The 72,089-nt window shown below is 43.4% G+C and overlaps 2 long non-coding RNA genes across 2 annotated transcripts; both read right to left on the bottom strand.

The window, feature by feature from the left end:
- Positions 1 to 2,065: 2,065 nt before the first annotated feature.
- Positions 2,066 to 6,937, bottom strand: LOC134163508 (uncharacterized). Its single transcript, XR_009964751.1, has 3 exons — positions 5,485 to 6,937; positions 3,500 to 3,547; positions 2,066 to 2,611 (listed from the first exon to the last, which is right to left on the bottom strand). It is a non-coding gene; the product is annotated as an uncharacterized LOC134163508 (long non-coding RNA).
- Positions 6,938 to 26,290: 19,353 nt separating this feature from the next.
- LOC134163507 (uncharacterized) lies at positions 26,291 to 44,845 on the bottom strand. Its single transcript, XR_009964750.1, has 2 exons — positions 44,734 to 44,845; positions 26,291 to 26,528 (listed from the first exon to the last, which is right to left on the bottom strand). It is a non-coding gene; the product is annotated as an uncharacterized LOC134163507 (long non-coding RNA).
- Between the last annotated feature and the right edge of the window lie 27,244 nt (positions 44,846 to 72,089).

Here is a 72,089-nt window from a genome sequence, read left to right as displayed (position 1 = left end):
ACTTAAAATGAAACTTAAAGTTGCAATATTGAACGCTCAGAACTCATGTTGCCTTTGCAGGCTTAATTTGCCCTCCTGATGCCTATGGCTTATGATAATTTTTAATTACTCAATCACACGATATCTTTTCCCACAGGATCCTTGCTCCTTTGCCGCAGAGGATGGACAAAGACTTCTTAACAGGTACCCAGCTAGTTTTTCTTTTCAGGCTTATCCATCACATTATCCAAAGCCAGAAGTGGGTCTACCAATTAAAATATAGATTTTAAATGGTGAAAGAATTTCATGTCTGATTTATACTGTATTGTAAGTAGGACCCACTGTGGGAGCAGGGGAGAGAGAAGGCAGCTGTAAAATCTGACTTTGACCAGAGTCTTAGCAACTGTTTATGCTGTAGATGGCCTTGACACTGTTTGCCTTTAATCATTTAACTTTATATAAAACTGGAATGACAATATACCACTATCTGTCTGGAAAAAGTCAACCTCTTTATTGCTTGAGAAGTGTAGCAATACAGAGGTGATGGGGTCCTGTATAAACCAAGATAGGCAGCAAACCTCTGTATTTAATACATGCCCAGCACACAAATAAAATGTGAAAAATGTTTCATTTTGGTCTTTAAGTAATAGAAGGAGTTGAGGAGGAGGTAGCAGGAAGCTTAGAATGGAAAAGTGATAGCTTTGGCAGTGTAGTGCAATGATTGAAAATGACATCTTCCATACACCCAATTAAAATTCATATCTTTTAACCTTTGCAGCCATGTGAGATCTGTATCATTAAGTCTGATTCAAAAGATGCCTTGATATTCTAAATTATTTGTATGCCTGGTATTCCAAATAAACATTTGTGAAATTCATTTCAAAAGATGTTAACACTCGTGAAACCCATGTGCCCCAGAGGGATTATATAAATTTCCATGTCAAATATTTGAAGCAAAGCACTTGTACAGAAACAGTGTTTTTTGTGTTTTGATGCCTTTCATTTCCATAAACTAGATTACTTTCTGAAATTACTTTCACACAGAGAACAGTTTCTATTGAATTCCAGTCAGTGAGCTCCTTGGAGTGTGATGTGAATAAAATATTACTGGGTTATGTAGCTTCCAGGATGCATATGCATCTGTGCTGTATGAGCAGGGCAAACCAAGTTTGGATTTTATCTTGAAGTGAGTTCACACACAGAGATTTACTGTCTTAGAGTTATTGCTAAACAACTATTTAATTTATAGACTAACGAGGGAGCTCTCTAGATTTCTGTCTCCAGCCACTCTACCTGGCTAACAATGACATGATCTCCCTCGGTAAGTAGAGATTTGCTAGCAGGCAGCAATTCCTGGCTGTCAGTGATTCTTGAACGCGAAAGTTTTATCTGCTTCTTGCAAACACTGATTCTGCCAAAAATTCATGCACACACATACACACACTCAAAAACAGATCCGAGCAAACATTATTTCCATTGTGCTTGTTCTGCCAACCCTGTGAAATGATCAAAAAACAGGTATTTAAATGGGAGAGGGAAGGAAAATTTTGCTAAGGGTGTAGGGGAGGGAAGCAGCTGTGATGTTAAGTGTTTTTACATAAACTACACAGCCTCCATTGTTATATACTATCCCCCCGGCGGGTGTCTTAGGTCAGCTTCTGGACTCACTTCTAGAAAAGAGGATGAATGCTAACTTCAGTGAAAGATTCGGGGTTCAGCCCTGGATCCTATAGCAAGCCCTCTGAGTATTCTTTGTGAGAACATAGCTAAAGCTGCATGGGCCCTTTGAACACCTAGGAGAAAAACCTTACTGCTCAGATTTGTACTGTTTGGTTTATGGAGCTCCCTCATTTACATCAGTAGAAATTTCACATGTGGAAATTCAGGAGCCAGGTCCCTGCAGCCAAGGCTGAATGCTGGGTCTGAGCAGTTCTCTCCTGCTGTGGCAGCTGTTCCTCTGCCCAAAAAGCAGATGCAAAGATTCATTTGCAGGCCAGTTAGCATTTAGTTTGTTTGTGTGAGGTCATACCCTCTAACCAGCAGCAAGCAACAGATTCCCTTAGTTAGCCTGGAGGTGCAGAATTGTTTTGAGTGGCTATTACGGGTGCAGAAAAGTTAGGTTGTGCAGACAGGGCTGCAAATGCCACAGCTGAAATAAACCTGCATCTTTGAGCTCGGATGGACGTGTGCTCCTGAGAAAGGAAATATGCTTTCAGCTGGTGAGAGAGGCATGGGGTTTTCACGTTTTTCAAACCAGTACATTCCAGAGTGGCAAGAGAAGGAGGAGAGTGACCTACAGGCTAGGCAGAGATGTGATGATATAGGAGCCACTGCCTGAACCGGTCACAGCTCTGATGAAGGTATGGCTCTTTTCTATGAAAAGGCTGACTGTTAGGTGTTTTTTCTATTTTCAGTTTATAACAAAACAGGAATCTCCTGGTGTCCTTGACAAAGTCAAAACTAGTGGGAAAAGGTCTTTTTCTTTCCTTTAACGACTTACCCTTCTTTCTGCTGCCTCACTGTTCAGAGACAACTACTCCAGACCAGCACTGGCTCAAGGACAGCAGCATCTTATTTCCCCCCTTGTCACCTGCTGCCTTCTATTCTGGTGTTGGCTGTGCTCAGACAGATTCTTGATAAGGAGAATGGAGGTGAGTGAATGCTGGTGCATCTCACAGCTGAGGCCATCAGAAAAGCAGCTTTCCTGGTTTTAGGATGTTTGACACCTTTTTTTAAAAAATATGCCTTCTGTGTAGTGGAAAAAAAATCTGTAAATGTTGAAGGAAAAGGGAAAGGCTGAAACCAGTGACACAAAAAAGCAGAGCCTCATAGAAATGTCCCAGAAGGCTTCAGGCTTGATTCCCCTCTGAAGTGACTGTATATAGGTTCAAAGCAGTGCTGAGAATGCACAAGGCCTGCTCCAGGCACAAGCCAAGTAGCTGGTTGCACCCACAGAGGGGAACAAGATGCCCGTGGCTCTTCTGTCTGGCTTGGGCAGAGGCTGCTAAGGGAGGGTGAGAACAGGGAAGAGCAGGAAATCCAGCTCTCAGGTGCCTCCTGGCTCTGCTCCTCCTTCTTCTCCTCCCCGTGGCTGCAGTCCTTTGGCTCTGGTAGCAAAACCTGTTTTGCCTGAGTGGCAGCAAAGCCTGTATTGCACTGAAGAAACATCTGCCAGAATGTCACTGCTGGCTCCCGTGCACGTAACTGGGTGAGAGCGGGTGGAGGGATGCACCAGTGCACCACCTTACCCCTGAGGAGACCAGTAGAAAGACCCCTGTTTCACATGTAGCCCCCAGGGTTCTGTCTTTTTCAGGCTGCAAGACTTTCTTAACCTCCTCATCCTTTTCCAGCAGGGACATCTTACATGATCAGGACAAGATACAGCTCTGCTCTCAGTCAGTCCATAGATTCCCCACTAATCATTCCTCGTTACACAAGGCTGACAATTCAGGGACCAGAGCACAGGAATAGGGGGACCAGAGTTTTGGAGTAAAGAATACATTAAATATAGCCTCCTTACTCTTTCAGAGATTCACCAGTTCCCATTGACACAGATCACCTGAAGGAGCTGCAGAGAGAGAATTTTTTTCCCCTGGTTAGTGAAAGATAAAAAGATGATTCCCAGCAATTGCCAAAGAACACCAAGTTAAGAACTAAATAGGGTAAAAAGGAATGGGCTGCAATATATGCTCAGTCTTTAGTAGATTTCTTTAATGCCAGTCTTTAGGGGCAGACTTTGCAAAAAATCCCTAATTATTTTAGCTGCTTAATCTGGTCCAAAGTAGGCTGTTGGCCAGCCTGTATGCTCTACGTATGATCTGGCTTAGCTAATCTGATAAATTCCAGTTTATTCTCTGGGTAGGTCCTGCAAATCCAGGACTATTTTAATTAGAGAAGCTGGGCAGCGACAGTTTATTGGGTAGTGGAGGTAAATTCGCAAGTCCTTGGGTCAGTGCTCGCCAGAGATGCAGGTCATTTGGGTTAATGAGTTGCCACTGCCCTAAATGATGGCTTTTCCTTCATCTCACTGCTGTTAGGCTGTTTTTAGCCTCTTTTTACAGATGAACAGGCCTGAGAATATTACTGACTTCAGTCTTGGTCTGTGGTCCTAGCACAAAGCACTTTTTGCTCAGTCCTTTCTATTTTCCAGCCCTGGTTATGCTGGCTCCTGAACCTCTGTGAACCTAAATACAAAACAAGCATTGATTTCTAAGAGAGAGGATTTGGATCTTCAGTTTTCCTCATGTTATTTTTTTTGCAGTGGAGCCTGCTGATGTAAAGCTTCCAGGCGGCAGGTACTGTATCCATCTTGCAGATGACGGCTTGGTCCAGGAATATCTGAGGTCAGGGGGAGCATGACAGACAAAAGAAACTGTGGTCCATGGTTGCTTGAAGAGAAAGGCGGCTTGAGAGCCACTGAGTGTCTGAAACAAGGCAGTAGAGATGAGGTGCTCTGCCTTCAGCCACCCTATCTTCCTCATCACAGAGCAGGCAGCTTCTGTTGCACATGGTATAGCTCCATTTTCATTGGCAAGAGGCAACCATGCAGAGTAAGTTCTCTTCAACCCCATTTGTCATTCTTTCTATCTGATGAACTTCATGCCACCAAAACTGAGGATGAGGTGCACAGAGCTTGCCAATTTCCAATGCAGATTATTTGATAGAAAGCAAAAGCTTCTGTTCTTTTTCTTCAGAAGGATAAGTGAAAAGTGCCTATACTGGGACAAGAGACCATAAATAAAGCTGAAATAATGGGAGATCACTCAAAAATTCTCCACGCTTTGAAAATATTTCCACTCAAATTTGTAACGCTGAAGAAAGTAGAGTTTTATGTAAGAAACAGGCTGCAGAATAAGGACATCCATGTCCTAGCCCTATCTCTGCCCTAAACTTTCTGCAAATAAAACCTTTTCTGGCTGGTCTCTGTTTTGTCTCTTGTGCAATGAAATTCCTTGTCCTCCTTTCCAGCAGAGCCACTTGTGAAAGGTTTAGATCTGTATTTGCAAGGTGCTGCTGCAGGAGTGAAAGAGCTGACAGGGAAAAGATGGAACAGGCTTCCCAAAGAAAATGAACCAAAATGCAGCCCATAACTCTCAGACTTGTGGGTACAGGATGATGTCCTTGTGTGAAGGATGTGGGGGAGAGCTTTTAGGCCCGTTGCCACCCCAAGCTGGGAGCATGGAGCCAGGCAAGCTCCTCAGCACGTCTCAAACTGCATTTTAAGGACAGTGGAGAGGGAGCCCCGCTGGGATTTTTCCCTCCTGACTTTATCCCAGTGCTGGGGTATTTTGCTGATGTGGTGGAAGACACTAACACCTTCATGTGCCCCATCTGTTCCAGTGAGGAGAGTACAGCTGAATGCTTCAAGGGTGCCCAAGTGCAGCTTGGGAACGCTCCTTGCTTTATCCATGGTGAAGCAGTTGGCATCAGCCTAGCTCCCTGGCACCCAGAGGGGGGAAATCCTGAGGTAAATTCAAGTAGACATGATGTTAGAAAAGAACTAACCATTAGGGCAGGTCGGGGTCGCCAGGTCTCCCAGCAGGGACAGGTGCCTGCCACTCTGCACATGGCCGTCAGCCAAGGACTTAGCGGTGGGACTCATGCCAGTCACGCATGAAAAGCAGACACAGGACTGGATCTGCTGCGACTCTACCCCACCAGAGACAATAAGTAGTTTCTTTTGCTCTCACTGCCTTTCTCGTGCATGCCTGTTTGCAGACACAGGGTGTCTGGTGCCCAGGTTGCTATGTGGCATCTCCAGGGCAAGCAATGTGGTTGGTGAGGATGCTGGAAGATGCTGTGAAGTCGGTGGTGACCCTTCATGATGCTGTTGTTGCAGCCTGGAGAATATTCTGCGTGTGCCCATCTGGTGAAGGGGGTGGGGGCAGCAGGAGGAGGCTGAAATGGGCCTCCAAGTCAGAACTGATTTCTGGCCTGCATGCAGCTATCTGTACATACAAACCAGTATTTGCATATGCAAGTATCCAGCTGTGCATGCAGCCACTTGCTATGCCAAGGCAGAGGCAGATGTGTGCATGTTCAGTGGATCCTACTCAGAGCTGGCTCACTGAAATCATGGTTGCTGTTTCTACTTAACTCTGAGTCCAATTATCACGGGAAGTATCTGAAAATCTAGCAAGCACATTGTATGATAACTGTAAATGTTTTCTCTAGCCCTGTATTTTTGAGGTTGTTTGATTTGCATCCCCACATCTTCAGAATGTACTTCTTAGTACATTCTTTTTAGTACAAAACATTGAATATTTTCTTGCCTTATAAGATAGAGTATGTCTGTGAGCTCTTTGAATGCTATGCCCTATGTATTTCAGAAGGGCACAGGCAAAAAGAAAAAGGAAATTTGTTCCAGTTACAACAAAAAATGCACTTTTTTTTTCTCTTCATGCCACCTCTTTCTCCCTTCTCTACCTTCTCTTCTCTCATCTGCTAAATGAGATGTTTCCAGTTTCATTCAACACAGGATGGCAGTGGTAGAGCTTGGCAGCTATGGGAGCAAATGACTTGCAACCAAAGGACAGCTTGAAAGGCAAACATGCAATTCACTGAATGTCTTGGCAATCCACAGTCTGTCAGAGGCCCTTTCCAACTTGTGGCTAAAGGGCATTGGACAGTCCCCTAAATAAAATGCATTTTGCTGTAGCATAGCAGCTGACCATGCTGACTTCTCTCATCTCTTACATTTTCTCCTATTTTCTTTTGCATTTTCCATGTGTATCGTTCTGCTGATCCCAGTTCTCAGAAGTGTAGCAATACAGCTGCTGTGTATTTTTTTGTTGTTGCCTTTCCTGCCTTGGCACCTGTAGCCACTGTAACTAAGCACTTTACAGTAATCTTAAAAGCCTTCCAAAAATACTGTGACTCATTAAAACTGACTCAATAATAAAATCAATGGCAGCCTTCTATCCCTTCTGGAAAACTCATCTGCCCTGCAGTTCCAGACAAAAATAAACTAGATAGTTTTTAGGCATTTTTTTTTTTCTTCACAAAGCTTAACTGAAGAAACAAATAAAGTCTCATGTGATGTTACGACCATCAGACTTTGAATTTTTAGGAGTTATCCCTGTGAACACATACACTCTTTCTGTGCTTCTTCTCTATTGTCAGTCCTAAATCCAAGATTGTGGAGTTTAAGAAAAGCACTGAGCTAGTGTTGTAGCAAATATTTAACAAAAGAGAGTGATAGGGAACAGTTTTGTCACAGCAGCATTTGCTAGACAAAGAGCTGCAGTCTCTGCAGGTGGAATGTGCACAAACACATGCATCATCATCCATATGTGTGCTTGCTCCAGGCAAAGATACATCGCTGGAAAGCATCAGGACAACCAGATGATGTCTTTAGCTCTGCTTCTGCTTCACCCGTGACCTGTGGGGTGAACATAAGCCAGTTGCTAGTTGTATGTCTACACAGCATGGCGAGGAAGAGGACTGAGAGTAAATTGCTATATTTTGTGACCCGCTCATGCCTCTCGCCCATGTTGCCAAGCAGTCAGCAAGGCACAAAGCATCTTCAGTGTGCTAAGAAAGAGCTGGTCTTATGGTGTCTGCTGATGGACTTAGACATGGCAAGCTTAGCTCTGCTGGGGCCCAGCTGGTGTGCCCACACAGATGCACAGGCTGGAGGTGTCGTGCTCTCCATTCGCAAGAAGGTGTGAGCACAGCCTATACCTGCCTCGGAACAGACAAAGCAGCTCCCATCTCCGCTAACCTGGTAGCATGGCCACAGCTCAGATCTGCACACCTGTCTGCATCAGCAAAACAGGATCACACTGCTGACCTCCTTAGCAAAGATCTTCCAGATCAACAGAGAAAACATTCTGTCTAAGAGCTGGAGATTATCTGGTTTAGAGTGTCTCTTTCTGCAGACCAGAGGGGATGGAGTTATTTTAAATCTTTTTTGTGCAAAGAAGAAACCAGAAGATTATTTTCTTTCTTCAGTGTCCTAAAACTCCTCAGGGCTGCTTATCTCAAATTGTGCTTGTCAAATGCACCCTTCTGCTATGCACTCTTCAGGGGAATGCATTTAAGAACTTAGAAGATCCAGCCAGGAGAGGGAACTGGTGCCCATTTGACTTACATGACAAATGCACCCAGACTGAAACAATGGTGGGCTGAGAAAGATCTGTGGTACTCATAAAACCAAAGAATAAGGCTCAAAAGGCTTTTAGGAAGCTATTTAGGCAACCTCCCAGACCCAGTACCCAACAAAACTAAAATTACTCCTGCTAGCTATTTCCCTAACCATTCTTAAGGATCTTCAGTTTAGAATAAACTATACCACCACCAGCCTAGCTCACTGCTTCACAATTCTCACTCTGCAGAGATTTTGCCTAATGGCTAATTCATATTTTCCTTTGGCTCTTAATCCCATTCCTTCTTGTCCTTTCCACCTTGGAAGTGCACAGCATATCTGTCCCTTCTACAAGCTGCACAAAAATGTCTTGCATGGGACCAAGTAACATTCACAGACGCGAATTCTGAAAGTTTTGTAGATTATCGCTCTAACACTGACATGTTATTCTGAGAAAAAGAGCTCAATACCTCCTCTCTAAATTTTTAGCAGCTATGGAATTTGGTCTTTAACTTCCCACCCTCCTCCCAGGTTACTAGTTGATTTGACACGTCAGCCAGCAGGCTGTAAGTCCCCGTCTTTGACTTCAGTGCAGCTGACCCAGACAAAGTACTGGCTGAGACTTCTTCAGAGGCAAAGTCCTCCTGGAAAGCTGAGCAGCAAATAGCTCCTTGATTCAACAGGAAACTCAGGTGCTGTGGCTGCCAATGGTTTCTATTACTGCTCCAGGCTGTAAGCAATTAGAAAACGCCTACAATCAAAATGAGCATTTTTAGTAGTAAGCTTTGTGACATGAAGACAAATGTGGAAATCACAAGACCTAATTACATCTAATTGCCAATCCATGGGAACTGGCACTCTGCAAAGGGAGGAGACAAGCAGCATTGTTTTAAAACACAAATTTATCAAACATATAATTAGCTAAATACCCACACACTCTTCCAGCCACTTGTTTTATTCTGAATCAGAGCTCCTCTGAGTGCTGAATGTGTGGAAGGCATCCTCAAAGAATAGCTTTAACAAAGCTTCTTTGTTAAAAGGGGTTTAAAGGACAATGTTCGCAGGTAAAGATCAAATCTAAACATATTTTGTGATTTTCTCAAAGATTGTCTTGAGTCATTGGCTTGTTGCAGGCGTTCCCAGGCTCTACCAATTTGCTGTCATTAGCAGGAAAGCTCAGCAAGAGCCATCCTGGCAATTTTCAAGGAGCAGCTTGTTTCCGAGTGATGGAGCATCTCCTTCCTGTTGGTGGAGCATTCAGGGACATGTGTGCATGTTATTTACCTTGACTCTCCACATGGTTTACAGGCTTTGAAACGTTTGCTGTTTCAAACGGCGCTTGCCTGAAGTGGAATTTATCTACCCGTTAAGGTAGCCAGCACCACACTCTTGGTTTGTCATCACTGGGGCAGACCCTACTGTACAAGAAGCCATGGAGACAGGGAGGTGAGGACTGGACTGTGGCTGTGAGAACAGGCTTGTGTCCCCCATCCATGTGGCCATATCTCCAGTGTCCTCCATGTAAGAAGAGCTGTGGTGCCTCAGTTTCTCCATCTGTGAGGGAAATGATGAATTTGCCACATATTTAGAGGTTTGCTGGTGACAAATGCAGCCCAAAAAGCTCCACAGTGAGCAATGTATTGGTTATCTCCACATCTCTCTTCACGTTTTTGTTCCTCTGCTCAGTTCAGCCACAGCAAACCCGTGGTGACACCCCCCTGGACAAGCTACCACTCAGTGCAGGTGAAAGGACTGAAACTGGGACTGAATGCCCTTTTTTTCCTTTTAAATCTTAGCATCCCCTTCTCTGAATGGCATAGTTACATCTGGCTGGTTGTGCTCATTTTCAGGTTTAATGTAAATAGCAGCCCTGGAAGTCATTTGGGAAGCTTGCATATGCTAATAATTTGTAGCTGAATTATTTTTTTATATATTAAACAATAATATTGATATTTTCAAACTTTGCATGCCAAACACTGAAATTAAATTAAGTATTGTTTAAAATAACAACAATATAAATTTGTTTTAAATGAATTTAGTGTCATTTCATTGTTTGAAATGTAATGTGGGAAAATATTACTGCAGGGGCAAGAGTAAATATCTAAGTCTGTTAATTTTATTGAAGTAGTGGATAGATCCACATGAACTATTACTGTGTGTGTTTGGTTAATATTTTATTGAAAACTGGTGTTAGCTCTAACTAATGAAAATCCAAACTATCTTCACGTATGAAGGTGTAAAATGCATCCAACAACTTAATAACCCTTTAACGTCAATGGAATTTTTAATGCTAAAATAAAATATGTAAAAAGGTGCTTCTAGAAGGTGTATAAGAAGTGGAAATCAGCCAATATAGTAATTATCGTTCTGAATTAATAGGGAAGGATAAGGAGGATGTGCAACTGAGATTCTTCATTGTCCAGCAGTTGCCAGCACCAGTTGTTTGAAAGGACAGTGCAAGAATGCCCTGAGTATATTGATACGAATGTGTGCTTAAATGTAATGCTTTTCATGCATCAACATTGGAGCATTTTGCAGTTAGCTGCATTTTACGGGTGATAAAACTGATGCACGGGGTTTTTTGCCTGGGCTCACCCTGTCAGTGGCCGGGGTAGAGACAAGAACAAATTCCTGTCTCTTGACAGCTAATCCAGTGCCTAAGCCAAGATGGTCTCCTGCTTCAGGAAAATGCTTCCTTTGTAGGTAGCACTTGAGCACATGCTAAAGTCAAGGAGACTTAAACGTCTGCTCGAAGTTAAGCCTATACTTAAGTACTTTCCAAACAGAGGGTAAACTTAAACCCATGTTAAAGCGCTTTCCTGAATCCAGGCAAAGTCTGTCCAAAGCGCTTGATTCTTCTAACTGCCATAATTAATGGTGTGGAGAAGCTGTATTCTCGAGATTTCTCTCTCTTTCCATCTCTTCTTTGTGGTTTCTCAGAAAGAAGAGGAGGTAAGGATACTGGTTTTAGTTTTTTAACAGTCCTAATTCTAGCTCTGCATGTCCTTATCTTAATGAAATTTCAGTCATTTATTACTTTTTTATTGTGGATCCTGCTATGCTTGAGACTTGCATGCTTTACCTTATTATCAAATTTCAAATCTGTGTAACGTGAATAAATGTGTTTATTAGGGAAGGACCAAACAAACAGCCTTAACACCACAGTGAAAAATAACACGAAGCCTAAAACAGTATCATGTTGGGTTTGTTGACTTCAGCAAAAACATGTCCTTGCTGCTGTGTGGCGGTGTATTACTGAAGTTATGAAATTGCAGTCATGGCAGATCAGAGCACATATCTTGTTTGACAGAAGTGAGGGTGAATATCAAAGTGGTATTCTTCCTTCCAGCAAATTAAAACTGCAGGGTTTATGCAGTGCTTCACTCAAGAATCCCATCAGAAGGCAACTTATTTCTGTGTAACACTGATAACAGCTCAGTTGTGCCAGTGCAGTCTTGAAGAGAGACAATTGTAGCCTCAATCACAGAGGCACACAATTTGATCTACGGGATGATCATGGTGCAGAAGAGTTCTTACCCATTAGCCTGATTCAGAATCTGAGCTAGTGCAAGGGCTGTTGTCTATGCTTCAACCAGGGACTATAAAAAGCAGCAGGTTCTATCTGAGCCCAGACAAATATTCACGCATTACCTGTTATTGCAAAGTTGTCTAGACCTGGAAAGACAGCTTGCCTGTACAGTCATTCACGATTCATTTTGCCCTTAACTGAGTAGCTAGTTAACAAATGTTAGCACTATTAATGGTTTCAATCCTCCTGTAAGAAAGGCGAAGAAGGGGTCTCCAAATTGTACACTTTCATGGCGAGCAATAACTTTAGACTGGTGTCTAAAGCAGGTGAAATTAGTAGGGCAGGACAGCTCAAGAGTTTGGACATGTAAAACAATGGAGATTTGCTTAAAAATGGTGTAGAAGTTATTTGGAATTTGCGTTGCTCACCAGTGAGGAAAACTTGTCAGGAAGGGATTTAGATCTGAGCAGATAAATAATAGATTTGAAATGGGTATATGGAATGAAATGCAATGTGTTAGCAATGGAAGAAGGGGTAGATCAGGTAAAGAAGCCATGTCTTCAAGATTAGCAGATGAAGGTCTAAATTTTGTATATGCAACTGGGAGGATCTTGTACAGTAAGGAAAAGAAACAATAAAAGGTTTTATATAGCCATATAAATGAAAAGAAAACGAATGAATGGATCTACCACACAATAAGCATGGGTTAGGTATTAGAATGAGTCACCCAGACATTGAAGGGACATTACCTTGGCTTTCCCTAGGGATGAAGGTGGCTAGTGGGAATAAGTGAAGAGAACTGGAGGGGGTCTTGTGCAATACGTAGAACTCCAAGCACTTTGTATGTTCAAGTCTGTAAGGATCAGGTCAGCACCAAGAGAGAAGGAACTGACACATGAAATCACCATCCCTACAGCAAAGATTCTCAACAAACTCTTCAAAGCCTGAGTACTCTGCCCTGAGCACTTGACTGCAAAGTAGCAAACACAGTACCTGTAATAAAGCATGGAACAGCTGCTGAAAAGTGATTAGGGAAACTCCTGGCTGTACCTCAATACTATGCAATGCTTTAGAGCAGCTTTTTAAATAACTGAACTCATGAAGACACATGAAAAATGGGATAAGTGCAAGATGGGTTTGAGATTGTGCTGGGTTCCTTGGAGGGCTTTCACTGATCAGAACTCAAAACCAGTGCGATGCCCCAGTCTAGGTGGGTTCCTTTGAAAACTTGAATATATTGTGCTGTACAGAGAATTTGTGATGGCAATGGAGAAGTTGAGGATTAAAGTCAGTGTTGTGTCATGGGCCAAAAAGTGGTCGAAGGGGCAAGGATGGAAGGTAACTTGGGATGAAGTTTATGGAAAGTGGTTATGGAGTTGCTTGAGCTAATGAAACACACTGCTGATAGAAAATTTGGGAGCTCTGTTGGTTCGGATCAACCTAGAGAATTTGTGTGTAGTGAAGTACAAAGTCAATGCACATTGGGACCAATAACAGAAGTTGCTGCCTTAAGCCATGGAGTCTTCAGCTTGAAAGACAGACATAGCGAAAGTGTGTTAAATGAAGATGGGCCACTACACAACCTCACTGTGAACAGAGCAACCCCAATCCTAGAATATATCCATTTTATTGCAGAACTGTAGTAGTGTTAATATTACTGTAGAAGACATGAAGGCAAACCTGAGAGGGACAGTTGTGGTTACTCATATTTAAGATTCAGACTGACAGGGTTACTGGGGTGACTGGGGAAATGGAGAACCTATTTTATGAAAGAAGGCTGAAAGAGCAGGACTTGTTCAGCCTAATAACATGAAGGCTGGGAAAAGATAGGCCTGCTCTCCAGAAACACATCGGGGGGATAAACACTAGGGAGGGATAAGAGCTATATAATCTGAAATGCTGGCACAAGAACAAATAGGCAGGAACTGGCTCTGAATAAATCAAGGCTGGAATTTAGAGGGAAGCTTTTTAACTGACAGAGGAAAGAGGCTCTACAACACATCCGATCAGTATGAGCAGGACAAAAATATTCAATAGTTTTAAGGTGGTGTTTGATAAACTAATGAAATCTGTGCTGTATTATTCCCCATGGTGTGGAGAACCAGACTCGATGACTTAGAACAGCACTTCAAATTCTGTAGTGAATTTAACATCCTAAAATGCATATGACAGATTATGCATGTTGGAGTAATTATTTTAGGCCCTCTGCATCCTCTGTCAAGCTCTAATTACCTGACAGTAGTAACACAGTGGGAAGGTGGAGCAGGGCAGGAATCAGTTCCTGTTCACTGCTACAAGCAAAATAAATGCACACTTAGTTGCTGAGAGCATTGGTGCTTCTGCATTTTTGAGCCCATTATTTTATTACGTTCAACAATAAAGGCTTCCTGCATCATCCATAGTGCCTGTCCTTAGAACTGTGAGTCTTCCCATGACTAGATAGTAGGAACTGCATCCCACCAGTCAGCAGAGCATCTGGAAATTGTGACTTGAAATTGTGCATTCTGCAATACATTCTCAGCTCTGGTGAGTCTGGCAGATAGTCAAGGCAGGTTAGAAAAGGATGTTAACATGAAAGGCTGCAGCCAAACTGTGACATATTTAACTCCAAGTTTCCCTGTATCCTACAAATGTTCCCACATGCCCTGTGGATGTTTTTACACTCTCAGAGTGTTTTGCAAAGAAAACCCTTCTGAGACTGCATGAGTTCTGCAATCTGCTGTATTCTAAAATGATCAATTAAAACACTAAGTTTGCATAAGGTAAAGATTATTTGATGCAAACCACCTGAAGGTCACAGAGCCTGAATATAAGGTCACCAAGGGATCTCCAGATTCATGTCATCAGGTGGAAGAATAATGATGGATGTGTTTTGACAATGTTTATGTTTAATTTAGCAATTAACACTGGCCTCACCTATTGATCTTTAAGCAAACATTCGTTATGGTGCACAATGACATTGTAGTTAGCAACTTCAGATTGTATTAGTGGCAGTTTCAACTGAGCTGTATTAAGAAATGCTAATTCCAAAATTCTTGAGAAAGGAAAACTGAAATAAAAGGATAGCCACACATCTTTGATGAATGTCCCTGCTCTGGGCAGAGATGCCATTAACAGAGGCCTTAGAGGAGACACAGCTGTTTTCTTTTCCCAGCTGGATAATATATAGTTAAGTCATATTTCATTGCCAGAGTGAGGGTGATCATTTTTTTAATTTACCAAATGTGATTTAACCCACTTCCAGATCGATGTGAATATTGCTAGTCTTTAGCTTTCATTATTCCAGTGCAGGACAGTAGAAGTTTGTTGGCAGAGGTCACCCTGAACAGGCAAGCACTGCAGGAAATTTACAGTGTCAGGCATGCCTATGGACAGAGCAGTACTATATACAAGGCCTTGCTCTCTTATTGTCAGTACTGTCCATACTGCAGGAGAGCTCAGAAGTGGAGTCTGTATCCACTTGTTGCCTCCCTCTCCAAATATGCCTGTTCACCTCTTCCCTTGTGCCCATTTCAGAGTTCTTCTGGCTCTGCACTGAATTGTACCCTGGAGATAATTAAAATTTCAGCATATCAACCAATACGAAGGAAGAAGGAGAAAAATGCAGCCTTGTCCTTTATCAGCAGCCATGCTGTTGTTGACTGTCTTAAACCAGTCCTGAAACAAAACCTGAGAGGCTGTGCTGCATGTGCTCCACACCACCAGAGCAAGAGATGCTCCCTGGGGAAATTTCAGGTGAAGTAGTTTGGAGGCTTGGCAAAGGGCAGAGAGAATTAAACTGCAGAACTGAAGTGATGCCACTGATCATTCATGAAGTCAGCGGTGCAGGCAAGAGACATTATGTTGTCTGCAACTGCAAGTGCCAGCAGATGTTGGCGCTCTTAGCTCAGCAACTATCCTAAAAGTCTTGACCATTTTAAAAAGTTATGTGTGTTGTTTGTATCTGCTGTGGACCCATAATGGCAAGTGATTGAGTTAACATTTCTTAGCAAATTCCCGCTCATCAACTGAACCCTAGGGATGGCTCCTGTGAAATAAATGGAGCTTGGTAAGATTACATGGTGGGCTGGGAGGTAATGTAGTGGTTGAAGAGCAAGCTGATGTGTGTTGTAAATAAAGGAGAGGATTTGGACAGGCTGGAGAAGGAGAGAAACTAGGAAGAGTCAGGAACATGACAGGAAAGGTGACCGGAACAGAAATAGATATTTTAGCAAGGGAGCATGTGAGAAAAGGGCTGACTTGAAAGCCTTCTCTGGAAAGTTCCTAATCTACTATTTTTATAACCTTCTCCTGACCCTCTTTTCCTTGTGTCCTCAATTATTTGGGGTAAGCATTGACCCTATCTTTGTTAGCTCATCTATATGTGCATGCAACCTAATGACATGAGTGAGCTACTTAATCCTAGTCTGTCAGTGTCATCCTGGATTAATTTACTCCCTGTTTAGCACTGACTGTCACTTGGATGAGTGTTTCCTGCATCTTTTCTTCCCTTCTGCTCTTTTCTTCCCCTTTGGTCATGCCTTTGGCAATAGGCCCCTTAGCTGAAATGCCCCCATGACATTCCACCAGATTCCCCCATCCACACTAAACGCTGCAGACATGCCCGCTTTGTCTGCTATCTCCATCTTAATTCTTTATCTGCTTACATGGTTAGTGTCTCCCCCCCTCCCCACTACTGACCTTGCGGATTAATGTATAGTATGGGACTGTAAGCTTTCTTGAAGGCTGGATGAATTGTGTCCTCAGCTCCCATCTGTCGACATCGTCTCTTATTGCCTTCTGCACAGTGACACAGACACAGCTGAGACTTCATAGGAAGCAGATGAAAGAGCTGAGGTTTTTTTCCTCCTTTTTTCTTTTATAATTTTTGACAAGGAGTTTCCAGTTTGGCAACTGGTCTCTAGTAGTGTCTTCCTTGTGGGTGTCTTATTTAATCAAGGGATTGCAAAATCAGAATATTAATCAGCTCTATTTAAAGAAGTTGGAGATGGGAGATGTGTAATTGCTTTGATAATGTGGAACCCAGGTTTAGTCAAGAGTGTCTAGTTTGTGTGGCTGAAACATGAAAGCCAAATGTTTTGGAACAGATGAGAGAACAGAAGATAAGACTATAGGTTGAATAACTGGGAAAGAGCTTTATGTTCTGGGGATTTTAGGGTCTCTTCCAGAGCTAGATTGGGGAAAGCCTTTCCATAGGTATCTGGAGAGCAAAGCCCTCTTTGGCCAGTTGTAACCCCCCGATAACAAGGCATGGAAAACAGGGAATGACCAAAGATACTGGGGAGCTCATTCTCTGGCAGGAAAGGTGGAGCATCCTATGGAAACAAAATATTAATGGCCAGGAGCAGGTATCCCCATGCAGGGTATCTCTTTTGTGAGGGATGGTTTGTGTGTTGGAGAAAAGCAGTTGGTGCCCAGACTCGTAATCAGGGCCTCACTGAAGGCAGTCACAGGTACTGGTGGTTATTCACCTTGGATGTGTGGGGTACTTGCTGCTGGCTTGTGGTTTGAGATTGTTTTTCCTGATGTCGCTGTTTCTCCACAGAGCACTGGCTGGAGGTGTGGGAAGAGCTGGCTTCCCTTTTTTGTTCACAGCTCTTACCTGGCATTCTAAGACGATGAAAAGCTGCTTGAAAATACACTTAGCATTTTCCTTGCAGTCAGCTTTGTAGGATGACTACTGTGTCCTTTGGTGCAAAGAATTACATATTGCTCTTCCTGAATGTTTACTTTTCTATTTCTCTTTGCTCATATGCTGCGATCTGCCATCCCACCCACGAGACACACACAATCTGCAGCTCCACATGCTATTGTCCGTTCATTAATTCTGTAAGTGGGTTGCTCTCCCAAGGAACGTTTGTTGTGTCATTGGGTATTTTGCTGTTTGAAATAGGAAGGTGGATGATTTGCAATCGTAACTTCTTCTGTCTGAATAGGAATGGTAACAGAGCTGTTCAGGAGTCAGCTAGACTCATCCAAACCAGGTATAAATCAGCCTGGCTCCATTTTGAAGCCCACAGAGTTGACAGTAGCCAGCAGTGCTGTCACTCTCTGCTAAGAGAAAATGCCATTGAAACTATCAGGCAGACTGTGCTGCTAAGAAAGGAAATGCAAGAAGCAATTTCAAACATCAGACCTCTTGTCACCTGTGCCACTCATTGATTGACCATGCACAGCTACGTACAGTTCGGAGCTTCTGATACAAGACACTGACCAGCAGCAGAAGCCACTGAGGTGATCAGGAGCTAAGTGTGCAGAGACAGGCAGGCAGACGGACGGACGGACAGGCAGACAGGCAGGCAGACAGCAGACAGGCAGGCAGACAGCAGGCAGGCAGACAGACAGGCAGGCAGGCAGACAGGCAGGCAGACGGACGGACGGGCAGGCAGACGGACGGACAGGCAGGCAGGCAGACAGACAGGCAGGCAGACAGACGGACAGACAGGCAGGCAGACAGGCAGACAGACAGGCAGGCAGACAGGCAGGCAGACGGACAGGCAGGCAGACAGGCAGGCAGGCGGACAGGCAAGGAGACAGGCAGGCAGGCAGACAGGCAGGCAGGCAGGTGGACAGGCAGGCAGACAGGCAGGCAGACGGACAGGCAGGCAGACGGGCAGGCAGGCAGACAGACAGGCAGACGGACAGACAGGCAGGCAGGCGGACAGGCAGGCAGACAGGCAGGCAGACAGACAGACAGGCAGGCAGACGGACAGGCAGGCAGACGGGCAGGCAGGCAGACAGACAGGCAGACGGACAGACAGGCAGGCAGGCGGACAGGCAGGCAGACAGGCAGGCAGACAGACAGACAGGCAGGCAGGCAGGCAGACAGACAAACAAACAAACAAATAAACAAAGAGTCCTGGGTTTGTTCAGCCAGGGGAAGGAAGGTAGCTGAGAGGGGATCTACAAGCTGGCTTCTGGGAGTTAATGGTCACACAGGAGGCAGAGCCAGACTGTTTTGGAAGATACTCTGTAGAAGGACAAAAGGTAACAGCCACAGATTGCATCACAGGAAATCCCAGATAGGTATTAAGAAAAAAATCTGCACAAGATGGTATACCAGACCAGGAAGCTGTGGTATCTCCATGTGCACTGTGGAAGCGAGTTGGCCATCTATCTTTGAGATAGGAGTCTGGTCCCTGACTGTCCTTTATTTAGGACTTTATTTATGTCTAAGTTTAGACATAGCTGTAGAAAACAGTGGCTTTGTAATAGGGAAATGACCTCTCAATAGAGATAGCTCCTACTGTTTATTGAAAAATAGTATTTCTGTCCCATGGGAAATTCTGGTATTTTCATATTCATTTTCGTCTCAAATTGGAACACATAGTGCCCCGAAAAGAGTTGATTTGCAAATGTCAGTGTTTCATGTTGACATTTTGAGCTAAAATGAAATATTTTGGCTTGAATCAGGTCATCATTTGCTTCTGCTTTAACAGATTTTTGCTTACAGGAGCTGTAGCTCTACACCTCTTGCGACCCCAGGAAAGCCCCCCACTGGCTGAACGGTATACGCCATACTGCCCTTATTTCTTTCAGCAGTTGACTTGGGGGAATCAGAAGTCTTCCAGCAGATGTAGAACAAAACAAGAAACATCAGGTTTCTGACTGTAACATTTTTGGGAAACATCTTTTTCCCCATGTGAAGAATCTTGGTTTGTGTGAAATCTTGCTTTCTGAAGGGAAAGTAGTCTGTTTTCTCCTTTTTCTAAGGCAAAATGTTCAATCAATCCAACATGCAACAAATATGTTCACATATGTATGTGAGTGTGTGTGTGATGGTTCTTCTTTCCTACTTTAGCAAATACTGCAGCCATATTCTGTTCACATTTCCCACACATTAGTTTCACTGGAGCTAATTCAGCCACAGTGACATAGCCAGAACTACATTTGGCACAAAGAGGAGATTTATTGTCTTTAATAATAACACAGAGATAGAGCCACAGCTGGTATGAACCAAGGAAATCAGTGGAATTTGGATGACATACCTGCCAAGGATCAGCCCCAGAAATACTAATATCTAACTACCTGTAGTGCTTACAAATGTATTTACAGTCCATTTCCAGTACTGTTTTCTGCAGAAGACAGCACATTTGCAGGCTTGCTTACTCAGTCTGGGAGGAAGAGTTTTTCACACTTTGCTCTGTTAGCAGCAATCACTGTAGATCTCCTCTCCCTATCCTTTTCTCCCAGCCAAGGATGTTTGTCTAAAGCCTCTGCATTATCTACCTGCCAATCTTCTGTTGTTTCTGTGCTATAAACCATGTGTTCTACAAAGACAGTGTGAGCTGAACACAGGCATCTGAAGACATAATTTGGACTTAAAATTTGTAGCACATTAGGAGCATGCTAATTGCCTAGGGTGACATCCAGCTGACAGCTGATTTGATGGTAACTATGTTCTCATTCCTGTTTAAAATTCTATCTCCTAAATAAATGAGTGATGCGATCGATAGCCTCACTCTGTTAACAGGAAGGCTGTGGTGCACCACTGTGATTTTGACTTCACTGTTTTCTTTGCCAACTAATTAAGACAAAAATGACATACCAGGTGATCTTCCCTTGTCCCTGAGACACTTTTAACACCATCTCTTAGGCACTTTTCTTGGAAACAATGGCTTTTGTCATTTACCTCTCTGGTTCATTACATTTGTTGACAAGTGCTCAGATGAGTTCATCTAAGTCTGATCCTTGCTGTTTCTTTGCCTGGCTGGGATGTTTCCTTCTGCATGCCAGGGTGGGCATTTAAAACTATAGCTCACTTGATTGCTTGCACAAATGTTTGCCGATTAAGGTATCTACACAGTGAGACAATGTCAATCAACTTAATTGCATGTGCAAATTCCACTCTGCATGTACAAATACAGGATCTGTATGAGTCTGAAGTATCTGTACTGGGAAATCGGGCTTTGCTACCTTTTAAATACTTCTGTTAAGAATTCCCTTTAAGTCCTGCAAGGTGTCTGAAATAGATTTTTTTTATTTGTCTTGTGATGTTCAGGGCTCAGAGATTTGGAACTCATGGAAGAGGACCTGGTGGACTCTGCTGTGGGTTGAGATTGTTGCACAGATGCTCCCTCTGATGGAGATGGCAGAAGGAACCACACTGTCACCCTGACTGGCTTTGACTCTCAGTCCATTATTTTAGCAATGTAAGTTGATCAGTATCTTAAATCCAAAGCTTGTTGGGCTTTGCCCTGGCAAGCAGGGGTGCATATTTCTTTCTGTCAGCACTGTGATGAATGAAGAAACTGGCAGCAAAAATGTTAAGTTTAATTAAGGCAGCAGTGATGTCTTCCAACAGTGCAGCAAGGGCAGGCAAAGCTGGGTGTCAGATCCCTCACCCAGCCTTGGGCTGTGAGCACCAGGTGAATAGCTAGAATGGGTTAATGTCACATTTACATGACTGAGAAGAAATAACTACGGGAAATGCCCAGTTTACTCAGTAAAAAGTAAAAAGATGTGGATTGGGAAGCTCAGGAGAACAAAAGATTCACAGATAACTTGAAGCTGTACATCCAGAACAGAGAGCTCTATTTTAGTGGCCTGCTAAATATCAGAGACCTTATATCTATATGGTCAAATCTCTGCGTAGTTGGTTAACCTAGTCATTATAAAAGAAGTTCAGTGAATTTCTCTCTCCACAGTCTTCAGATGAGATTTCTTACTTTGCCGAAGCACTTTCCATGGGAACTTCTCTATTAAATCAAAGCAGACATCCCTCTAGCCCTCTATCTGATAGTAGCCAGCAGCACTTGCTTGAGACTAAGGTGAAGAAAATCCTGCAATGGGAAGCTAAGGAATAATTTGCTGTAGATAAAGTTACTTTGCTCAGAGGTTATCTTCAGCCACAAAGCAGAAGGCTTGCTATCTGATCCTAAGCAGCATGAATCTTTACTTGCCACTCTGCAGGAGAGTAAGATCTCCCCATTGTTCCTGGTCATGCTTTCCAAAATCCGTCTTTTCTGCAGGATGGAGGTACCTTGTCCCTAGGTGGAGCTGTTTTTCACCGGTGTGTCAGGTATAGGACTAGCAATGGCAGACCCTGTGTTTCACAGTTTATTATCAGGAATATTGCTATTTGCTGCCTGTTGTTCTCCCTGATGCTCAGTTCTGCCTCTGCTTTTGCTTTTTCTAAGGATGTTTGTGCTTAAAAGAAACCCAACAAAATAAAACAGAAAAGAAAAAGAAAATTATTATGTAACCTCTTGTACAGGGATCTGATTAGGAACAGGCACAGCATTTCAAAGAGCCCAGGGAGAGGTAGGGCAAATTGTCTGTATGAGTTACTTTGAAAATTGTCATGCATTATATCCCCATAAAATAACGATCAGGAGCTGGAAGAACAAGGATTATTCCCATGAAAAGCCACTTCTCCCAAACGGCAGCACTGCATTAAACCAGTTGTGTACATAATATTTCATTAGAAATAATATTGTTAGTAACAGATGTCCATTTTCAGCAGAGCAAATGTAGATGGGATTTTATTGTTTCTCACTTTTACATAAATGGATCTGGTATGGTGGTACCCCTGATTATGAAAAGCTGCAATTAAATGTTAAAGTAATAAAGCTCAGGTTAGCCATCGTCCCCAGAAACTTGTTCTTCTTCCAAAGAGCAGGCAAACAGAAATGCCAGCTTTTAAAGCACTAACATACTGCAGTTTTGGAGTTGTTTTCTAGGTTGTGTTTGCCTCCTTTTCAGATCCATCCAAACAAACCCGCAGATTAGCATGTGTGTTTGTGTGTGTGTGTGTGTGTGTGTGTGTGCAGGCGCGAGTAACCCAATTTCTGCCTTTCATACTTTGCCCAGATTAGAGGCCAAGCCCTGCAATGTGGTGGTGAAACATCCAAACTGGAGTGGGGGCTTAGTTTTTTCTGTGTTTGATGTTAACAGGTAGACAGAAATGTTCCCTCATGGGAATAAGTTTATTTGGTGCAGCTCTATCATTTTATTTATTTACTCATAGTCACAGTCTTATTTTGATGCAAAACTCTGCCTGCCTCCACCATCCCCCTTCCCCTCCCGCCTTCCCTAGAAGTGACATGATCAAAAGCTATTTCTTCTTCAGAGTGATTTCCAGTAACCTCCAGAGCAGTTTTTTTAATTAAATAAACCTCATCTTGTCTAGCTTTCTGGTCAGCATTTTGAACCCCCTGCAGATGGGTCTGAAGGATTAACAGCAAATCCTCCTCGACCCAGCTCAAGCAGATGGGCGGCATGTGTCTGATAAATACTAGGACAAGGTCTGCTTCCTCGTGTTTCCAACAGATAGACGGTATACCCTGTAAATTAAATTTAAAATGGTGGCCCTTTCAACCCTTAGAATAGCAGAGGAAAAGGAATACAAATGATATGAATTTCCTATTTCTAGCACATTGTCACACCACTGAGTCAAACATCACCTGTTGGGTAAGTGGTACCTCCAGGGAAGGCTGGGTCAGTAAAATGCTGAACTTACTGAGAGCACAATGTGTGTGAGCCCCTATGTGTATCTGCTGCATCTCCTTGCTGATGGCTTTTATTTGCATACCAGTTTGCAGAGTATCCTCTTTCCAAATGAATGTCTCTTTCACCGACTGTTGCAATAGGAGGCAGACACCAAGTTCCTGGGTGTGCAAAGTGCAACGGGGTTGTGCTCAGTTCCAGAGCAGAGAAAGGGCAATTTTCCCCAGCTATTTGCTTGCAAGTGTCAGGAGTGGTGAGCCTTGCTTCTGCAGGACAGGACAAGCCATAGAATTGGAGGGAGGTCTCCATCCTACTTTTGATTGCTCTGGCCCATGGATTTGCCAGTTCCTTAGCAGGCAAATTTCATAAAAAATTAATCAAACCCTTTCTCCTTTCTTTGTGCCATTTTTCTTTTCTCTATTTTTCTTTCTTTTTTTTTTTTGTTTTTCTTTTGAGGAGGAAAAATACAGGCATTTTTAAGTATTTTGCTTTACCTGTCACTCTTCTTGCTATTTCTTGCCCCTAAGGTGGTGGTCCCTCAGGAACTGCCCATGGACAGAAAGATTTGTCTACAATTGCACTGTGCATGGCTACTGCCTGGCAGCATTAGTGGAAACTGCATTTCCCCGCTGACCTTGCTGCTAAGCTGGAGACTGCCAGTGACTGTCACCTCCAATGACACTGCTTAGAGGGTCCTTGTCAGAACAATTACCACTGATATGTCACTATATCCTCTTGCAGAGCCTTTGGCTCCTGAGTCAGGATACCTGTGATATTTGGGGTATTGTGTTTAATGGCCAGATTTCAGGGATGTGGGATGCTTGTGAAGTCAGTGACTGCATCTCTGCAAACCAGGTGAGGAAGTGGTGGGAGCAATGCAGAGGAAGCAAGTGAGGATGTCATTTGAAGACCCATTTAAAACGGAAGATGAAGAGACTGGGTCTGAAGATATCTCTTATTAGAGACATCAGTACATAATGGAGAGTGGGTTTTATTTTTCTAAAGCATTGGGTTTTGCACTTAGATAGTTTAGGCTATGAGTCAAAGAAGAAAAAACAGTTTGACAGCGGCAAGCAAGTCAGCCAGCCTTTCCTCCCAGGACATTCAAGAAGCTGCAGGGTCATATCTTCTGCAGAACCCTTTGTAGATAAGGTGTTGTGGGATGAATGCTCTTTTGAAAGGGTGATAGGAAAGGAAAAAAGGGAGAACTAAAAGGAGTTTAGAATGTCATAAAGCTGGTGGACTAAACGTTCAGCTGTTGCAAACCAGCTTGCTCTTGACTGTGGGTGCACGTGCATCATGTTACACAGCTAAAAATCTGATTCACAAAATCAGAAACAGTGAAACAGACAGGAAGCATCCAGCCCATCTAGTTTCTCCTGGTCAAGTTTTGATTGTCTCTGGACTCTGTTTCTGCTAGTACTTATTTTTAATTATCTAGATTACACTTTCCTCATCGTTTCCTACAGCAAGATCACTGTGGGCCTAAAACCCCACATTTCATTATGCATCACTCATCCCTTGGGATTGTAAAGTACCAATGTAGAAACAATTTCTTTTATTATATATACCATGACAGCTCACCTTTAATCCTCATGATAAGAAACATTTAAACTTCTTAATAATAGCTTGGAAGTTTGAGTGAGTAAGTGAGAAACAAAATCATTCACTGACTTATTTTTCCAAACAATCACAATAGTTTAGAACATGAGTCAGCAGTTTTCTTGGCTTGCCAAAATTATTTTCATTTTCATCACTTTTGCTGTCCTTTCCATAGTGTCTGCTTACACAGCTGTGATACTGGAGTTAGCTAACTTTATATGGCCTAACAAAGGAAGCTAAAAGATAATAATAAAGTGGAAATGCAAAGTTACGTTGTCAGATAATGTAGTGTTCCTGACAGCACACACCTGTGTACTCACTGAATATTTCATTTGCCTGTGTGGCGTAAGCATATACTTTAAGCCAGAGGCTGCATTTAACTGCTCTGTCACAGAGCAAAGTAGGGTTCAGTTGCCAATTTTAAAAGCGCAGATCTGTTCTGTTGGAGAACTGCTCAAAGAAAACTTCTTTTTTATGGTAAGTGGAAAACCTGATGTTTAAAGGAACAAGCACAGGATTTTTTTTTGTAGCTGAGAATGTAGCAGCTGAGCAATTTGTACTGAATTAGTATATTTCTCCTTTTTTATTTTTTTTTCTTTTCCCATAAGGATTGCAGTTTTAAATGTTTTCCAGATGGATTTTTCTGGGGTTTGTTAAAAATACTGAAAAACAAAAATGTACAGTTTTTTTGCTTTCAAGACTGAAAACTGGTTTTCTTTTTCATGTAAAACTTTTCTATCAACATATTTATAGTGAGTTTAAAGAAGGTTTAAAATTATAGTGCAGTTAAAAGTAGAGAAAATTTCACCCAAACTGTTTTATTTTCCTTAACAATAGCAAAACGCAGCTATCTGTCTTTTGTCTTTTCAAACAAGTTTCTGTGAGAGCTGTTGAGAGCTCCTCCTCTCTACCTTTCCTACAGCACTTGTCCAGTGCCTGCTCAGGTTTGCTGGCTGTGGTGCTGAGGGTGAAAAAGCATACCGAGGGAGAAAGAAATGGCCCTCCTTTTTCCTCCCTGCTGTGGCCTGTGGCTGAAGAGCAGGGAAACCCCTTAGCAACCCCTGGCAATAGGTAAGCTGGACAAGGTACAGGAGGCTGCACCTCCAGCCTGGCCACACATCTCATAGAATCACAGAATGGTTTGGATTGGAAGGGACCCTAAAGCTCATCCAGTTCCAACCCCCCTGCCATGGCAGGGACACCTTCCACCACACCAGGTTGCTCCAAGCCCTGTCCAACCTGGCCTTGAACACTGCCAGGGGTGGGGCAGCCACAGCTTCTCTGGGCACACTGTGCCAGCACCTCAGCACCCTCACAGGGAAGAACTTCTGCCTAATATTTAATCTAAATCTCCCCTCTGTCAGTTTAAAGCCATTCCCCCTTGTCTGATCCTTACATGCTCTTGTAAAAAGCCCCTCTCCAGCTTTCTTGCTGACCCCTTTAGGTACCCTTCTCCAGGCTGAACAAGCCCAGCTCTCTCAGCCTGTCTCCGTAAGAGAGGTGCTCCAACCCTCTGACCATATTCATGGACTCCTTTGGACTTGCTCCAACATGTCCATGTCCTTCTTACGCTGGGTGCCACAGAGCTGAACACAGTATCTCTTCCCACGGAAAGACCCCACAGAATGGATAAGCCTTAGGAACAATTATCAAGAATGGTGATTTATTCTCCACTTTCAAGTGATACTGTGAACCTTTTGAAGCAAAATGAGGTGGTTATTTTTCTGTTGTTTCTTTTTTTACCAGGGATTCCCCAAGTGGATGGCTGTCAAAGATTTTAATATACTGCAGGCACAGCAGCTAATTCTCAAATCTCTTGCAGAAGGATCTTACAGAGGGAAGCTAGGATGCAAATCCTTTTGAAGGCTTTTTCCATTTTGAAACCTATAAATAGGAAAGTAGGGCAAAATGACTTTGACAAGTTTAGACCTCACCTTCTTTAATTACTCTCTTTGGATCAACAACCTGACTGCAAATGCTTATCTTCTCCACCATTCTGCACAGGTTTGGAGTTTATTTTTTAAGAGCAGTGCATGACAATTCTGCATATTTTTAATATCCCTAGCCTCCAAAGATTTCCATATTCCAGCCAATCTTTAAATTTATAATTGATATAAATGGGGAACAGGGTTTATTGCCTGAATTGTCCTTTCCATGTAAAATGTCTGTCCATTTTTTCTTCTTTAAGGGTGGTAAATTTCCTACTAATGCTGTTTTTGCATTTCTTCTCCCTTTTTTTAATAAATGTGAAAATTTAAATTCATTGTGTGTTGATATTGATTAGCAATAACAGTATCTACTTTAAACTACTAATACAATAAATTAATAAATTAGTTGCAAGAATGTTGGTTTTATAGATGTTTAAAACAAAACATGTCTTGTTGCTCCTCTATACTGTATAATGTTCCTTTAATATGTAAGTATTGCGTGTACACAGTGTAAAGAGCAAGCTAGTTTCTATTACTTTACATGGGGCACACATGAAAAATGGCACAAGTATGATACATCTGTCTGAAGACCTGAGTCTTGGATATGGTAAGGTGCTCTACACCTCTCTACAATATGAAAGGCTGTAAAACATATTAATTTATTATACCATTTTGTTTATCATAGCAATATCCAGTCTTGATGGATTGTCGTGGTTTAACTCCAGTCAGCAACTCAGCCATGCAGCCGCTCGCTCACTCCCTCCACTTCCTCCCTCCCTCTCCGGGAGGGATGGGAAGGAGAATCGAAAGAATGTAACTCTCATGGGTTGAGATAAGAACAGTGCAGTAAGTAAGGTGTAACACAAACCACTGCTGCTGCCACCAATAATAATAATGATAAGGGAAATAACAAGGGAAGAGAATACAAGTGCTCACCACCTGCCGACTGCTACCCAGCCCGACTCAAGCAGTGATCTCATCCTTCTGGGTAACTGTCCCCAGTTTATATAGTGGGCATGACGTGCTGTGGTATGGAATACCTCTTTGGTTAGTTTGGGTCAAGTGCCCTGTCAATGCTTCCTCCTGGCTTCCCCTCCTCCCTGGTAGAGCACAAGACTCAGAAAGTCCTTGGTCAGAGTAAACATTACTGAGCAACAACTAAAACCATTGGTGTTATCAGTGCTGTTCCCAGGCTGAAAGTCAAAAACACAGCAGTGCACCAGCTAATAAGAAGGAGAAAAATGACTGCTACTGCTGAACCCGGGACACGGATATAGGAGAAACCCTGAGTGCAGGGGGAAGGATTTGAGGAGCTGTGTGGAAGTTAGTTTGTGTGACTGGGCTGAATGTGTGAGCCACCACCATCACACAAACTTGCTGTGAATTGTTGTCTCTGTGGATGACAGGTTTCGTTATCCATTTTTGGAGTCCCATGCTGTTATCAACCTGGCATGCAGTACCTGGGTACAGTCATCTGTGAGAGCTGCCACAAGGAAGAGCGTGTATTTGACAGGCAAGCAAACCAGGACCTAGGGGCAGCTCAACCCAGAGACCTATGGGCTCAGCCCAGAGACAACCAAGCTTAAGTGACTAGGATAGACATCAGAAGAACCAGATTCTAAAGCACCTATCTCACTCCAATTATTAACAGGACCCACAGATGGATGGCTCTGAGAGAGACATCTCCAGACTGGTCAAGGATGCTTTACTAGATGTGTTGGGGGAGGGGGGCATTGTTCCTTCCCAACACACCCAGTCAGTTGCCAGCACCCCTAGTAAATGCTCGAAGCAATGTAGAGATGTTCCAGCCACTCCAGCCAATGAGCTGGCTTTATTTGGAGCTTGGCTCAGATGCCTCTATACAAATGCCCATAGCATGGGGAACAAACAAGAGGAATTGGAGATGTGTGCACGTCTACGGGAGTATGATATAACAAGCATCACAGAAACATGGTGGGATGACTCCTATGACTGGAGTATTAAAATGGAAGGTTACCAGCTCTTTAGAAAAGACAGGCCCGGCAGGCGGGGAGGGGAAGTTGCCCTTTATGTTAGGGATAGGCTGGGGAGTATGGAACTCTGTCTGGGGACAGGTGAGCAGTCAACAGAGAGTTTGTGGGTGAGGGTTAAAGGGAATATAGCTATGGGAGACATTACTGTGGGGATCTGTTACAGAACGCCTGATCAAGGAAAACCTGCGGATGAAGCATTCTACGGAGAGATAGGAACAGCCTCACGCCTCTTGCCTCACTTCAACCACCCTGACATCTGTTGGAAGGACAGTACAGCCTGGCACAAGCAATCCAGGAGGTTCCTCAATTGCGTGGAAGACAACTTCCTTATGCAAGTAACAGAGGAGCCGACAAGGAGAGGTGCCATGCTTGATCTCGTGCTCACCAACAGGGGAAGGGCTCATTGGAAATGTGACGCTCCAGGGCAGCTTTGGATGCAGCAATCATGAGATGGTTGAATTTGAGATCCTCAGGACAGTGAGAAGAGCGTGCCGCAAACTCACTGCCCTGGACTTCAAGGGAGCAGACTTTGGCCTCTTCAGGAACCTGCTTAGTAAGGTTCCATGGGATACAGCCCTAGAGGGCAGGGGGGCCCAAGACTGTTGGTTGATACTCAAGGATCACCTGCTACAAGCTCAGGAGTGTTGCATCCCAGCTAGAAGGAAGTGAAGCACGAGGGCCAGGAGATGTCCTTGGATGGATAAGGAGCTGCTGAGGAAAATTCAAATGGAAAAAGAGGCTTATAAAAAGTGGAAGCAAGGACAGGTGTCCTGGGAAGAGTACAGGGATGTTGTCCGGGAAGCTAGGGACCAGGTTAGGAAAGCTAAGGCCCAGTTAGAATTAAACTTGGCTAGGGATGTTAAGGATAACAGGAAGGGATTCTATAGGTGCGTAGTGAATAAAAGACAGATTAGGGACAACACAAGCCCCCTCTGGAAGCTATCAGGAGAACTGGGTACCCTGGATTTGGAGAAGGCTGAGGTTCTGAATGAATTCTTTGCCTTGGTCTTCACTGGCAAAGGCTCTGACCACAACACCCAAGTCTTGGAAGGCAGACGCAGGGACTATGAGAATGAAGACCCTAAGCCCACTGTAGGAGAGGATCTGGTTTGAGACCATCTTAAAAACCTGAATGTGCACAAGTCCATGGGACCTAATGAAATCCATCTGCGGGTCCTGAAGGAGCTGGCAAATGAGGTTCCTAAACCATGTCCATCATATTTGAGAAATCATGGCAGTCGGGTGAAGTTCCCGATGACTGGAAAAAGGGAAATATAACCCCCATTTTCAAGAAGGGGAAAATGGATGACCTGGGGAATTACAGACCAGTCAGTCTCACCTCTGTGCCTGGCAAAAACTTGGAGCAGATTCTCCTGGAAGGCATGCTAAGGCACGTGAAAAGCAGCAAGGTGCTTGGTGACAGCCAGCATGGCTTCGCTAAGGGGAAATCCTGCCTGACCAATGTGGTGGCCTTCTAGGATGGGGCTACAGAACTGATGGACAGGGGTAGAGCAGTTGATGTCATCTACCTGGACTTGTGCAAAGCATTTGACACTGTCCCACACAACATCCTTGTCTCTAAATTGGAGAGACATCAATTTGATGGATGGACCACTCGGTGGATAAAGTACTGGCTGGATGGCCACATGCAAAGAGTTGTGGTCAATGGCTCAATGTCCAGTAACGAGTGGTGTCCCTCAGGGATCGGTGTTGGAGCTGGTCTTGTTCAACATCTTCGTCGCTGACATGGACAGTGGGATTGAGTGCGCCCTCAGCAAGTTTGCCGATGACACCAAGCTGTGTGGTTGGGTTGATACGCTGGAGGGAAGGAATGCCATCCAGAGGGACCTTGACACGCTTGTGAGGTGGGCTGATGCCAACCTCATGAAGTTCAACCATGCCAAGTGCAAGGTCCTACACCTGGATCAGGGCAACCCCAGGCACAGCTACAGGTTGGGCAGAGAAGAGATTCAGAGCAGCCCTGAGGAGAAGGACTTGCGGGTGTTGGTCGATGAGAAAATGAACATGAGCCGGCTTCAGTGTGTGCTCACAGCCCAGAAAGCCAACCGTATCCTGGGCTGCATCAAAAGGAGTGTGACCAGAAGGTCAAAGGAGGTAATCCTGCCCCTCTACTCTGCTCTTGTGAGACCTCACTTGGAGTATTGTGTGCAGTTCTGGTGTCCTCAACATAAAAAGGACATGGAACTGTTGGAACAAGTCCAGAGGAGGGCCACGAGGATGATCAGGGGACTGGAGCACCTCCCGTATGAAGATAGGCTGAGGAAGTTGGGGCTGTTCAGCCTGGAGAAGAGAAGGCTGCATGGAGACCTCATAGCAGCCTTCCAGTATCTGAAGGGGGCCTATAGGGATGCTGGGGAGGGATTCTTCACTAGGGACTGTAGTGACAGGACAAGGGTTAACGGGCTCAAACTTAAACAGGGGAAGTTTAGATTGGATATAAGGAGGAAATTCTTTCCTGTAAGGGTGGTGAGGCACTGGAATGGGTTGCCCAGGGAAGCTGTGAATGCTCCATCCCTGGCAGTGTTCAAGGACAGGTTGGATAGAGCCTTGGGTGACATGGTTTAGTGTGAGGTGTCCCCGCCCATGGCAGGGGGGATTGGAACTAGGTGATCTTACAGTCCTTTCCAACCCTAACTATTCTGTGATTCTATGATTCTATGATTTTGAACATCGTTTTGCTTATGAGTCCCACTGTGACATGCAGTAACTCCATCTGTCTGTCCATCCAGCCAAGAACTGCAGGGCTGGAGGATTATTCCCTATCTCCTACACAGGCAGGACAAGCTTTGCAGTAGGTGCCCAGTGATAATGGTTTACTCTGGTTTTCAGGTACCTTTCAGCTGGTTGTGTTGCCATCTCTCATGCATTGTGGTCCCTTTGTTTTTGTAATTATGCATTTTAAGAGTCTACCCCTTACACTTCTTATTGCATCTCTCCTTGTTCCTGTTAGATCAAGACATTATTATGGGCTGGGAACTTCTTCTAGAAACAACTTTATCTGACTCAACCAGTTTTCAGTTCACACATCTACGCATTCTGCAGTGATTTACATCTAAACCTCTGCAGGTACTGGAGAAGGACAATGAGGTAAATGGTAAACAAGCTTGCACCATAAACTGTGAATCAAAATACGTTCCTGTAATGTATGGTCTTTGGCTACAGCGATTTTAACTGTGAGCAAACAAAGGCTTTACATGTTGCCAGGAGAGGTGAGAGGAGAGAACTCACAAATCTAAGAAGAGCATGCAATACCAGCTGTAATTCTATGCTGTCCCATGCCATTATTGCATATAGTTTGAAAGCTTAACCGCTAATGTTACATTATTTTGAATTCTTTGCTTATTGCTCACATTTGGACAGATCACACTGAATTTGTGTAGTTATGTGAATGATATTACAATTCATCTTCAGTTCTTTAGAGGGTTGTAGTGTCAGCTGCCACAGTCAAGGTCTTAGAGTTCAAGTTCTGTCCCTATGTATTAGTGCGCACGTTCACTATTAAATGTTGGCTGCAAAACTGTTTTGCTAGCTGTTTTTTAATCTGATTATTTTAAAGGAAATACAGAAATACAGTTGCTGCAGTTTCATTGTTGTTCTGCTTTTATTTCTTCAAAAATTATGATCTTTAAAGCAAGTATTTTAGTTTATTATTTACAACAGGGCTCTGTAGAACAGGAATAAGTTCTGGTGGTCCATTGTAAACTAACTGAGGATCTGGCTCAACTGCAGTAGCATCACATCATTGGTGCCTCCAGTCTGGCGGCCCCAAAACCACTAGACAAAACCACTGGTTCAGATGAATTAGCCTGGTTTTGAACAGCACTCTCTGGTTCTTCACCACTGCCTTTTTATATTATGTTGCATTGCACAGAGCCTAATGTGTTGAATGTGTGGCAGTCAGCAGCTCCTCTTTGCCTTGGGGACCCTGAGCTTTCTCCTCTAGGCAAGCAAGTGTGAAGCAAAACATGGGGACTGAGGGTTCATCTTGGAGCTTCATCCAGAGTGTCTCACTGTGTGCCTATCTCCTCTGTAATTATGCTGCATGTTGCAGCCTTGCCCTCAAAACAAAAAGTCAGCAAAGTAATATCTGACCTGATCCCATCAACAAATGGGGACATTGTCTGGACTCATTTGTTTATTTAGCCAAGAAACCTCAGAAAGATGCAAGTTGAAAAGAGAGATTCGTGGTAATTAATCTCTTTGCTTTTTTTTTTTTTTTTTTGGATAGAGGAAAATCTTGCTGTCTGATGTCTGTAAACTGAGAATTGACATCAGGGTTCTCAGGACACTCAGTAACTTTTTATATGTTCCCACTGTATATACCTGTGTAGAAAGACATTCAGAGACTGCCTACAGCAAGCAGTTAGCTCTCACCAGCTGTCCCAGAAGTTGTGTCAAGCTAAGTGCTGAAATCACTGCTAAACTTTGTAAGTCTGTCTTTCTTGCTCTGTCTCCTGTTTAGTGACCATCAAGATGTTTCATGTGTTCTAGAACAAAGCATCTGGGGGTAGAGTTACTGAATAGTTTAATTATACATATATTGTTGTTGCTTTAGTAAAATAGTGATGGGAGACCTTAGCTGGGGCCAGGGAGCTATGTGGCAGAGACCTGGCAAAGGCAGAAAGATACTGGTCCTGCCCTGAAGAGCCTGGAGTTAAACCAACACTGTTAGAACTAAACAACACACAGAGCAAAACATGTGAAGCTAAGGTATGAAACAGCACTCTAAAGCTGAGGTCTAAACCACATTTGTGCAACAAAGAGGGACTTCTGATCCGAATTACCTTTGTAGATCTGTACCTCCTTGTACATCAACAAGACACAGACTTTTGGAGGGGTCAGAAACCTCCTAGAAAGGTGTTGAGTATCCAGGATGTCTGTCTGGATGTGCTGGTTCTCAGTAGTGAGGATGCACATGTATCCAGGAGCTACCATATTTCTAGGGAAGGCGGAAGTGAATGGAAGGCTCTACCTTTTTGTCTTCCTTGTATCTTCTCAGTCAGTGGTTATACATGTCCATGAATGTGCAAGGAGGTGCAGAGCCTTAAACACTAACATTTAGCCTCTGTCTCCTTTTTGGGGGGTTATTCTGTGAATCCCTTAGAATACATCTCCCGTGGACTGGAAGTTAAAGGTAAAAGCTCTCTGTCACTGCCTTCCTCATCAAGTTTTGTGAGCAGTGTGTTCAGCAGTTATCTCTCTCTTCTTGTTACTACAGTACTAGACATCTCTGATCTTTTTTGGGTAATCTCAGCTGAGGCAGATGTGTAAAATGCATGGAAGAAAGCCCTTCACAGTTCCTGCAATGAGATACTGAGGCATAGAAAGAGGCATTTATCTGCTAGTGGGAAGATAACAGATTTAAATGTAAATAGCATATAACAGGGAGAAGGGTGTGCACTCTATACAGATATATTGAACAGCTATAATAATTCAGTGGTGTCTTCCACAAAGCTGGCACAGAAAACTCTTTCATGGCATGCATGGCCCATTCTTCTTTCAAGAGCCCGCAAATATTCCTGGGAAGAACATAAGCTGTCCTCTGCTCCTCTGGGTTGCATTTGATGCAAATACTGGAAATACAAAGTGACTGCTCCTGGTTAACTGACCAAGGCAGAGTATCTTTCTATATATTTTGAGGTAAATGTATGCTTATACTCCCTTTTATTTTATATAGCCAGAAGCTGTGGCTACAGTTTTGTTTTCCTAATTGTGCATCCTGCTTTCTCTGGTTTTAGTAGCTCTTGATTATGGTGCCCCTGAGTAATCGTTCAAGGTAGGTTGTTAGTGTAAGCTGCATTGCAAGGTCTGTGTCTACTCAATGTGTTGCTGGCTGCAACAGAGGCCCCAGACTAAGGTCAAAATTATTATGTGGAGATTAAACTGTAGAATTTAATTATGTATTCTGTTGCTCCTAGTACATTTATTAATTTAGCAGTACAAACTGACTGGAGCTAAACAAGCAGGGCTGATTAATTTGCAAAGACATCTAGGTAACAGATTGTGATCAAAGTGGAGACCTGATCCTGTTAGATTGAAATGTGTTGTTTTGTGCTACATGAAGGACATAGAGCAGCATGGTTTATCTTTATCAATGCTTTACTCTGAAGGAAAGGAACAAGCTTGCAGATATAATCAGCGCTGAGGCAATGCCACTCAATAATTACCCACTGTCTCATCATAATCCCGGAACTAAGCCCCTACCCAATCCATCTGGGACACTTTTCCATCTATTGCACAGCTCAAGAATATGTGTGTAAGCTATTACCTCTGGTTGTGCTATCTGTCCCCAGAGTAAAGATTCATAGCAGTGACCAATTATCTTGCAGGGGGCTTCTCTTTCTTTCTGTATTTTTTTTCTCTTTGCTACTGAATCGTCCTGTATTTCTTAATTATAGTAATGGCACATCAGAGCAGTGCTACCTTGGTGTTCAAAAACCTACACAACTACAAAGGTGACTTCCCTTGTCACTTGTAAAACAAATGCTAAAGCAATAAGGATGTAAGAAAAGCCTGTATTTATGTGATCAGACATCTGAATGCAAGTTGCATGCTACAGGTAGAAGTTACTGTTCTTGGGAGGATGATAACGACCGAGTTTGCATGGCAGCTAAGATTGTGCAAGATCACAACCTGAAACACTTATTTGTAAAAAAACATGGCAGGGGAACCAGTGGCCAAAGCATGGGTTTGAGGTGTCATCACCTTAAAAAGGATGGAGAATAGACCAGATTCCCATTCTTGCAGGCACAAGGTACAAAACTGCATCAGTATGGCAGCAGTTTCTCAAGTGTATACAGCATGCCCCCATTGCCAAGAACAAAGACATCTCTTCAGCCTGAGACCCAGTGGTCTCAAAATTCAACTCAGTGTATAAAAAGGGGAGCAGAGGAACTTCATGGAGCTCTTTGCCTTAGACTAAGCAGGATCAACAAGGACAGCTGCATGGTCTTGAAAGTCAGGACACTTATCATGGATTTAAAAGGGTCTGTTGCGGTGTTCTGTATTGATAATATGGTGATTCTCTTGTACTAGGCAAAGATGAAAAGTGGAAGGAGAAAAGAGATGTCAATGACTTGTAAAGGATGAAATCCCAAAGAACAGCTTTATGTGATTGCTAGAGAAAATGATGTGTAGATGTGAATCAGGTTTCCTCCCTAAGACCTCCCATCACGAGAAATTGCTGTGAAGTCTACTCCATGTCTGTAAAGTGATAACAAAACGCTCTGAATCACAGCTCTGCCCGGCACTAGTATCACAAGGGCTAGAATCAAGAGATGACTCTAAATGTCTTTTCACCTGTTTCCTCATGCACAGCCATGGAAGGATATATGTACCTTTCCCTTCCTATTCTTTCTCTCCTCTACCTCCCCTAGGAGCTAGCACGCATACTGATAATGAGCTGTGCAGTCACTGTTTACCTCATGAACAGTGACTTTTGGCCTCAGTGAAGCCTGGGGCATAGAGATCCTCAAGGACTATGTGTTCTCTACAAGCAAGTATGAGAAAGTATAGGGAATTAAATAGAAAGCCTGAGAAATGAAATGTCCCAGCTAACAGAGCAGACCAGTGATAAAAACAGGGAGGCAATTCTAGCCTCCCTGTGTAGCATCCTTTACATTCTTAGAATTTAATAACAGAGACATTCATACCATGGGAATGTCATGAGTTGAGCTGAGGAATCATATTAATGTAAGTGGGACTCTTTCTATATGTGTCAGTTTACATATAGAGCAGAGTTAAGTGCAAAGACATACAACATTGAACTGATCTCTGAAGATAGAAATGAGTGGGTTTTTTTCCAAAGACCAAGACATAAATCCATATCGTGGTGCTCTAACAGGTGGCTTTTCTTTGAAGGAGAAAGTTGACTGAGGGTGCTGGATGTTAAAAAATGTTAAAAATATTTTTAGCATTCTTTCATCTAGATATGTCTTCTCAGGATACACCTGTACATGCTGCAGAATAAACACTCAGCATTTCCAATGGACTCGTCTTCTAGAGAATGAGATCTTTAGAGATCTGCAGTTTTATTATTATTTCTAGAATGACTCACTAATAGAAATACGTTTGGGGGGGGGTAATTTTTCCTTTTGTGATAAATAACCCTGAAAATGACAAGCACAGTCATCAGTAGCCATGGTCATGGAGACTGGCTAGACCTGCTCCAGATGGTAACCATGCTGGCTAACTTCCTGTCAATACTCTTAACAGCTTACAGACAGGTTTATCAGGAACGTGAAATAACTCAGTCTAGACAACAGAGTCTATCAGGCATCCAAACTAGCAGAAGGAAGATAGAGGATATTCCTGATTTTCTTTTACGAGTTTGGCTGCCAGCTTCAGACCTGATACGACCTCTTCTCTGTGAGACAGAAATTGCTTATACTAGACTACGCTGAGCACTACCCTCTCTATGGAGACTATGTTTCCTCCTACTTCTGAGCCAAAATTGCTGAGATTTATTCCTGAAGAAATAAAATTGCAATGCTCAAGCCTTTCTTCTTTCCCCATCAGTGTCCCCAGTCCCAAATTTGTCCTTGTTGAGTAAAATAACCTCCCCAAACAGGCCAGGTTACGAGTTGTCTTTGATCAGAAAACAACCTCCTTTAACCCTCCAAATATTTTAGTTCCCTGAATTCTTGCTTTTTGTATGATCCATGCTCCTGGGGTTCAGAGTAGACCACAGCTCGTTTCTGCTTGTGTGGATCCCCCTTGTCTGTAAGAATGTGAAGAGCTGAGTAGGTTGCTGGGGGCTAGAGGCTTGTTTCTAATCTGGCTTTTGGTTTTTGATATTCACAATATACCCAACATCCAAACATGTCAGTGACTGCTGTTGTCCACCTCATGGCCAATGTAAAACAGCAGTCTGCTTGGAAAGAAGGTTAATGATGATGCTGTCTTCTAGTAGTCTTTTCAGCAGACTGAGGGGTGGTCAGAGAGTACTGTGTCATAGTAACTGCCTTAGGTGAAATATTTTGCATGAATCTTGTAGTCACGGTGCTTTCAATACGCTGATGTCTTTGTCTGAGATTATTGTATCTTCTTCCCATTCACATTCAATCAGTGCTGGGTTTCCTGTTTTACTAGTTAGCAAAAAATGAAAAACATTGTAATAAAATATGCACTACTGCCACATATTTTCAGCTTTATTTCTTTCAAACCTCCCAGTTCATGCCAGCTTCTTTCATGACTGATACTCCTCTTCAGGATGGAGTCAAAGATGACTTCTATCCTCAGTAGTAGTATACCTTGTATTTGGTCTTATGGGACCGCCTGCAGAAGCCTAGGATCAGTTTGGATAACAACGCAGGGCCCTTGTTCCAGAGTATACCTCCATCTCTACCATTTGATAGAGCTGGGCTGAGAGTTCTGTTTTTTTAATTTTATTTTATTATTAGGCTTCATGGTTGAGGGATATTCATAAATGGTTTATGATAATTTATCAGCCCACTTGGGTGAATATTGAATTCTGTATTTCACATCGCATGCCAATTTCCCATCTGTTGTATTTGAATAATATGCAAGTTAGACACTACCACTCAAGTAATCCGTTTACTACCAAATCAATATATAGTACATATGGTGCTGTTCGGCCCACAGATATTTATTGTAGGTCTCTTTGGATAATTATCTTATAACTCCCCCTGTGTCCTGGTTCTGTAAGCCCTGATCCTGCAAATGCATATGTACATGGCCAGCCTCACATGTGAGCACTTCAGCCATGTTTACTGAAGCTTTATTTGTAAAATCTTAAAAATCTTTTGTTCATGGAAGGTTTCATTTTTCATAGAGGAGCACCTGTAATGTGATGGCTATTTGTTGCAGATGATGCTGATCTTTTCTGTCCTTTGCCAGTACTTTCTGTTGATGGAGATTTGCATACTGTCTTCCACTGGAAAACAGTTTCAGGAACCTTACTTTATTGAAGGCTGATGTTATTGTTTTGAAGAGAAGACAGTCAAATATCTTTACCAAAAAACCCAAACCCTTGGTAAATTTTCTTCAGGGAGGCATTTTGACACTTTTTGGTGGAGGGGTCATTTTTAAAATGTTGGTTATTTGTGATCGTTGTAAAAGAAACTTGCATTTTAGCAGTCGTAAATTGGGACTGAATTCTAACAAATACCTCTAGAAAGTGCTCAGCTACAATGCTGATATGAGAAGATGCTTTTAGCCCTATGGTGACATTATAGCTCCTTCACCAGGCCTCTTTGGTGTCTCAGAAAAAGTGTTTCAGGGCTGCATTTCCCAGAAGAAAACATGAAATATTTTAGAATATGTTTGAAGGAGTTTTAAAATATTTTCTGTTACCCTTGGTACCAGAAAGCTCTCTCTACGTGGCTGCACCACATGGAACTGAGATTTAAAGAACAAACAACTCAATCTGGACTTCTTCCTGCCCGAGGGAATTCTGTGAGAGGTAAAAGTCACAGAGTCTTTCCCTGATTCACCAGTGCTTGAGGCTGCTCAGCAGTGTAAGGAAGATCGATTTTATTTGCCCTCCTCCTTAAGACATTAATATGCAATTTTACAAGAGCATAACAGGGTCTGGGCGTGAGCTTGGAAGGAGGTAGGGGAGACATGGCAAGGCTTAAAGGGTCAATGGGTATGGCTGAAAGCAGGAGATCTGGTTTGAAATTCATGTAATTTAGTTTATCAGTAATATTAATGCTGGTTTAAAAGGCATTGTCCAAACCTTTCTTGTCTGCATCCTAGCTGACTGTCTTTGTGCTGCTTTCTAAAGTCAGCAGGTTTCAGGAGCTGTGGGAAACTTTGTGGGGATGTGAAGAAGGATAGAAACATTAGAATTTGATTGTGTTTGGGCAGGGCCAATGGAGTCTATCGCTTGCAAGGTCCCAGGCTGACAGATGCTTCAGGTAGTGGGTTCAGGACTCCATTTTCCTAATTTTCTTGCTCACTCTAATCCTAGCAATGCTTGTCTCTGCTTTTGGTATTTTGAGGTGAAACTAGGTAGAGGCTCTACCATTAGATCCTTCAGGCACAGAAGTATTTGTAAGAACTCCTGCACTAACCAGAAGTTTATAGGCTGGCAGAGGCTTGGGCACAGCTGGCGATAGAGCTTGAGAACAGAATAAGACCTCCCTAGTGCTGGAGGTTTGAGAGAAATCTGTCTTCCATCCCATTGCTAGAGGTGGGCTTAGCAGATGCTAGAACTGAGTAGGAGAAGTAGAACTGGGAAATAGGCTAGAACTGGGTGGGAATTGTTAGTGGGTTGTTTTGGGGAGTGGTGCTGTAGAAAAACAAAGCACCACATTTCAACCCTAGTAACTCCACGTAAGTGCTGCAGTCACTATGTTTTCTGCATTAGAAAAGCATAGGAACCAAGCCTATGCTGTTATCATCTAGGGAAAAAATTCTTTTACACATCAGCAGCATTTCTTTAAATGCCTATATTATATAGGTAAGTTTTGAAAATAAGAAACAAATAAATACTAATGAATCAATCTGACAGCTCTCATATATGTAATAGGGCAAAGGTGCCCTAGCTCCAGGTAAGCAGAGATGAGTAATTAAAGGAAATAATTATTATGTGTTTGTTTAATTGAAAATTCCCTGAGGGAAAATGAGACAATTTTAAATAAACGCTTTCCCCAGTGCATTAAAAATACATTTGTGATCAAGTCTGGATTCTCAGAGGCAGATGGGCTGGCTTGCAGGGGAACAAAGAGCTTCTGCAGCGACCCACTGCAAGAGTGTATTGGAATGGGATTTAGTTGTAAGGGGAAAAGATAAAACTAAGGGAGTGATTTTTTTTAAAGCCTGAGCAGATGTTTGCAGAATTTCTCCGTGATGGTTGGTAGGAATCACTCATTGGATTTTCTCATCTTCTGTGCAGAGCAGGAGAAAGAGTTTTGGACTTGCTGGGAAAATATTTTATACCTTCAAAATCTATATACAACAAAGTAGGTGTGTTTATGCACGGAAAATATACTCATGTGCTCTCCATAGTTGTATCAAGATACATCTACCTATGAACAGGATTTTTTCAATGTTTCCTTGACTTTGCCAGGTTCAAAATAAGGTTTACTAGAAGTCCTTTTGAAAATCTCACCTAACGTTACGAAATTTGCTGATTATCTTGAAAGTAAAGTCAGAAGCAAGTCAGTTTTGGCTGATGGTTAGTGGGAAACTGGTTTTATATGTATCTAAACATTGCATTCAGCATGTTCTCATCTTAATCTGTTCTGTCAGCGTAACAGGGTGTGAGAATCCCTAGAATATAAATATGTAATTCTCTGATCTGTGCCTTTCAGTCTTGAAGTTCAAAGACTTTAAAACGTTACTGGCTCACAACCAATTGTTGACTACAGGCTAAGGATGCAATGATATGTCTAAAATCAAAACCTGATCTCTTCATTCTCCTGGGCCTACAGTGGAATACATACTAATGTTTTTAGTATGTTACCAAGCAATTATTATGATAAGTCCTGAGATAAAGCAGGCATGGTAGATGTTAAACAAGAATTTCATTCCTTAATGGCCCATTTCCTTATTACCCTGCAGTTATGCCATATTGCCCACATCTAGAACTTTATATTTGTAAGTAGTTTCTTTGTCTTTAGAAAAGTGACTTGCAGGGTAACACTTCAGATATTACTGCAGGCATTTCTAAAGGATTTTTCTCCCTCCTGCACACACACATTCTTCAGTCTTGTGTATTGCATCCCCTCTATTTGGTTGACAACATAGTAAACAGTGAGATTTTTACTATGCAGAAGGTGCCTTCTTGGCAGCTCTGAGTCTGTGGGTGGGCTGAATTATGTTACTTTCTATGTTTTAATACTTTTTCATTCACACCTGTGAATATTGTCTGTGATCCTAGGCAACTAGATCCAATCAAGCTGCAACTCTGCAAGTACCCTTGGACAAGACAAGACCTTGTCAAGTGCCTAACCTTCATCTCAACCCTCTTCTCAACAATGATGTGATTTCAGCTACAAGAGCTGTGACTTTTTGGTGACTGGAGTGATTTGGCAGAGCAGAAGTCAGATAGGAGCTGTTACACAATTGTTATACGAAAGTTTTGAGGGGAGGCTTATTCCTGAAACAGAAAAAGGGAAAAAGCAAGGTAGTCCGGGCATCAATTCTTGCAGCAATCCACGACATAACTCTGCCAATCTCTTAAAGTAGGTAGGTCTTTTTTTTTTTTTTAATATATATGCATCTATTTTCCACTTTCATGCAAGTCTACAGAAAATTTACAACATGTTGCATTTTTTAAGGGTTCTCTTTCCATTTGAAAATAACCTTAAACACTGGAGAAAAATGTGAATGACTGGAAATTGTCTGGGCTGATAGACCCTCTTCTCCCTCTGCTGGCCCTCACAACATATGCACAAAATATCCTTCAAAAAATGCTATTTTTTTTTTCCTTTTTATTGAAAGTTGAATTTCTTCTGTGAAATAATTTCAGAAAAGTTCAGGCAGATCAAAAATATGAAAAATACAGAAATTTTCAACCAGCTTCAATCCTTTGTTTTTTAAACTATTGAAATCTCTTCACTCATTAATTGAATTTCATGGAGATTTTTATCTCGGTGTCAGTGTATACATAGACATCTGGAGCAGTGCTCCTGAGGCCTCAACTAAACCTCTCCATTCTGTCAGAAGCTAGACCAGAACCTCCTCCATTTCCAGCTTGTCCCAACCCACCAGACTTGCCCTTACAACTTACATTCCTCAAAAGATGTGTGAATTCCCTGAAAAGGTGCCTCAGTTACCCCTGCCTGACTGTGTCATTTCCCTCCTTTTCTAAAGTCTGGCTGAGGCAGAGCTGTGGATCGGTGCCATCTGGCTGAAGGTCAATCCAGATAAGGCAGAAGCCATGCTGCTTGGCAGAGACAGTCCTGAAGAATTGAAAGGCAGTGCCTACTCCATCTATTAAAAGGCTTCATCTTCATCCTTTTCTCTCCAAGTCATTTGTGAGCTGATGTAGCCCCAGTCCTGAACACTTCAATAGCAGCAATGTCTGGAAATGCTCTCTTTCTTTTTGGTCTGCCCAGGTGATCACCTCTTTTCTCTGGGACTTTCACTTGGTTATCTTTGCCATTTCAAGGCTAATCTAAGGATGCAGGCCCTACCTTGGGCTACCCTGGAAGGCTGCTTGGAAGCGTCATCTAGCACAGAGCACAGCTGCCCATCTTATGAGCAAGGGAAACTGGCAGGAGCATATCACACCTGTGCTCCATGCTCTGAACTGGCTGCCAAGTCACTGCTGGGTAGCGTCCAAGACTGGTTAAATATCGATAAAGCCGGAAATGAACTAAACTCTGACTGATCCAAGTCTGCTTTTCTGCCTTGCCTAGTCACAACACCTGAAATACCATCTGAGCCCAGATCTGTAGTCTTACGGCTGATGCCCTGCTTGATTAAGAATTTCCATTAACAGCCCATTGTTTTGTGGGGCCTGAACTCAAAGCCCGCGAAATCAAGGGGAATTTTCCCATAAGCAAAGTGGGGAGTGTTAGCTACAAGAACACTGTCAAAAGAGAAGGAAACAGGAGCAGAAATGCAAAGAAAAGGATGAATGCTTATTTTTGAGCTAGGCTTCCTCATCCAAGGAAGAAGGAGATAGATTTGAGAGGCTGTGAAAATGGAAGATGAGGAGATGGCTTCTTCTCCTGTTATGCTGACACAGGACAGGTATATTCCTTACTTATTTAGAAAGCACTTGCAATAGAGGACACCTGAGAAATGTGACTTACTATATTTGGTCTTTATGCTGATGTGCATCATTGTCTGTGATCAAACCATGCACGTTAACCAGTTCATTCCTCAGGTTTCCCCACGATCCTCATGTTTTAACAGTCCATGAGTAGACATGTCAGGCAGCAAGCAATGTGGTTTCTTTGTAGTGATACAAAAAAGGGTTTGGGATTTCTCTTACTATGTTTTGGCTTTTTAAGATCTCCATTCTGGGAAACACTAAGAAAACATCCCTTAGGTGAAGGAATTTCCAGCCCACACATGACTACCTGCAAATCATTGTGCTGGACATTTTAGCACTGGGCAGAGACAAGTCTTGGTGATTCCAGCTGCCTGCCTTAGAGAGATGTAGACAGCCTAAAACTGCCGTAAGTGTGGTTCACTCCCTGGCCGTATTTCAGAGACTAAAGCAAAATCTCCATAATTCGCTGACCTGATGAGATTTGTCTTCTCACTCTCTGCTATGCACAGATAGTGCAAAGCTCCTTCCAGTCTCCTTGGGTGGCTATGACACCATCATGGGCACACTCTTTATAGTCCACTCACTGAAGAAGCCCCTTAAGGCTGCACAAACTGCAGCCTTGGAGTGAACCAAAAAACATTTTAGGCCTGGTACCTTGTTACTGGTAATGGCTATATACTATAACAGCAGGGCAGACATACAGTGAAAATTCCTCTGTATGTTGTTCCAATTTCTAGACATCTACAGCATAAAGACTTCCCAAGACAGAGACAGTGTCTTTATGGCTTTTTAGATTGGGGTGAATTTTTCTTCCATTATTTTATTTGGAAGATTTTTAATTTGTAGTTTTAGCATCCAGAACTTCCTTTGGCAATGAATTCAGCAGCTTAACAGTGAAAAAGTTATTCCGTTCATTTGTTTTGAAGCTATCAGATGATCAGTTTTGGTTGATATTCCCATGAGACAGTGCATAGTCATTCCTGGTCACCTTCTCCATTCCTCTTTTCATATTATAGACTCTAATGATATCCAACTTCATTTTTTTCTTTTTCAACCTGTCAGTTTAGGATTCCTTCTATAGAAGCCATTCCTTCAGCAAACATTATCACCCACCTCTTCATCCTTTTTTATATCTAAATCTTTGCCTGGCACGGTGAGATGAGCATTGTATGTGATGTTTAGGACATTAGGCGCACCTTCAGCAGGAGTTTCTACATGCAAAATATTGTTCAGCCCCCTTACCAAAGGCACCCATGATGTGTACAAGTAAGCCAACCTCACAAATGGGACATCAGAGAACTATTCTGAGTTCCCTGCCTGAGGACTGTCTCTACAGCAGCAGCCTCAACCAGTGTGGGGACTCAGGGATGTGCGTCTGCAGAGTCTGCAGTTATGAAAGGGTAAGAAAAAAAAAATTGTTAAGAACATAGAGGTACCTGCTATTAGCTATTTGGGTACTCTCAAGGAATCTTACTACTGTAACTCAGTAATGAATATAAAAGTAGCTCATTCCATCACACAGGCTGGAGAGAATTTCATGCATGTGCTGGGAAAAAAAAAAGTCATGATTACTAAACGCTCCATTTTCTTTTCAAGACGCTGTGCTAGTCTGAAGTGGTGTATGTATACATTTCAAGCAAATGTGTACTTTGTCTTCAAATGAACAGCTTTCAAAATGATCTTTGGTTAAGCTCCCTTTTATTTTTATCTTTTATTCGCCTACAATGCCAGCTGAGGTTACCCATCTCCCGACAGCTACCAAATGGACTCGTAATTGTAAGGCTTGGTGATTTAATTAGACTCATTCTAAACACTCACATTTTTATCAATTAGTTAATGGGCTAAAGAGAGTCTTATTGTTGGAGCCAGGTCATTTGGAAGCTGGAACCTTCGTGAGGGCAAGAAGCTGACGAACAACAGCGTTAATATCTGTAATTAACCTCACGAGTCCTGGTTTGTTCAATTAGGACTGAACCCCCTCTCCATCCATATGCCTTTCGTCAGATGGGCTTTTAATTTGAAATAATTGTTACAGAAAAAAAAAGAAAAAAAAAACAAAAAAAAACAAATAATGGCTTCTTTTTTTGTTGTTGATTTGGTTTTTTTTTCCAAATACAGACACATAAAAACAAAAAGTACAATCTTGACATACATGCCTGTGAGCTATTTATTAAAGCCTAGTTAATTCACAGCTTCCCTATAAATAATCATTCTAGGTTTTTAAAGATTAACAAAGCTCTTGGTAACAGATATTGTGAGATCTTTTCAAATTGATCCTCATCTTGTAATATGTATCTGTGTCTTTTTTTAATGCTGTCTTTTCTATGAAAAGAAGTTGGGGTTTTGATTAGCTTTTGCAACGTGTTACATGTGATTTCTGTGCTTTGGAGAATCTAATACATCTGGTACTTGTTTTTTTCCCAAGGACGAGCTGTCTGAGTTAAATACATCTGTTATAAATAGTATAAAACAGTCTATGAGTGTTATTACATAACTGCAGTAGCTTCAGCATGCCTATGTGTGTATATTAAACACACACATACATCTATGATGTCTAATAATTTCTATTGTAAATATTTAAATATATATGTTTCTAAATGAGTATATATTTACATACACACATCAATGTGAAGATCAAGCTTTGCTTGTTGTGTTGCATGTGATCCTTCTACCTTTCAAATTTCAATTATTCAATTGAAATGTTTTGTTTACATAACTTATATATATATGCAAGTATGCGTATACAAATATATGTATATAAACATAAAAGCCCATTTTCATGGCTTGCTGAGACAATAGGCACTCTGCACATCCTTAAGCGTAAACATAATGTATACACAGTACACATGCCCTTAACACTTATTCCTGCATTTTCATTTTCTTCAACTTATTCATCTTTATTCCAATTGCCATTTACAGATAAATCCCAGAACAGACATAGATGATTTTTTTAAGCTGCCTTTGAATTCCTTCAGACAAAAGAGAATAAAATTAATTAGAGAGATTTAAGGATGGGCGTCATTCTTACAGGGTATTTAGAAGAGGGTCAGAGGTAGGTAAGAGGTATTAAAAATATCTCCTGGATCACACTAGGTTCTCAATCATAGGCATTCATGGCTTACTGCTTCTACAGAGAAGTATCTTTACCCAGCCAAGACCTGCTCAATTCTATAGCCAAGTACCTAATTCCACAGAACTCGTGGGTTTGTGCAGATACATAAGGGGGAGGCTGGGTGTCAGCAGCACAACTGGATTTGGCCGTGGTTGGGATTTCCCTTACGAGGGAGGAATTCACTTCAAAAATGTGGTGCATAGCTTGGGCCAGCCTGATGCCTGCCACTCAGGAGGGCTGAGACCCAAGCCGAGGCAATATATAGGTGCTATTGAGCCTACGCAATAATTGGAGACCCCAGCCTCAGTCTCTGTGGAGTCCTGGAGGCCCTTGGGCTGTACAAGGGCCAGAGACCTGGTGCAATCATATAGTATGACCACGGCCATCAACCCAGCCCACTGCCACCCCGGCAAGCCCAGGCTCAAACCCAGGGAGGATCACACTCTCTCCAGCGCAATCATTCCCATCACAAAGCATGGTGTGTTCAATAATAATTGGTCCCAAATTAAGTGGGATTAAATAAAAGAAACAAAATATAGCATAACTGCCAAGAAGCCAGGCCTTATTTTTTACACAGTTATCATTTTTTTAACACCACCAAAGAAAGAGGCAAATTGTTGTGTAAAAATACGTGAAAATAATAATGGTCCTGAAAAGCATGTTTTTCTTCTCTCTGGCTGTTACAAAAACAGTTGACTACTGAGAAGCAAAGAGCAAATTTGCAAGAAAGGGCATAGCACAATAACAGCAGTGACTGTTAGGGGGAACGGTAGGTGCTTTGTTATTTAAGGAACTTCACTGTAATTTTAAAGCGTTATTTATAACAGTAATAATGCCAGCCAACTTGTTTCTCCCGTTTAACTTAATGCACAACCAGCCTAAATAAAAGACTACAAAAGCAGCTGGGAACAGTACAGTTTCCTACTGTAATTGTGTATATGTATCTGAACATCTGATGAGCAGTAGTCTACATTTCCTTATTGTTATAGTCAACAATTATATCTGTGCATGCTTCTCAGATATGGTGCTCTGCTGAGCTTCATAAATGCAGTCTTTGTTTTCTTAATTATTAGGCAGACAGCTCATTCTGTCCCATGTCCAAGTTCCAGACAGGTGGAATAAGGAGGTGGCATCTGTCTTAATATTGAATGCCACGCTTCCCCCATCTGCTGTAATAACAGTGCGGGGCTGCTTGGCTTCAGTTATTCTATTCTGCACACAACTAGGCAGCCATATGCCCTTATGTGCTGCACGTGCCACCAGAGCGAGCCGGCCCTGCCATGCAGCGGCGAGTGGGAAGGAGCCTCGGCGCAGGGCTGAGGTCAGGCACGTGCTGAAGTCAGCAGGTGACAGTCAATACAGCTACTGAGATCCGCTGAAAGCACCAATAGAAAAGGCCTTCAAAGTCAATTGACAGAATAGAGCACGCTGCCAATCAAATTTTACAGGGCATACCTTCCAGGCTAGGCAAATAAGAAGATTTAGAGCACATGGCAGTTCATCGTTTATAATCCTGTCTTAGCCCAGCATGGCTTAGTGATAGTTCTGTGACAGATGATGAGCACATGACAGCTGGGGGATCTTATACAAACTCATACAGTAAAATTAAAATTAAATTAGTGACACACTTGTACACATTAGTTGTGCAACAGTTATGCAATCTGTTCAAGACAAACCATCTCTGATTTAAATAATTTATACTGATGCAAAGGTGGTGGGTTGTACATTTTTCCTCTCCCAGAAGGAATGCATCATTTGCACATTTTTAGCTTTAAACAGCTCTGTCCTGTTCATTCTGTTTGTCCTGTCATTCCTCCTTCATGGGGACTGGCAGAAAACAAGCAAAGATTTTTTATTTTGTTTTAAAGCTGAAATGTTCAGAAGGGTTGTTTAGGTGGTCTGGGAGTATCTTTTTCTTTCTTACTGCACTGTGCAATTCATTATATTATGGTTGATTTATTTTCCTACACAGCTATACCAGACTGCCATTAAAAAAAATTAAAGCCGAATACAGACAAACATGTCAATCTCCCCCTACAAGATGTAGAGTGGGAAGGAAACCTATAAGATTTGAATGTTTTAGATGCAAGAGTATAATAAACTGGCTGTTCTTTGGCTCTTTAATCTGATAATCTTGTTACTATTTTATGTTTGTGTGTTGGAAAAAAGAGAAGTAATCACTGAAATGTTGACAGTAGATCTGCAGTTTGAAAAGACTCATAACTTTAAAGCTTAGAGGGCCTGATCCTTTTATCCACATGGGTTTGACACCAGACTACCTCTGTTAGCTTCACTGGAGTTACACTGATTTACGCAGTGTAAACATAGACAGGATTCGACCCTGAAATCCTTTTCGGAAGGCTATTCTATATACCAGCAGTGTGTATTTACTGCTTCTTCCCAATCACAAAGCATTTCTCAGTCACTGAAAAAACAGCTAAGTCACATAAAGTGTTCTTACATTCTTGCGTAGCGAGACTGAGATGTGCGAAGACTGTTGTAATGCTGATCTATGCAGCAATAAATCAGGAAATGATATTGATTTATCAGCTGTAATAGTCTGAAAAAAAAAAAAAAAGATAAAATTTTGGGCTTTTTTTTCCATTGAGCAAAATTTTTATTTATTTGCTTATTTATTTGTATGTGTGTGTATTTAAACTTAATCATGACCAGAGGATGATTTTGGGGGCTCCTAGCCATGGAAATTTTCACAGTTAGGAAAGGTAATGTATGTATGTATATATTTATGTATAATTGTGATTACAGGAGAGTTTGGGGGCTTCTGGTCATGGAAATGCTCAGTTAAGAAGGCTAGTTTCAGTTTTATGAACTGTCTCTAGATTAGGCTCCTATTTCATATATAGAAAGGAATAATCCATAATAGCTATCCAAATGTTCATCTAGTCTTTGGAAAAGGTCCAGTCTTTTGAAAAAGGATGGCTACTCTTCTACATATCCTTATTTTATGTTAATAAGGTCAGTGAGAGGAAATTTGATTTTAAATTTATTTATTTACTTATTAATTTTATCATCCTTCTTTTCCCTGGGGGCTCAAACCATTTCCACCAGGTGTAATGCTCTACAGTTAAACTCAGCCCACCTGATGCTCAGTGAGGATGATTCACCTGAACACTCCTATCAGAAAGATGCAGATGGGGGCTGCATGGCCAGGTGGCTCTAACTCAGCCCAGGTGTGAGTGGAGCTGCAAGTGGTCAGTTCTGCACGTAATATGCCATGGGCTGTATGTTCCTTGTGCTGAGCCAGGAGCAGTGCTGGTCCCAGCTACTGTGAGTGGCTCAGCCAGGACCTGCTCTGTGCTCATGGCAGTGCGTAGACTGAGCAAAGGCATCCAACTGGCCTGCCACCTCCAGCAAAAAATGCTTCAGACCTATGCTGCAGTTCTGAAAACCAGAGAAGCGTCCCACATGCTCCTTACCTGCTGATTCCAGGTATTAACATTACATCTTCTACTGGCCCATCTCTGCCAAACAAATGCAGTGAGGTGCAGAGAGACCAGAGCTTGTGCCTGTCAGACCAGCTCAGGACCCGAAGGACAGAGGCACATTAATGTGTTCCAGTGCTGGGCCAGTGAATCCCAGTGTGGCTATCATTGTTTGGTTACTCTGTTCTCTGACCCCAGACTAACAGCTCCACGTAGCTCAACCAGAACAGTTTGCTGAAGAAGCATGACTCAAGCTTTGTCTGTGGCTGAAAATGACATCTCTGGGGCACGTCCCTGGCTTGGTTTTGTCTCTTCTGCCATGCCATGCCATTTGACAGCCTCCAGACCAGGAGCTGAACTCTACATGAAGATAAGATTCAGCAAACCCATTCCTGTATTGAGTTTCATTTGCTCCCCAGTTATTTCTGGTCCATTGAGAAGCATTGTGTCCCTCAACTGGGCAGGTTGTGAGGTGCAAAAAGACACCAGTATCCTGAGTATGAAAGGAAGCAGTGGCCTGGGAGGAGAAGAGTGAGCTCATCTCTGCCTGGAAATGGTTACACAGAAGTGCACGTAGACTGCTGTGGTGGCGCCAGTACTGTGTGACAATCACAAGGTCCCTGGTACACACAGCTGCAAGATATTTTATAGAGAAATGGTTTTTTTTCAAACTTTTAAGAGCTTTGAAACATGGCTTTCTTCCTGTTCTCTGTTTCTTCTCCCTGGGGCTGGGTAACAGCAGGTTTTTCTGGCAACATGAGTCCAATTGTGCAGGTTTCAGAAGGAAAGAAAAATGGTGTATAATCAATTGTATATAATAAAACTCAGGGGGAAAAAAGCCTTTTCCATGCTGCACAATATCAGAATTCTGCAATTGGACACTGTATTTAACAAGGCTAGAAAGAGAAGATGCCTTCCAAGGAAGAGTTTGGGGCTTTAAAACGCAGCTTGCAGGGTGCAAGTTGGGTTACTGGAACACAACACAGAGTATTGGTTGCCCCACGCATCTAAATGAAGCTGTCTGAGGGTTGAAAATCTCCATGCAAGTGGCAAAGAAGCAGCTATCAGGAACACCTGCAACAGTATGGGCTCATCTCACCTGAGCAGGAAGCCAATAAAGGGAAATCTCTTGGGGTGCCCAGTCCCAGACACTGCCGGGGTAGATCCTGTTAACAGAGCTGAAAGAATGGAGCTGCCAGGGCAGGATGTGCTGGAGGAACTATGGCCAGCCCTATGGTGCACGTCCATGAGCTGCCCATGGATGCCCATGGTTGCAGGCAGGATGGGACATATTCACCTGCTTCACTATCCTGGGCCTTCACCAGTTCAAGCACTCCCATGGCTTCACTTTCTTATCTCTGCTTCTTACAGGGCTCCTGTGCAGACCCCAGCATACCCTGGTGAGGGAAATATGTCATCCACTGCTCATTCCAGATGTGAAGGCGTGATACTGCATCATCACTTGCTCATTCATCTTCTTCATGGGTTTCCCCTCCTCTTGGCAGTTGAGGAGATCCTTGATGCCAGTGCAAATCACAGAAACATAGAATGGAAGGAACCCTAAAGCTCATCCAGTTCCAAACCCCTGCTATGGTCAGGGACACCTTCCACTAGACCAGGTTGCTCCAAACCCCATCCAACCTGGCCTTGAACACTGCCAGAGATGGGGCAGCCACAGCTTCTCTGGGCAACCTGTGCCAGTGCCTCACCACTCTGACACAGAAGAATTTCTTCCTAATATCTAATCTAAATCTACCTTCTGCCTTTTTTAAGCCATTCCCCCTTATCTTGTCCCTACATGCCCTTGTCAGAAGTCCCTCTCTAGCTTTCTTGCTGGCACCTTTAGGTACTGGGAGCTGCTCTAAGTTCTCCCTGGAGCCTTCTCTTCTCCAAGCTGAAGTCGTTCAGGTGTTGTCACTAGTAGGGATGATGGCCACTGTAGGACCAGGGGCTACAAGTGCTTATCTGGCCAACAATTCCTTGAAGGTCTCATTTTTGAAAGCCTTCCTGCTTTCAGTTGAGATTGATACTCATATGGTGCCACTCTTCTGGGACTCTCTGATGTTAAACATCATTTATTTCCTTCGTGTGCTGGAAGGGACCACCTGGTCTCCTGCTTAGGCATGACTCTGGGACCTCACCTCGTCACCCCACTCAAAGGACATGTAGGTCAGTAGCTTCCTGTCATCACACATCATATCTACCCTCCTGTCTCACCAGCCCTGCTCAATCAGACTTGAACTGGAGGGGCAGGATTACTGTTGTTTGGAGGAAGAGGAGGCAAGAAGGGTTTTTTGTTCTCTTTCTTTCATAGTACCTAGAATCATAGATGATAGAGGGATAATAAAAAAAAAAAAGTAGGATGAAGTTATATCAGTGTAATGGAGGAATCATACACAAATTATGCCTTTATATACTGCACACAATAGAGGTGCAGGTGTGCAACAGAGTCAAGGCTAGCCAGAAGCTTAGCCAGGTCCTGCACATGGACAGTTTTTTAATTACTTGGTGAAGTGACTAGATGTGATTTGCAGAAAAACCTGGGAATGAGACCCCTGTCTCCTGCTGAACAAGGGCCATCAGTGGCATTAGGTACCTGCTCTCTTCTAAAAGGATCCCAGCTCTGTAGCAGGGTCGTGTCCTAATGTATGTGGTTTATAAGTAAAGCAAGCAGGAGCCAAGCTAGGGTTCAAGTACCACTATTCAGTTTCTACCTCCTATCTCCTTGCTGCATGATGCAGAAATCCATTTAGCTCCTCTGCCTCCTTGTAAATAATGATTCTGATGATCAGGAGTCATGCAGGTGTCGTGTGAGATATCCTGGGCTGTTGCACATACCTCGCCTTGAAATCCTCAGCTGAATACTGCTAGCTGGCTTTGCGTCTCTCTGCTGTTGGGCCAGGTCTCAAGGCAGAAAAATATGTCCATAGTCGAAGATTTTAGTTTGAGAATGAGCCCTGGAAGTATTTTGCTGAACATAAATAGGACATTTTGGTCTGGTCTCTCTGTTTATATGAGTAAGTATGAGTTTGGGGTGCATGTAATTGAGTGTTGTATTGTGTCCATGTTGTGTGTAAAATACACCCGTACACACTGGCATAGATTACCTGATCACTCTGTGAATGAACTATGTTTCATAAAAATATGTAGCACCACAAGAATTAATAACAAAGGTGCATTGCCACAATGAACATTTTATGCGACCTTATAGGCATAATGTAATGAACAAAGCAAGAGGAGAAACACGGAGAACAATATCTTCACTATCAGCAGTTTACTTCAGTCTACTTACGTATGATGAAAGACTACAAATATAGTTTAACCAGCATGAGATAATCACCAGATTTGCAATGTGAAATAATTGTAGGGGAAAAAAAGAAAAAAAGGCAAAACATACAACAGGCTCAATCTCAACACCACGATGCAATGGGCGTGTGGGCTCATTTTGTGAGGAATGGCAGCGGTAGGGAAATCAGGCTGGAGGAGCTAACCTCCCTCCTACCTCCTCTTTGAAGAGTTCTACATTCTGGGGAGAGGATAATGAAAATATTTTACCTCCTCTATTACAGAGGTGTCAGTGGACAGAAGAAAAAGAAACAAGGTTAAAAAGAAAACAAACCCAACGATGTCACATAACGCAATTGCAAGGCAGATGTTGAAGGGAGGGCAGGGTTTCTCCCTCAGACTGCAGTGGCGGTGGAAAGCGCAACCAAATGCACATACGGAGTGGCTGAATTATTCACAAAGGAGTAAAGGATACCAAAATTCACTTCCTGCAGCCCACAGCAAGAATCTTGTGCTTTTCCTTTCCCACTTGCCTTGCTTGGCATGGCACCTCCTTCCACTTAACAATCCCAGAGATGAGTTTTTCCATGGCCCCTCCATATTCAAACCTACTACAAAGATAGATTGACATCCCTGCCCATGGAGATAAACCAAATGCATCCTTCTCCTGCACTTAGCTCTCGATCCACCTGCCCTCCGCGCTTTTCACAAATAGGCCCTTCAGCACTGGTTGCTAATTCTGCAGCAGTGCTTGGTGGGGGAACCTGAGCAGGCGACCTGCCCTGGGGGTTTGCCAGCAGGTCCCTGCACAGGGATGCAGCCATGCAAACAGATCGGTGGGAGCAAAAACAACCCTTCTGCCCTCCACAGAACACAACCCTTCTACCCCTCACAGATCAGTCTGGGCTGGAGGACACAGCCTTCTGGAGCTGGGAAATCAGGACTTTGATTACAGCTGGTAGTGAGGAGGATTGACATCCTTCTGTGTTGTTTCAGCCAAACAAGTGACCTCCAGGTCAAAACTGACCACAGTAGAAGCACAAGGTGTTCATCAGCAGTCACATTTTCACACATGGTGCAAACATCAAGGCAGAAGGGCTCTTGCTCCATCCAGCATCCTCAGCTGCAGGCAATTGCAGTTATATCTGTCATTGTAGGTAGCAATGATTAAAGTTAAGGCTATTTAATTTTTTCCATTTAGTCTCCTGTTTCAGTTGCTGCTGCTTCTCAATAACTAAATGCTCCACTTGAGATCCTCAATGCTTATTCTCTGCCTTAGGGTGAATTCTGCAGTTCTTTCTGGTTTTATTTGTTTGCTTTGGTTTTTTGTTGTGTTTTTGAATTTTTCTCTCAAGGACAACAAAATGCCCCAGTGTTTTGGAGTTTTGAATTAATGTTGCTAATGTTAAAAATTGGCTTCAGCAGCTGTCAGTTTTAACCCTTTCATATTTTATAATTAGTATTTTATCATTTAGGGGTGCTCATGTTTGATTTGGGGCAGAAATATGATATGTGGACAGTACTGGAGGGGGAGAGTTACTGCTTTCGGTCCCAGGTAAAACATTTAGGTGCAGCCACAATGCAGCATTGCTCTCTGCACACTCTCAGGGAATTGATGCAGATGCCATGCTGCAAAAATCCCACCCCCAAACATAAACCCGCCAGACACCGCCACCTCTGAATTTCCAAGAAGAGCCAGTGGCCATCCTCTTTTGACCCTGAGTTGGTTTGGAAGCCACAAGATGGCCGGGTGTTTTACTCGCTGCTCTTTCACCAACAGGCATGAATAACTCTGTGAACTTCACAGCCCTTATTACTGAGCAAGGCCTAATAATGTCATCTCAGGAGGCAAGTAATTGTAGTAATTAAGAGGTTGCACAAGGTCACTTGAGGCAGGGCTGGGAATACAAGCTTTTGTCTCTCAAACTGCTGCTGCGCCCTACGAATATGCTCGCTGCAGCCTCATGCTGTCTGCAGCCATCGGGCCCAGCTCCCTTTCAAAACCACAAATAACAATCTGGAGCAATACCAGCAAAAGTGGCTTTAAACATCCTTTCTCCTTTCCCTGTCCAGAAAGCCTCCTGCTTTATAGAAATGGTTCAAAGCTGGTGCATTTTGTGGGAGGTGGTTTGGAGCTTTATTGAAGAGGAAGAAGGAAGAACATCAGTTTATGGCAGGAGGAGCTGACTGTTCCAAACTGCCATCCTTGCTGTAAGAAATCTGCACTGTTTTACATGAAAAATGTTTTGTACTGCACAAAGTGTGTAAGCCCTTTCCTATTAGGCGCTCAGTACATACACACGTATGGGAAATAGGCATCACATTCCACAGACTTCATTCATAGGGGCTTTTCCTAATTTTTGATGTCTCAGTTTTGCCCCTTTCAGGCTGTTGGAAACATGTGGCTGCTTGTCTGTCATCTGTGTGTGACTTTATTTATGGGACAGCATGTTCTGAAGAGATGAAGGAACGACAGGGAGAGCAAACCCACCACCTGGCATCACCTCTTCCCACATCTGTCCAGCTGATAGGTCAGATAAGAGATGTGGTGAGTTACATAAATACAGGAACCAGAAACTTCATGAAATGGCTCTAAATGTGACAGCATTCATTAAAAGATTAATTACCAGGAGTAAAGGGGGAAGTATGCCAGGAATTGATAGGATTGGTACCAATACCAAAAGCCTGCTGTTTCAGTAGAGCCATAATACGCAGTCCTAATCTGTAGGCCTATTGTTTTTCTTACAGAAACGACAGGCTTCAGCCAATGATACAAAAGGGGCTACATTACAGTTTCTGCAGGAAAAACAACAACAGCCATTAGAAATAATTACCTTAAGACAAATCTGCAAGCGGAGTGTGGCACACACTAATATCCTCCCAAGCATGACTCTCAGAGAAGAGAGGGACTGTTGCTGTATTTATCCCAGTGGTCGCACAAATAAAGGAAGAGAATTAGAAAGAAGAAAGTGGGAGAGAGTGAGAAACAAAATGAGAAAAGGATAGCAAGAGTGAGGGAATGAAATGGCAGGTGTTCACGTCAGCAACTGGTTGGTGCTTTCATCCCTGGTAGGAATATGTCAGAGGACTTGGTCTGATGTCTCCCTGCCTACACTCTCCCTGTGAGATTTCAGCAGAGAAGAGTGAATATGTATTCATTTGGATCTGCTGGTTAGGCCATCAATTTGCCAGGGAGTAATTAGTTATGAGGAAGGGCAACAAAGAATCAAACCCAGAAACTCCCTGAAATGAGATCTTTATTACTGTTCTCTACAAAGACCTGTCCTCTCTACTTCCCCTGAAGCAAAGGAGTCTATATTTTTAATTTGTTCTTGCCCATCTTCTCTCCTTGGCAGAATTGATGTATATGAAATCGCAAGCTAACACATGGCAGGATAAAAATGAAAAAGCTCCATTTTGCAGCGGGATTAGACGAACACATTTGACTAATGGCGATTTCCTGCTACATTTTGTGTTGACCATGATTGTGCAAAAACTTTAAACTCAAATTTTAGATGAGTGAGGACACTGAGAACATTATAATAACCTCCAGTACAATGACTTTTTACAAGATGCTGCCAAACACATCCTTAGACAGCATTTCCCTCTATATTTGAGTTATTTGTATGTGTAAATATATCATATATTTTCATACATACAAGTTGTTTCTCTTCAACTGGTACATGTACTGGTCAGTGTTATATTTTAACTGTAATAACAGCATATAAAATATACATACAAATAAGGATAATTATTATGCACAAATATAAATGGCAATGCAAAGAAGGGCTTCATTTATATGTATATGTGCATAAACAGATTCTTGTGTAGCAATGTCTGTAAAGACATCTGCTACCATACGTCATGGAGACTATGTAAGAGAAATACAGATAGATAACAAAAAACTTGCCTATTGAAAAGTACTTATCTATAGTTATTTTACTTGAAACAAAAAATGCGCAACATTCTGTAACATCTATAGTGTTAATACATAACATATGGTGTCTGTTTCACATGCTAATAGTGACTTTTTAATTTGAAGTCAGCCCCAAAGAACCTAAATCCATGCTGTCTCCAGGATTAATTATGAGTACTAGACTGTGATACCAAGCCTCTCTTCTTGATAAGCTTTATAAACCAGGTTTGCACATGGATAAAATAGCTCCTGAGAGCTGCTGTATTTAACCTATACATGACCTGCTGGTACATCTTTTGGGGAAAGCAAGCAACTTGATAAGGTGTTTGGTTCTGCCATCAGGGCATGGGCACTACCAGAGTGAGAAATGCGGCATTTATGAATGTTGACGCTAGTTACTGAGCCCCAGATACCTATTTAACATAACCTTTGGAAATGTTTTCTTTTACATGCAAACTTTACTTGAAAAGCAGAGAGATGGGTGTAAATGGAGTGCAGCTTCATGAGGTCCATGGCTCCTGTGTTAACAAATATTCTTATGCACCTGCATTCCTTCTCCCAGACACACAGCCCTATGTGTCTGGGAGCTCATTCTGATGAGGCTCCTCTGGGTGGGGGTGGAGGTGGAATCCTGAGGGACACAAGTGACCGTGTGTGGGCTGGTCTGAAGGTTATCTAGTAGTCATGATTAGAGAAAAAACATAAAAACAAGGCCAGCCCTCCCCCTTATTGCCTCTATTCCCTGCACCACTGAGCTTCCTCATTCAGAAGCTCTGTTTTGCTAAAATAGCCCTGGCTGGTGCTTACTGCATGGATTTGTCTATAACTTTCTCAACCTGCCTGTGCTTCAATTTCCACAGAAGAGAGGGGAGTACACAGACAGCGAGTGCTCTCACTGGCCCAAGGTAATTTCATAGCAGTACAAAAGCCCTTAGTGTTGCTTTAAATAGGTTTAGGTGCAAAGATCAGAGTCTATCCTAAGCACAGCTATAATGTTCTTCCTTGGAGAAAACAGCTTCTTGATGTCCATGAGGATCCTGCTGTGGCAAAGACATTAGAGCTGTTTTTTTCTGAAATACATATGCTTGGATGCTCAGGTGGCTATAAGTTCATCTTCTCTTCCTTGACAAATAGACCCTCTTAAAGAATTGAAACTTTCTTTCCTTTTTTGATTCTTTTAAATTACTGAAAAATATATTTTAAGTGGTTTTCAAGGTCACTGGAAAGCTACATTTTGAAGTGTCAGTAGAAAATAGCCAACTTTCGAACCACAAAACTGGCGATATTTATTTTTGAACCTGCGAAACCGGTGATAAACCCAAGCTGTTTACATTAGTTTGAAATCTGTTTTCCTGGTTTCAGCCAGCCATGGCCCCGCTGCAGCTACTTTCCCTGCAGATAATTTGCCATTCCCACTGCAGTGTAAATTCTTCTCCAGAAAGTAATGCGGTGGCTGCCAGCCCTGCCACCAAAATGGCCCTGTCTCACAAGCTAAGTCGGATCAGCCTGAGACAGGATTTTCCTGACACAAACTGTTTGTCAGGGCTGCAGAACTGTGGAGCAGGGTTTCCGGGGGTGGCATTCACATCTGTGGTTTGGTACTAAGCTATCGCCCCCAACCAGTGCTGGATGCCGTAGCATTGCCTGCAGTCATCTTCCAGAGAGACAGGAACAATCATTTGTAATAATTAACAATCCCATGAGCGTTTTCATGAGATCTGAGGTGTTTATCTGCCATGCCCTGGCTAAATTCCAGCAAGGACTACGTGACATCCTGCCTCTGTAATTGTATTTCATCCACCTAAATTCTCCTGCAGTTCCGATCAGGAAGGATAGTCTTCATAATTCCTTGTCTAGCAGCATTTGCACTGGGTTGCTGCATTCAGAAACAGCTGCTGAGACAAAAATGTTTCAGTTACAAGCAATCAGTATTGAAAATTCTTCTGATTATGTGATGAGTCTTAGGATTTTTAGTGTTGTTCCTAAAGCCTTTGCTGTTGGAGTCATTATGAAGCACAAGGATCTCAGCCTTCATGTTTTTAAGTAAGTGGCTAGCCCTTGTAGTTGAAAACATGATGCATGTTTACCCTAGAGGCTGAGAAGCCAGATGGTGGATAAAAAAAATGCAACAATTTGGGGTTTTAATCTCATGATTTTTTAAGCCAATCTCTTAATTTTGGGGAGCTGGACTCACAGTTTGTGAATGTTTGCAGTTGGCAATACTGACTGATCATAATATATCTCTTGTTTATCAAACAGGAGTGCCGCAGAGCTTAATTAATTGCTGATTTAACTCATGTTTGCCAAAAGCTTTGAAATCCTTGGATTCATTGAGTTCTTTATAGGACAAAATACAATTTCCAATGCTAAATCTGCACAGATCTACTACTCTCGGAACCTTTCAGTAGCCAACAGCTCAATTTAACTGATAAAATGCATTCCTGTGGCACTCTTACTCTAGAAACTTTGAAGACCTTATTCCATGGAGGCGGAATGATCATATATGACTGCAAGATGAACAGTATTTTTCCAATGGACTCTTAGGGACAAACTAGACAACCTTGCAAGTCCTATTAACACCCAGTTCGGGGGGAATCACCCACCAGAACGCAAACAGGACAGGAACTCATGCAAGTATCTTCCAGTGCCACTGGAAGCTGGAAGAAGTTGTGTTGTTTTGAGCAGCCAGCTCTAAGACTGCTGAAGGTCTCCACTGACACTTTCACCCTGGCAGTGTTCAATGCCTGGTTGGATGGGGCTTTGAGCAACCTGGTCTAGTGAAAGTGTCCCTGCCTGTGGCAGAGGGGTTAGAACCAGATGGTCTTTAAGGTCCCTTCCAACCCAAACCATTCTGTAATTCTGTGATTCTCTAAAGTCAGCCCATAACTGTTCCAGAAAGAGCTTGACTCCAGGCTTTCACTTATCATCACCAAAGCCACAAACAGCTCAGATTGTCCTTCAGCCTTACCTACCACTGAGCTAAACGTTATGCATTTAGTAGAGCTGGTTCACTTGGTAGGATGACTGTTCTGCAACAAGACACCATCTTCCCACCATCCCATTGCAGTCCAAATACAGGCTTGGCCGCCAGGCAGGTATTTATATGATGCAAAGTGATTACTACATTGAAAATATTTGCATAGAATAAGCAGGTCCTTCTAAACTTTCTCTAGACATCCTAGAAAAAGGCCAGGCTCTGCTCAGAGTGGGGTCATTTCACGCCAGGGTCATTCAGGCAGCTGGGCATGGAAAATAGTGTGTCATGCAGTAAAAGAAGGTGCCTCATGCTAGGGTTAAAGGCTTAAACCTTTATGCTAGGGCTTAAAGACATTGGCGAATGTCTTTAAGCCAAAACAGTGCTGGTTTTTATTTACTTGACAGCTCAGACGGTAATTTAGGACAGGCACAAATGAATCGCCAGCCATGTTACTGTTGCCTTGTTGGAATCCCTCTGCTATAATCTCATAGTTTTTTCACCTAATTAATTTCCCCTTTCCTTGCACCAGTGTTTCATGAGTGTATCTTGTTTGGAGGAGATTAAGAGTCACACACTTCATTAGTAAGGTGTAAATTATCAGAGAGACCCTCTCCATCCACCTGCTTAATTGGGTTAATGAAGCGTCTCTGCGGGCCCTGGTAAGACAGCACTGCTCTCTGCTCCCTGCAGGCATTACCAGGGCTGTTCAGAAAATAGATGGAGACCTTAAAGTTCTCACCTTTGTGCCTTTTGAGAATTCTAGGCATTTAATTTTGCAAAAAGAAAAAAAAACAAAAACAAAAACAAAACAAGCTTAAGTTGTCACAAATTGTAGGATAAAACATTTGTCTGTAAAATTATAGTCATAAATATTGCTCAGGTCAGTCTATATCAGAACTTTCTTATGGCTAATTCCTAGTTAATAGTAATTCCTATTTTTTTTGTACCTGAAGCACTCAGATTGCATTAATATAACACACACAGAGATGCCATTAATGTTCAGTTATATGATTTAACTGGTATGGAGGCCACAGCAATACAAAGCTAAAAATGGGCGCATGTTCAGTCTCCAGAGTGCAATGTGGGGAGCAGGCAGTTCTGGGCAGTGCCCCTCATTCCTGCTAGAGCTCATGTCACATGGAAATCAGGGCCCTTTATCTCTGCACATCCTGTCTCACCTCTTTTTGCGTTTTGGAGACTTTTCTTGCAAGGGAAAAGTGATAAAACTCATATCAGGTGCATACATTACAGCACATCCCCTGAACGGGAAATTTTAAGTAGATACTAGAGATTATTTGCACTGCAGCACTCAGCTCAGAAAGCCACACTCTTTCAATCTGGTACAGAAATACAGTGTGATGAGTCATGAGCACTGAGCACATCAGGGCGTGCATTGATGTCACTTGTGGGTTGAGATGGGCTCAGCACTGCTGAAAAACAAAGCTGATGCTGAGCAAGGTCAAAGCATCATGGCACTGAAGCTCTTTAAATGCACTTGCAGGCTCTTTCTCATGAGCAAGTCATTGAACTCAGACTCGTGAAGCCAGAAACAAACCCATCAGCAGTCGCGAGCCTCAACCGAATGGACAATCTGTGCACAGAAAATGAGGAGAAAGTCTGTGGGTAAATTATTTGTCACAAATTATTTGCCCAGATCTACCTGACAGAGCAGCATTCTGTGTTTGATCTCTGTGAGCGACTGTCGCGGGAATCAAAGGGAGTTTTGTCAGGGGATTAAGTGCAGAAGTTGTCGTCAAGAACTACATTAAAGATAAGAAATCCAGAGTGTGGCCCAAAGTGCCTAATCCCAGCACAACTAGTGAATTATTAAGTTGGTCATTTGACAGAAAGAGGAAAAAATCCAGCTGTTTTTGAGACTGCCTAAAAAGAAGTTTCTATTAAAATACAGCAGTTGCATAATGAGAAAGCAACGTGCGGTTCCAGCATGAGAGCTGAGCTCTTGCGCCAGTTGCTGCAGCTATTGAGTGATGGCAGGAAAACAGCAGCTTCCAAGGACCCCTTCTTCACAGGTATAGGATTTGAACCACCAGCACAAATTGCCAGGGAGAAAACACAGTTTTGAGGTATCACCAGTAGCTTGCCTCCAGAGGCTTGAGATGTGCCTGAGACTCTTGGCTGCTCCCAAACCAATCCCACAGGATCCTACCCTTATTGCCTCATGCCTCACTGGTAAAACAGGGATGCTAAGATTTCCCTTTCTGCCAGGAGTACATAACTGTTTTGTGACTTCTCTGCTTGCTCCATGATGTCCATGGTGGCTTGGAGATGTAGGAAGGAGTTGTTTGGAAGGAGCTTTGGGAGCAGCCCACTGTGGGATGGCAGCTACTTTAATGAAAAACTGCTCAGGTTCCCAAAATGGGATCTCCTATCTTGTTGCTATTAGGCATAGTGCAAAGGAAATGTGATGAGTGCCATCGTTCAGCGTGAGTCACAGCAAATACAGGTTAATGGCAGACAGGAGAACATTCAGCAATTGGAGCAGAAAGCAAAAAGGCAGGTCTCAGGCCACTGGAAATGCTGGTTTTTCTAACAAAGGTCATCCTACAAGCATGGGAGCATCTGCATAGGCAGCTGACCATGAGGATGAATATGAGAAAATAAAAATCTTAACAGTCTCATGGAGAAAAGGTAAGAGGGGTGAGTGAAACACCATCTCCAGGAATTCTGCCAGGGATCCTGAAGCAGCTGATAAAGGTATTTGATGAGCTGTGGGAACCCCAGCAGAAAGAGATACTGTTTATTACACAAAATCAAGAGGAGAGGAGGCAAGAGGTATTTGCATCACAGAGGTGGGAACTCTGGCATCGTAAAGTTGTTTTGCAGACACCACCAAGTGCCTAATTAGAAACAGGTTCACCTCTGAGATGTATCCAGGGCACCTAAGTTATCACAGTGAGGCAGGTCACTAAAATGCTTCCACGAAAAAAATGTGCATGTAGAAGGGGCATAACTCTTTAGCACACAGCAGCTAGAGAAGCATGCATGACTGCTGCTGATGACTGCCAATCTGTGAAAACACACACAGCAGACACTGAAAAGGGGGAGAGACATCACAACCTGTTTGTCAAACCAAAGCGGTGAACAGATCTGCTGAAAGGTGAATCAGCCTGGGTTTGTTTGCTGACACCTCACTGCTTGGATACGCACACCTTGCAATCCTCTGCTACCCTTTGGCAACCACACAGTCATGTCTGCCTCGCATCCCTCTCCTTTATCTTTTTTTTTTGCAATTCAGCTGACAAGCAACTCTTCCAAAACAATGGCTGCCCTCACTGAAAGCAAATGGTTTACAAATAAGCTCAGCTTCCTATCACATTAGGGTGAAGGTCTGAAAAACATCACTCTGCACATGAAGATTTGTTTTGGTGAAGGTTCTGCTGAAACATGTATCCTGCTTGACTTTAAACTGGGGAGGACTGGATCGCTGTCTTTGCCTCTCTTCAGATTTGTACTGCTTTAAAATCTAACAGCTGCTGTCACCATACTAGTGCTTGGGCCAAGAATATGGGATATTGGAAAAGTCATAGAATCATAGAATCACAGAATGGTTTGAGTTGGAAGGGGCCTTAAAGCTCATTCAGTTCCAACTCCCTTGCTATGGGCAGGACCACTTTCAACTAGACCAGTCTGCTCAAAGCCCCGTTCAACCTGGTCTTGAACACCCTCAGGGATGGAGCAGCCACAGCTTCTCTGGGCAACCTTGCCAGGGCCTCACCACTCTGACACAGAAGAATTTCTTCCTAATATCTAATCTAAATCTACCTTCTGCCTTTTTTAAGCCATTCCCCCTTATCTTGTCCCTACATGCCCTTGTAAAAAGTCCTTCTTCAGCTTTCTTGTTGGCCCCTTTATGGAACTGCTCTAAGGTCTCCCTGGAGCCTTCTTTTTGCCAAACTGAGTAAGCCCAACTCTCTCACAAGGAGCTAGAATGGAAAATGACCCCTGAAAGACCTTTAGATCTCTTTCTAGCCCTCATTTTTTTTTTCCTTATGAATGAAAAAAAAACATTTTGTATTTATCTCTGCATCCTGTCCTGATGACATCTGGAAGAGGCTTCCAGCCATCTCGGTAGTGGGGGCAGGCACTGGCCGCAACCACTAGGACGCAATCAGGAAGAAGAGATGTGCTGTAAACAGCAGCAGTCTGCGTGGGGCTTGTGTTTTAAAGGGTTCAAGAATCAGTGTTAGCATATGTTAACCACTCTTTGCAGGGTGATCATTATGCAAATGCCTACAGTAAACAGGTAGGAAATCAGATATAATCAGAACAATCCCCTTCCTCCCTTCTCCTGACACAGGAAAGTTGACTCAATCACATTGCCCTGGGTTCAAACCAAAAGAAGGCTGAATTTCAGCCTGAAACCCCAGGTTTTCATTTGTCTTTTTGTTCTCTTGGTTTTGGTCTCTTACATAAGTCACTGGAAACTTAAGGGCAGTCTTGTGATTGCTTTAATTTTAAAGCTCCTAGAACAGGCTGGTTCTAGAATTAACGCTGCTTGTGGATTTCTGTGATTGGAAAGCAAATGGAAAATAATGCCTGGTCTCCATGAGTAATTTGACTGTATAATATCTAATCGCTGTCTATTAAACTGTGGAATCAGTAAAGAGGCTGTCTGTTAATACTGATGGGGACAGTTACAGTCACAGATTCCCAGTATGAACACACAAGCATCACTGGATTCTCTGATTATCGGGAGACCTACACATCTTCAGTGCTGCCGGGGAGTCACACAGCTGATTTCTGTCTCACACTCCCCCTCCCCATGGAGCTCACCCCATGTCCTGCATTTGCAACATCTCAGCTTCTCTGTGTTCAAGTGCCAGACACAACTGATTGATTTGCACCATGTTCCATCAAGGGGTTGTGTCTGACGTAGGAATGCCAACCTGGTTTCTCATCTCATCCAACCCACCCATGTGTAGCATCACCAGGTGGGTTGGGGAAATGTCCCTTGTTTGACCCTTCTGCCTTGTCCCCAGCCCAGCAAACATGATATCCGTGGCTAAAATCTCTCTGGGTTCCCCTTATCATCCTGACACCAAAATTGCTCACAAACATAGCACAGACAGTGCTAATCCTCAAGCCAATGTAGATTGCAAAGAAAATTGCTTCTGCTCCTGCCAGCAGTGGACCTCCAGCACCTGCCAGCAGCAAGCACTGCCCTTGTCCCTGGGTCATCTCCACTTGTTCCCTTCCCAGATGGGTGAAGGATACCTTCTACAGGGCTCAGCTCCTGGATTTAGAAAATCTTAGCCTCCCAGAAGTCTTAGAAAGGACCACACATTTTCCTGCGGCAAACATTAAGGGCTATGGCCAAGTCATAACAGTTCTGCTGCAGTATCCGGGCAAACACTGAGGCAAATAAGATACTGCAGACAGAAGCATAAAAGCCAGGTAGAGGGATCTGCAGCCACAGTGGCCTTCTTGCACCCTATGCAAGCCCTAGGAGAGATGTGTGAAAAATGGGTGCTGAACCCTGGAAGGGAGGGACCTGCATATCCATTGGCATCCAAGGGTGCTACTTGAGGCTCTTTCTGCCTTTGATTATCACATTCTGACCCGATGGTATGGTGGTGAGGGGAGTCTCAATAAGCCCTCACTGGCCAGTGATGCCATGAAGTAAAAAACTAAATGTCTAGACTAGGATTTTCCCTGGGAAATAAGACACATAAGGACTATTTTAATGTGGTTGCATCAGTACAAGTAATTAAACAGACGCAGTGAGGCTCTAATTTTGGTCTCAGTTCTACAGGAACCAGTGTAATGCCACAGGGTAACCTCTGCGTCTGCACAGCTGTTACCATCAAATTCCAAATGGCTCCAGCATGCTGTTCATTGAATTTTCAATCAATCCACCGCCATACGCAGTAACATCACAGACTTGCAGCAGACCTGGATGATCCAACCATTGGCACAAAAATGCTGAAGGCTCCCCCTGAAACACAGGGAAAGAGACTCAGTTGTCCCTTCTATGACTCCCTCTTCAGTCACATCTCTCCCCATTCATATGGGAGGCCATGACTCAGAAATGAGCTTTGGCAGCCTCTAGCAGTTTGAGTTTCCCCAGCAGTACCTGCCAAAGGAGGCGGATAGTTTGCCACTGTGTCCCAGTCCCTGAGGCAGTGAGGCAGTGGGAGAGGATGTCCAAAAAGGAACAGTAAGAGAAGTGGTGCAGCAGGGCTGACCCAAACTGCTCCGGGAAATTGTTGCCAGACGTTTCTCAGAGAGAGGGGATCCCAACATTGTGCTAGCAGTGGGAGAGTGCCCTTGTTCCACTGCAGATGGACTCTTCCATGCACATGGGAAAGGCCAGACACCGATAGGACGCCGTGCTTCTGCCACACTTGTCTTGGATGAGCCGTCAGCCTGGAAGCCCTACAGCCTGGAGGTCCTACCACAATACAAACCACAGCAGCACAGGCCACTCATACCACTGTTACCCTCATCTTTGATGCCCAGCTCTCAGATCTCGCCTGGACAACATAATTTTAGTAGAGATCTCCTCTCCCACCTGGTACGTGCATTTCCAGGGTTTCAGTGGCAATGTCCCTGTCCTCTTCCCCCCACTGACCCAGTGTTGAAGCCTTTTGGACTCCAACCAGACTCCATCACCCTTCCCACCATCCCACCACCCCAGTTCTTGCAACTTCACAGCTGTTGAGAGGCTTAAAACTCACTAGCCCATGAATGGCCCAGCTTTCCAAACACCTTCCTCCCACAGGGATGCTGAATCACTCTGGTTATCTGTCCAGCTTTGCTTTTTTCCCCCAAGCTTTCTGTACTCTGGATGCTTTTTTCTACCACTTCTCTCCCTTCACCAGCTCTGGTGATTCAGTGATCAACAATTTTGACTGTATGCTCTTTCACATTGCTAATAAAAATGCTAAATAAAGCCAAGCCAGGGCAGAAATCAGTAAGACACAGCAGAGCACAGTTACCTGTCTTTCCACCACCGTGGCATGAAGGGACCAACTCTCATGGATGAAAGGATACGTTGCGTTGAACAGTAACACCAGGAGATAAACTGGTATTACTTCTGCTTTAAACTGCATCTGAAAGCAAAAACAATTTGTCACTTGTGAAGGGAATGAGGATGCAGTAGGACCCTGCCCTGGTGGGAAACACACCGTGAACACTGGAGCTGCCTCTCCCCTCTGCGCAGGGGACGGATGAGGAAGGTAACTCAGCATGGACATCCTCAGTGTGTTCGAAGGCTGATGCTTGGTAACACAAAGTACCTGGCAAGCCTTAACAGAAAGTCACAAGTGAATCAAAGCAGGTCAGTAGGAAATTTCTTCTTCTTGGCATTAACCTTCTAACCTCACAACTTTCTCTAGGAAAACCAAAAACACTCCAAGTCTTGAAAACTCACCTGTGTCATTACTTCAGCAAAGAGTGTGTGAAATCATCTCCCAGCATCTGAGCTGCTATTAATGGCAAGTGATGGTGAAAGCACTGCTACTAGTCCTGCAGCTGCTGTGTGCTAGCTGCTGTATGCACACAGAATGTGGTTGCTGTTGGAAAGGTAACAGACCAGAAAGGACTTTTCGGATATATTTTCTGAAGCATAAAGGAGGTAAGTTGCCCTTCCCTCTCCCTCATGCTCTCTCCTCCCTCTCCAGTCTGGTTCCAGAGCCTCCGAGGCACAGTGCTCTGTGAGGCATGTTGCTCCTCATGGAAGGTGAGATGATGCAACAGCAGCTCTGGCAGCAATCCTGCATCTCTCAATTATCTGCATCCATGTGAGAATAAGTATTAGGGTCCCTACCTGTGAGCATGTAAAAGAAGGCAGGGAGAGAACTAGCTCCTCCTTGAAGCCAGAAAACAACAATACTGTCCAGTTTTTCCAGCAATTAGCTCTCTAGGGATCTGTAAGGAGGTATCTGGTCTCACAGAGGCACCTCCTTTCCTCTAGCTCTCCCTATAATGATGCTACCACAGCCTTCCAAATTTAATTACCAAGTAATTATAAATCACGTACAGTGGCTTGATCCTAACAAGGGCTGAGTGTCACCAGGAGGTATTCAAGACTATGGAAAGTGTTTTCTCTGAGCACTGGGAGCCTGAAGGGAAGTCACCACTGGTACCTCAAACTCTGCATCCCTAACAGGGAAACCAGAAACCAGGGTCAAGCCCCATGACAGTGCAGTGTGTGACCACATACATGGGGATGTTGTTGCCACAAGTCACCCTGTGACCACAAGACGCTGTTCCCCGATTGATTTACATGAAGATGGGGAAGGGACCGTGCTGAAGGAAATGCTTACTTTTTGGAACATCCCATGCAAGAAGTATTTGCTGATAAGCTGATAATCAGGTGCCCTGGCCACCCCTGGTATGTTAGACCTTGCTGCTTAGAGAATATTTGATCATACAGTATATCCATTAGGAGTTTGTAATCCGCTATCACAGCTTTTGAGAGCCGTTTGAGCATAAGGAGATTTTTATTAATGGTTCATGAGCCTAAAAGTCAAAATTGACTCTCAGAGCAGATTGTAACAGTTTGTGTGGCATTTATGTATTTATCTAGCTCTTCACCACCTCTTTCCCCCACCATCACCTCCCTCCACTCTACCCCAGTGCAGAGGTACAGCAGCAATAACAGAGATCTGCCAAATGGCATTTTTCCTTCCCTTATATAATTTTCTGTCTTCCTTTCCTTTCCTTTCCTTTCCTTTCCTTTCCTTTCCTTTCCTTTCCTTTCCTTTCCTTTCCTTTCCTTTCCTTTCCTTTCCTTTCCTTTCCTTTCCTTTCCTTTCCTTTCCTTTCCTTTCCTTTCCTTTCCTTTCCTTTCCTTTCCTTTCCTTTCCTTTCCTTTCCTTTCCTTTCCTTTCCTTTCCTTTCCTTTCCTTTCCTTTCCTTTCCTTTCCTTTCCTCTCCTTTCCTCTCCTCTCCTCTCCTCTCCTGTCCTGTCCTCTCCTCTCCTCTCCTCCTGTCCTCTCCTCTCCTCTCCTCTCCTCTCCTCTCCTCTCCTCTCCTCCCCTCCCCTCCCCTCCCCTTCCTCCCTCCCTCCCATTTATACATCTGTCTGTTGATCCACCTGTCATTCCATCCTTGCTTTCTTCTCCGCTTCCTTTCCTTGTGTTTCTTCTCTTCCTCTACCCCTCCTCTCCCATTCGCATTGCCTCACCTTGCATAGCCCTGTGCCAGCCCAGCCCTGACCTCATGCCCTGGCCCCCCTGGCCCTTCAGGACCCTGTCCATTCACCCCAGCACACCCACTGCCACTGTCAGTGCTGGTCACACCTGCAGGCAGTGGTGCTGTGGGCACCAATATGTGCATTTGTGCAATAGATGTTGACAATATGCATCAATATGTACATTTATGCCGTATGCATTGGTGCCACATGCATTTATAGATATGCACTGTGTGTGCATTTATGCTATAGGCATGCAAATATGCGTGCATTTGTATACCAGATACATGTATGCATACGCATGATCTGAGCACTGGTTTAATCTGCATTTCTAGTTCTGCTCTGTGTATATGTGTGGTGGGTGGATGTGAGGAGCGTGGCCATGGCTCGCGCCAAATACGGTGAGCTGCTGTCCCAGATTTGGCTCCCCAGCACCCCTGGCCCCGCCTGGTCTCAGGTGCTGGGAGGATCTGTCCTCATCTGCTCTTTGGGAAATGGTGGACAGAGCCTGGGAGCCTTTTTAGTCCCTAAAACTGGATGGGGTTCAGGGCCCAAACAAAGCCCAAACTCAAGTCCAAACTCAAGCCCTCCCAACCCCCAAACTATACCCATACCCAGCCTTCCCAATGTTCTTTATAACCTTCACAGACACAAACTCAACCCTACCAAACCCAAACTGATACTCAGACCTCCAGCCCTATTCCTGCCACCACCCAAACCCTGAGTAAGGGCAATGCCAGGGGTGTAAGTTTCAGGGGTCCTGTGCCCCCTTAGTACAAGGTGGTGAATCTCCACTGTGAGTCTCTAAATGTGTCTTTTTTTTAGTAGCTCCCTCCCATATCCTTGAAAACTGGCAATGCTCCCCAGCCCTGGGCTCTATGGAAACACCCCAAAACTTGTCCCTGTTTTGGGGCTCCTTGGGCTGGCTCATCCTTGGATGGGAGCAGAACCACCCTGGGTAAGGGGTTGTTCCTGGGGAGAGACAAAGCTGTGTGGGCTGGTGCTGTCAAGGAGCAGGCAGGGAGTGGGCAGGGGTCAGGCAGGGAGTAGGAAGATATATTGAGCAAGGTGCAGGCAGGGGAGCAGGCAGCGTGCAGGCAAGCAGGCAGCGTGCAGGCAGGGTGCAGGCAGACCAGCAGATGGGGAATCAGACACAGAAACAGACCAGGAACAAGAGGGGATCAGATAAGAAGTAGGCAGGGTGCAGGCAGGGCATTGGGCCCGGAGCAGGCAGGAAGCAGGTAGAGGAGCTGGAGCTGGTATTTAAAGCAGCTTTGTTGTGGTTGGTTCAAGACTTCCCTCCTGGTTTTCTGCTTTTTCACTTCCGTTGAGTTTTGTTTGGTTTATTGTTTGTCTGTTTTTTTGTTTCCCCTGGTGGGAAATGTCACCCTGGAGAACAGGAAGAGGATTCATATATCTGTATTTGGGGGGCTGATGAGACACCTCAAATCAAACACCTTCTTAATGAGCTCTTTGCTCCTAAATCTGGCTTCCCAACACTAAATTGATGTGGTTCCCCTAACTTTTCCCCTGATTTTATTGTATCCAGAATTGCCTCCCACAGCCTGAGTTCAGAGGAAACGAATTCAGCTGGAAGGGGGATCTAAAATATTAGAAATGAAAACGAAGTTAAAACCCTCTTTATATAATATTTTGTGCTTGCCAGCTTACCTTGGGGCTTTGCCCTTTGCCCACGCAAGTGCCCATTTAAATCAAAATCAGAAACAACCAGGTAGAGAAAATGTGGAAAATGCAAAAAGCCAGGGGAAATTCAGAGAAATTCCTGCCGTGAATTGGCTTTTCTGATAAAACTGAGCACTAGCTGGAGGAGCTCATCCCTAACAGACAGGGAAATACTCAGGGAAGAAAAGTAAAAGATAAGAGGAGAAAAGCAAAATGGGAAAAGAGGTTTTAAAGAGGCTTAAAAAAAAAAGTCAAAAGCCCACAAAACAAAGAGCTCTTCAGGCAGGTGGGATGCTGTGTCCCAGTTCAACAAGGGCTTTCTTTTTCCAAGCATATATTGTTTGAATAGGGTTTTTTGGGGGGTAAACTTTGTTGGTTTGAATCAAATCAGTGGAGAAATTAAACTTCCCATACTGTTGCCCAGGAGCAGCCGGTGGTGGGGACCCAGCCAAGCCATCCCCGGCAGCCCCAGCCTCCACGTTGCCTTCTGCTTCTCAAACCTCCGCTGCACATATCCTCCCATTTAAAAAGAATAAATGAGAAAATCACCAACTGACAAAACATGAAGCAACATAAAAGCTCGCCTTCAGTCAGAGCCAGCCAATATGCTTATTTTAGAGGCTGATCTTTGCTCTAGTGGCTGGGGCCATAAATGCTGCTGTGGGAAGCAGAGGGTCTGTGGTGCCCGCAGGGGAGGACAGCCCATTTGGGATGCAGGGATACAAAGCCAAGGTATGGCTGGAGAGGCACCATAGTGGTGTTTGTGCTCCCTGGTCCTGGGGACCTTGGTGAGGTGATTGTGGCCACACAACAGTGGCCCCAGGTGACTCACAGGTAGGAGGGCACTGGTGACAATCCATGGGGATGGTGGGTGACAGAGAGCAGGATGGTTCTGGATGCCTCTTTCCATGTCTCTCTTTCCAGAGGTCCATTTATTTGCTGCACTATATCCAAACTGAGTTCAGAGCTCAAGCGACCCTAGCAATGCACATGAGAAGGAGAGAGGGAAAAAGAGGGAGAAGGACAGAGAAAGAGCCACCAAGAGCAGAGGACCTGATCCTGCATCACAGTCACTGTGGCTTCAACTTGTTAAACTGTAGTTTAAACACTTGTCCCCCCTTCCTTCCCCAGCACCTCCGCTCTGATGACCCTGCCTGATCACTCCCAGGTCCCAGCTTGTCCTCCTTGGATCAGCCTGGGAAATTTAGGGCTCTCCTCA

This window comes from Pezoporus occidentalis, unplaced genomic scaffold (genome assembly GCF_034315485.1).
Source record: "Pezoporus occidentalis ecotype Australia unplaced genomic scaffold, CSIRO_AGI_Poc_V1 ctg200, whole genome shotgun sequence".
NCBI lineage: Eukaryota > Metazoa > Chordata > Aves > Psittaciformes > Psittacidae > Pezoporus > Pezoporus occidentalis.
The sequence above is the reverse complement of the archived record's forward strand: the minus strand, read 5'-3'. Positions and strand labels throughout refer to the sequence as shown.